Source organism: Mytilus californianus, unplaced genomic scaffold (assembly GCF_021869535.1).
Source record: "Mytilus californianus isolate M0D057914Y unplaced genomic scaffold, xbMytCali1.0.p SCAF_2, whole genome shotgun sequence".
Taxonomy (NCBI): Eukaryota; Metazoa; Mollusca; class Bivalvia; order Mytilida; family Mytilidae; genus Mytilus; species Mytilus californianus.
Genome location: NW_026262668.1, coordinates 54,829,957 through 54,890,904, shown reverse-complemented (window position 1 = coordinate 54,890,904; position 60,948 = coordinate 54,829,957). Strand labels below are relative to the sequence as shown.

The 60,948-nt window shown below is 32.6% G+C and overlaps 1 protein-coding gene across 1 annotated transcript; it reads right to left on the bottom strand.

Annotated features, from left to right (window-relative positions):
• Positions 1-22,096: 22,096 nt before the first annotated feature.
• Positions 22,097-31,428, bottom strand: LOC127730042 (uncharacterized). The gene is made up of 3 exons (XM_052238089.1): positions 31,188-31,428; positions 26,321-26,423; positions 22,097-22,345 (listed from the first exon to the last, which is right to left on the bottom strand). The coding sequence occupies exons 1-3, from the start codon at positions 31,273-31,275 to the stop codon at positions 22,213-22,215; spliced, it is 324 nt and encodes a 107-aa protein (XP_052094049.1). The 5' UTR covers positions 31,276-31,428; the 3' UTR covers positions 22,097-22,212.
• Positions 31,429-60,948: the final 29,520 nt, after the last annotated feature.

Below are 60,948 nucleotides of genomic sequence, written 5' to 3'. Positions count from 1 at the left end.
TACATGTGCGATTGGTCGGTTGGCCGTGTGAAAGTATTTTTGTGGAGAAATAAATTTTGAAATCAAGACTATTTTTTTGCATTGCACATTGGATGTGTACTGATTGATATATAAGTCTTATAAAAATGATTTCTTTTATTAGTTGTTATTGGCTTTGAACTAGCTGTCAGTAACTGCGAGTTCTCTCAGACATTACTTTATGTCTTTTTTGTCTTTTTTGTATAATGTATAAGTACTCTGTCACGTCCAGTCTTTGTTTTTGTCAGATGTTTTTCTACTTTGTATAAATCTGATGAGTTACGCCATTTTCAACTGATTGTTATAGTTTGTTCTAATGTTTTGCTGTAACAGCACTGTCCCAGGTTAGGGGGTGGTTTAGCGCTCATAAACATGTTTAATCCCTCCACATTCATTATGTGCCTGTCCCAAGTCAAGAGCCTGTAGTTCAGTGGTTGTCATTGGTTCTTGTCTGTCATACTTGTAAATTAGGCTGTCAGTTTTTTTCAATTGAATTGTTTCATATTTTTCTTGTCGGGGTATTTTACAGCCGACTATTTTTCTCATTGTTGAAGGCCGTACGGTTTCGTATTATTACTTACATCCACTTTATTTGAATTTTGGTAGATAGTTGTCTCATTGGCAATCATACCACATCTCCTTATTTTTATATTAGACGTTTATTTTTATTTTATCAATATAATATTATGTCTACCTAAGTCATTGTAAAACCTCTGACCTAAGGCATAAACATTATTTTTTGTATTTTGTGTATACAATAGAGAACTATATTGATAAGATTTAATCATTAAGCATTAAATCAATTTAATAAGTTGAGATAATCGTCTGCTAAACTAGAATTAACTTTTCTTTAATTTTTAAGGACTTGAGCGTCATTTTTTTACCTACATAATCTCATAAGCGGTTTTCCCGCTTTTATTTGATATAAAATTGCATGCTTTTCGTGATTTGTTCATTGCGTGATTTGAACTGAAAGAACACAAAAAGGACAGGCTGATTCGGACAGAAGATAAGTACAAATGTTTTATTGATAGTTAGATATATTTATTGCAGGTGTATTTTCCGGATGATTTTATTTCTGTAATTTGTAAAAGAAAAGATTGAATTTTATTTGAAAGTTATTTCTTGCAAATAGTTCGATTCATTAGTTAAATTTTTCGCTTACTTGTTTAGCATATTACACTGAAAAAACTATGATTTAATTAATAAGTTACATTGTGCACACATATTTTAACCATTTAATAGCATCAAAATTAAATGCTTTACTACAGGTGATATATTTGTTTGTTTTGAATGTATGAGCGATACACTTTGAACAGGTAATTACAATGTATGTAGTGTATGCATTGTTAACATTTACATGCCCGGTTACGTTTAATTTGATTACACGTTAAATCTTTTATATGTTAAAAATTCGAGGATACATAATTTAATTAAGTTATAAGCTTAGTAATAGAAGGAACTAAACCGTTAATAAACGATGTTTTATTTTATTAAAAGCACACATTGTAGCTGTTTTAGTTATATTTTTTTAATAACATTCAATTGTTTTAATGCATTAACATGTATTAAAGTTTATTTAAGACTACGTAGTGTGTAAATATATTGGTATTTCAATTTATTTAAGTTGAATAATTATTTTTAAGTTGAATTTATATTTTGAAATATGAACAAGGCTTTAAAGACTTTATGTATGTATCTAAGCTGTCTTTATAATTATAATAGTTTATAACAATGCCAAGAGGTAGAGGTAAGCGTCGCCGGCAGGACCCGGTTGGAGGTCGAGAACTACGAGTTAGGAGGGCTTCTAGGAAAGAAGTACAACAGCCACAACCAGTTGTTAGGAATGTGAGAAGGCGTCCTCCAGCTGATGCAGACGATGAAGCACCTTTAGAAAGAAGACGGCGGGTTGATGAACCACAATTTGTTGCCTGCACCCTGATGTAGACATTCAAGTGAATGAGCCGCAATTAACTGCCTTAGGTGAGGTTAATGAAGTTTTTGATGAACCTCTAATGTTACCCGGTTTTTAAGAAATTTACATATTTGTTAGCCAAAAGCTTAAGGATAAAATTTGGAATTTTGAGTACATTGATTTGTCCTTTATGCATCGTAACAATATTAACTGCCAAACAAATAATGAAAACACCATTGGCATTAATGACGGTATCTGGTTATTCAAAACAAAGTTTAAAAAACCCATACTATTAATTCTGTTGAAGATTGGACTGATTCTTTTTTTGCTTATGCCCAGGTCCTTATTGAAAGGTATCCTGGAAAGGTAAGTGAACTTTTCTCGTGTATGTCCATATTAAGGGGTGCAGCGGTTGATCATCCTGTTGAAAAATGGTATTCTTATGACCAACAATTCCGTTTGAGGGTATCAAGGGATTATACAAAAAAATGGTCATCTATAGATGGTTTTTTGTGGTTACGTAATTTAACTACCAATACTCAAAAACAACAAGCTAATGTTGGTTATGTTGGTTATAAATGCTACGATTTTAATTTTAAAGGTTTTTGTAATAAACGCAATTGCCAATACAGGCATGCATGTCTCAAATGTGGTTTTAATCATCCTGCTTTAAGATGTTGTCGATATATGGACAATGAAGTTAATACTGGTCTATTTAGGTTTAAGAGGAATAACATTGCACCTTTGCTAAACAACTCTGCTTATAGACAAAACCCAAAAGGAGGTTTTAACAAAAGATAATTTACATATTTTCAAAACTACAGCCAAACCAGTTTAATATTTGGGCTCTAGGAACATCTCCGGTTAATGTAAATGAACTCTCTAAGCTTTTGGAAATATAGCCTGATAATCAAAGTGCTGTTGAACTTTTGAATGGATTTAAATATGGTTTTAAAATTCACTATGAAGGTCCTAGACGTTCATGCGAATATAAAAATGTGTTGTCTGTTTTAAAAAACCCTATTGAAGCTCAAAAGAAGTTGAATAATGAGATATCATTAGGTCGAATGGCAGGCCCATTCAAACATAAACCTATTTCAAATCTTCGGTGCTCTCCTACTGGGTTAGTTCCTTATAAAACTGGTAGACTTAGATTGATAACTCATTTGTCTTACCCACCGAATGAAAGTATCAATAATTTTATTGATACTCAGTTTACCAAGGTCACTTATTCATCATTTGACAATGCAGTCAAAATTGGTAAACAAATGGGGAAATCAGCTTTAATGGCAAAAATGGATACTAAATCAGCATTTCCTTTACTAAAATGTTATCCCGGTGATTTTGATTTACTTGGCATCAAACTAAATGGCCTTTACTATATACAAAAAACAATGCCCATGGGATGCTCTATTAGTTGTGCTACGTTTGAGAAATTTTCAACCTTTTTGCATTGGTCAGTTAAAAATAAAACGCATCCATAAAATTTTGATCATTATCTTGATGATTTTATATTTGTTGGAGAAGCTCATGACTGTCTCTATCTTATGACTGCATTTTCAAATGTTTGTTCAAGCTTAGAGGTTCCTATAGTAAATGAAAAAAACAGAAGGTCCTTGCACAAAACTTGAATATTTAGGTTTGTTAATTGATTCAGATGAGATGTTGGTTAAAATACCAGATGATAAAATTGAAAAACTAAAAGATCAAATAAATGGGGTATTGACAAAACGAAAAGTTCCTCTTAAAGAAACGCAGTCTTTAACAGGTTCGTTGGCTTTTTGTGCAAGGGCTCTTCCTTCCGGTAGGGCATTTATGAGGCGTTTATATGGCTTTTTTAAAAATGTTAAAAAACCTCATCATTTTATAAGATTGACCAAAGGAATACGAGATGATTTGCAATGTGGCAATATTTTCTTAAAGAATTTAATGGCTATACATATATCCAAGATTTGGACTGGGTTTCAAATGCTGATTTACATTCGTGTACTGAAAGTGCAGGTGGTCATTCATTGGATTGTGCAGCTTATTTAAATGGGTCATGGGCAATTTTACAATGGCCATATAATTGGGACAAACTTTTATTAAGTGACATTACTTATTTGGAAATACTACCTATTGCTTTGGCCATCTATTTATGGAAAGAAAGATTTACAAATAAGAAGATAATTTTTCATTGTGATAATATGGCTGTTGTTACAATTTTAAATACAAAATCTTCAAAAAATGACAGAGTTATATTTTTGTTAAAAAAATAGTTTTGTGGACATAGATATTCAATTTTCAGTTTAAAGCGTTGAATATTTTTTCAAAAGACAATTTTAATACTGATGCTTTATCTCGTGGACAGATGAAGAAGTTCAGAGAAGTAACAATCAATGCCGACTCGAAGCCACAGACTATTCCACAAGAATTCTTAGATCTTTTGATGTAGAAGCTTCAAAATTGTTGAATTATTCAATTTCTCAAAGTACGAAGAACGTTTATGAAACTGCAATGCGTTGGTTCAATATGATCAGGATGGAATATTTTATTCCACTTAGTTGGCCACCAAGTAACAGACAAATTATTCTTTATATTGGTTTTTTGTCACTTAATCAGTATTCATCATCTACAATTAGATCATATATACATGTATCTGGATTAAGTTACAAATTAAAAATTCAAGAGAATGAAGATTTAACTAAATCTTTTATCATTCAGAAACTTTTGGGTGGTTGTTATAGACTTTACAAGTCTAAAGAAATCAGGGAACCATTAACTATTGATATCTTAATCAGATTAAATGCGGCTTTGAGGCACGTGTGCTCTTCTAGATATGAAACCATAATGTTTCAAACAGCATTTAACTTAGCTTTTGCTGCATTTTTACGTGTGAGTGAAGTTGTCATTACATCAAACGTTATACACGAGCATGTTTTACATAGGCGAAATGTTTATATTGACCATGTAAAAAATCAGCTGTTTGTTTCTATAAAATTTTCAAAAACTGATAAAAAAAGGGAGATCCACTACTTTAGTTGTGGATAAAAATGAATCAAATGAAATTTGTCCTCTACATAGTTTGAAAGCTTTTTTGCAAGTTAGACCTGGAATTGATGGTCCTCTTTTTTGCCATGTTAATGGCAAATCATTGACAAGATTTCAGTTTCAGACTGTTTTAAACAAAGGACTCCAGTTTTTGAGTTTTAACACATCTATATTTAATACGCATTCGTTTAGAATAGGAGCAGCGACATCAACCTTTATGTCTGGTAATCTGAAAATCAGATAAAAACCATGGGTTGCTGGATGTCGTCGTCATTCCAGCGCTACATTAGAATTCCTAATATTTAATTTTGGGTGCAGCAAAAAATTACATTTGGATCATTGGTTCATCTTTGGTAAAAAGGGCATCTGAACACACTCAAACTAGAGCAACTGGTATTGATCTGGGTCTGGATAAACTTGGATACGGTATTGTGTGGATAGGTCATTCAGGAATGTTATGGCATATAATTCTTTCAATAATAACTGTATTGTTGAATTGGAGAGGGCAACCTTCAATAATTCTTATTCATTGCGGTGGTAATGATTTATGTAACATTCAAAATGGTAAACTTTTATACAATATTAAGGACACTTTACATCAGTTAATGTCATCGTTACCAAACACAACTGTTATTTGGTCATACATTTTGCCAAGGCAATCTTGGAGGAATACCATGAATAAAAAGGCAATAGAACGTTCTAGAGCCCGTTTAAATAAGGGGGTTAGATCTTATCTACATAAAGTTGGGGGCAAGGCTATCAAACATTTTGGTTTTGATGATATCCATCCAACTCTTTTCGCCGATGATGGCGTACATCTGTCATATATTGGCAATGACATTTGTATCAATGCTATTAAGTCAGCATTAGAGTTGTTTATTAAATATCCAAACAGATTTTTATATCCAGAGAAAATTAAAACAGTATAAAGTTGTAAGCCATCATGTATTGGCTCATGAAGTTTAAATTATTAGTTATATTTTAGTTGAATATTTTATTCAGTTGTTAAACACATGCATTAAGTTGAACAGTTCTGTTGAATATACAACAATTTTGTTGTTTAGTTGTAAATGCATAGTTAAATAAATGTTGAGTTGTACACGTTGTTTATAGTTGTACTGTTGTATAGTATAGTTGATATAATCCGTTGAACTATTGTATAGTATAGTTGATATACTCCGTTGAACTGTTGTATAGTATAGTTGATATACTTCGTTGAAGTGTTGTATAGTATAGTTGATATACTCCGAAGTTTACTAGCATTTGGCTGAATTTATCACAGTTGTCGTCTGGTAGCCCAGTTGCCATTTGGAGAAAACATATGATGGTTGCCCTTCAATGTTTTTTTTATCTTGGACATTAATGAGACATTGTCGATGAATGCAAATTCGTTGGATGGTTGATATATAGTTGAACTGTCCTAATAAATCCATGACAAAAAATTGCCAAAATTCAAACTTACTATTTGTTGTTTTTTATTATGATTATTAATTAGTTTGTCTTACAATTTGTCTATAACGAAGGTAATCTGGAATCATTGGAAATATTACAAGTGATTTCAATGAATTTGGGTTATCTTTTATCAGTATCGAATTCCAAAATTTACATCTGTTGGTTTCTTTCGAATATTTAATACTAAGATTTAACCATTAAGTATTAAATCAATTTAATAAATTGAGATAATCGTCTGCTAAACTAGAGTTAACTTTTCTTTAATTTTTAAGGACTTGAGCGTCTTTCTTTTACCTACATAATTTCATAAACGGTTTTCCCGCTTTTTTTGGATATAAAATTGCATGCTTTTCGTGATTTGTTCATTGCGTGATTTAAACTGAAGGAACACAAAAACCCACCCTATCCCACCCTTGAGAATACTTTTTCTGCTGTTTGTTGTATATTTTCAGATATTGTCAAAAGAAGCATTGTGGATTGGACAGAATGTGACCTGAATACATAGTGTTACTGAATGGCTGAATTTATCACAGTTGGCGTCTGGTAGCCTAGTTGCCATTTGGAGAAAACATATGATGGTTGCTCTTCAATGTTTTTATCTTGGACATTAATGAGACATTGTCGATGAATGCAAATTCGTTGGCCGGTTGATATATAGTTGAACTGTACTAATAAATCCATGACAAAAAATTGCCAAAATTCAAACTTACTTTTTGTTGTTTTTTATGATGATTATAAATTAGTTTGTCTTACAATTTGTCTACAACGAAGGTAATCTGGAATCGTTGGAAATATTACAAGTGATTTCAATATATTTGGTTTATCTTTTATCAGGTATATAGAATTCCTAAATTTACATCTGTTAGTTTCTTTCGAATATTTAATAATTATTATTATTGGAGGAAGAAAAATCAAATGCTTCAAATGACAGTTGTTAGATCTTCAGTAAACGCATTATCCATTCGTTTAAATTTAATTTTACGACAGTCATAACACAAGCAAAAGGGTATATATATGTATAACGTTCTGTGGCATATTAAAAAAATAAGAGAACATTTATTCGTACGAGTTGATGTAGATTAACCTACGATCAACTTTCATACTAAGATTATTTATGTTGGTAATAAGAACCCCGGACCTTCAAAAAAATCATTTTTGTCCTCTGGACTGCATAATTTTTTTGCACGGAACAAATGTGTATTTCCATCAAAGACTCCAACGATCAGATTTTCGTGAACATTTAAATATCATTCTAACAACAAATAACTCGTGAAAATATCAAGAAGCATATGAATCCCTGTGTGCAAAATTTACGTTGATTGGAGTCAGTGTAGCTTTTGTGGAAACATTGATACATGTATTCATTTTAGATTTTGTTATAACTGAACAGGTATAACAACAGTTACGGGATCTATATTCTTTTACTACAAATTAAGCAGGTAATTTCAATGAATTTGGTCTTACTCAATCATTTTTTCTTATTTGAGGACGTATATTTGAGACAATTCTGCATACATGTTTATTTGCAATTTTGTTCATGCTGATTTCAAAAGCCTCTTGCATAGCTATCCCCTTCCTTTCTTTAACTGAATAGTCGCCCCCTTGCAATTTGAAATTGTACTCACTTCTTCGGTTTCTGTGTTTCAATATATATCCATGAATTTAATGATATGTTCACAATACATCTGTTTTTGGAATAATAAATCATGTGCACAAGACTAAACTGGTCAACATGTACAGGTTATTATGTCAACATAAAAGTAACAGTGTAATGATAACCTTTAAACTGGGTGCACTCGTTTAATATTCTAGTATAAAAGGTATTGTGAACATTTTTAATTCATGGATAGATACTGAAACACAAATAAAAAAAAGAAGTACAATTCTAAATTAAATCGCTGTGACCCGTCGTTTTCAAATCAACAGGACAGCTGCATTTAACAGGTCGGGCACATTTCTTTATACGGACATGTATTATTTAGCATACATATGCCCCCGTCAATGCATGTATTAGTGTTTGTTGAAAAATAAAGCATTTTTTTTTATTTTGACGATTGACCTATCCACTGAATGATTTGCAATGCATGATGGACTACTTGTCTATAACTGACACGCTACTTAATTTTAGAAAGAATTTTTCTTGCTTTTTTTCTCTCGATTACTTGGTTATTCTGTCAAAAGAAACTCTTTGCTGTGAGTATATAAATATATTCAAAACAAATTCCTATAAATTTTCATGCAAAAAAAATATTTATGAATGGACATGTGTAAAATAGGAACTATATATATCCCCATTGAGAGGTCCCTGACATACTGTAATTGCGTGATGCCTGAATAGTAAAACTATAATCAAATTACGTATGATTTGATATTCGTTCACATAATCACAATAACCGTCATCAGGTAAGCTCTAGAACAGAAGATAAGAAGCAAAAAAATGCTAAATCTTTGAGAGCATATAAAAAAGACACAGACCCAAGCAGAAAAGTCAAAAATGCTTCAGGTCAACTTTAGTTTTAGCAGTATAGTTTCATTCTATAAACTTAAATTTGTGGCCCTTTAGTACGTTCCATCTCTTTTAACAGAAAAAATGTGTTATTTAAATCACGTGAAAACCAAAACCCTATAATCATCTATACTCATTCCGATTAAGCTTTTAAAATGTTACCTTACGATATTTGCACGCAAATCGCCATATAAAGTTTCAGAAAAAAGAATATCTTTGCATGTCATAATTCACCCGTGTGCGAGTTATACAATTTACATAAACAGTTGCTTGAGTCTTCATTTATGTATAGTAAACGCAGATTATCTATGATCACACAGTTTTAATTTTTATAAATTTACTGTTTGCAAAAATATGAATTATTTCAATACTAAGGATTTTCTTATCCCAGGTAGATAACCTTAGCCATATTTGGCACAACTTTTTGGAATTTTGGGTCATCAATGGTCTTCATCTTTGTTTGGCTTTCTTTGCTATTTTGACCTGAGCCTCACTGGTGAGTCTTGTGTAGACGAAACACGCGTCTGGCGTATTAAATTATAAGCCTGGTACCTTTAATAACTATTAGCTTGTCGCAATGTTCTATCGTATTGTTTATTTGTGAGTTTCTCTGTCCTGTATGTCCTTCTATTTATTTGTATTGTAGTCCTGTCATGTAATATTGCCATTTTTGTGTTATATTTAACATTGCCATTAAAGCGGGAGGTTTGGCTAGCCACAAAACCAGGTTCAACCCACCATTTTTTTCTTAAAAATGTCCTGTACAAAGTCAGGAAAATGGCAATTGATATCGTATAGTTTGTTTCTGTGTGTGTTGCATTGTCGTTTGTTGTTTGTTCACTTCAGTGTTTCTGTTGTTTCGTTGTCCAAACGTACTATATTGTGTTGTTTATTTCCGTAATTCTCTGTCCGTAATGTTGTACTGTATTCATGTCATGTAATGGTGTCATTTTAGTGTTATATTTAACATTGCCATAAAAGTACGAGGTTTGGCTAGCCACAAAACCAGGTTCAACCCGCCATTTTTTCTTAAAATGTCCTGTACCAAATCAGGAAAATGGCTATTGTTATCTTATAGTTCGTTTCTGTGTGTGTTGCATTTTAGTGTTTCTGTTGTGTCGTTTTTCTCCTCTTATAGTTGATGTGTTTCCCTCAGTTTTAGTTTGTAATCCGGATTTGTTTTTTCTCAATCGATTTATGAATTTCGAACAACGGTATACTACTGTTGCCTTTATTTTGCAAGAAAAGTGTACCAAAGGAGAGACGGAAGATACCAACTGAATATTCAAACTTGTACATGGAAACTAGCCTCTTCAATTTTGCAACTGTCTACAAGTTAAGGTGTCCATAACCATACCTTGTTGAACTGAAATCCGAAATGTGATGTTCAAGTGATTAATGAAAAGTATGTTTGATGCTTAACAAACCTTAAGATTTTCCTGCATGTAACATCATTTATCGAATATATCCAACAGAATTCAGTTGCGTATATATATTCAATAAAGGTCCTGAATCATTTCAGCTTTTTTCCTTTATTCAATATGTTCATGCTACTACTAACACAATATTACGTTGGAAGCACTTTATACAGGCCACGTTCTCATCTACTTTTATATTATACGTCGACTTAAAATAGTAGATTGGATGTAAGTTTGAACCAACTTAAATGGTGCATAAATAGAAGTTTGATGTTGGCCCACCTCTATAGTGTAATCCATTGAATTTTAGGACGCAAGATCTGAAATGTTGTGACATACTTACAAGAGTGAAAACTTGGCCTTACATCAGAGGAGCATGACAATGATTCAAAATTACCTTATATTAAAATAATATTGTATCCAACATGTGAACTTTGAATTAAACTAAAGGTAAAACAGAAGCTAATGGATCATATTAAAATGGTCAATGATGTTGATTTGAATATATGTCCCTATGTGCACTGTTTGCGTCATTAAGGGCATATGATACAGTCGCAATGGCAAATAATAAGGCATCCAAATTTTTTAACGTGTTGTTTTCGCAACGTTACTAATGATAAGCATACAAAACTCGCGGAAAATTTCTAACGTCATCAAATCAGTTACGTGAATTTGATAGTGTTTGCAATAGAAAACGAACATGTAGTATATTTAAGCACGCAAAATCTACTACGGGTGCAAATGAAGATTGCTTACTTTTTTATCATCAATAAATTCGTATATGACAGCAATATGCGTGCGTTTTGATGTACGGCGTGAAAAGCTACACGACGATGTTGCATTAAGAATACACTGCAACGTAATTTTACGCCGTAAAAAGGGAAATGGGATCTCAAATATAACAAAAATATGTTTTCTGTTTCAAGCTAAAAAAAAATGAGCACATGTACCCCCATAATTTTCTTTTGCAATCGACTATGTGCTATTTCATGAAAATTATATCAAAATTGCAAGAAAAACTCAACAATAGAATGTTTTTCTATATGGATTTGTAAAAGCAAGAAAAGTGTGTCCAGCTATTAATTATCGATAACTAAAATTGAGAATGGAAATGGAATTGTATGATTTCACAAAAAAATTAAATGCATTAAACTTTCATTTTTAAAATCCCCCGGACGGCCAGTAAATTTAGGAATACTTTGCAAAACACCCGGTGAAAATATCTCTTTCCTTTTAAAAGATGTGTTATCTTTTCGGAGTAGTATTCAAAAAAGAAATTTTGTGTTTTTACGTAAAACATGCAAATTTCAATCTGAAAAGTAAGTCATGATGGCATTTTTCTTTGCATATTTCGATAGTGCATATCAGAATTGACTTTGTGCCAAAATCTTAAGGAAAAATCAACGATGGATCTTTTTTGTATCGTATGCCCTTAAGGTTCAACCTATAGGCTAAGGGTGTAGGCTGATACTGATTACTTTTTAAGTCACTCAGGTGTGAACTTTAAGTTGGTTGACCGTTATGGAATAACCGTTTCACAGATGATATCGGATATGTTCCTTATGTCGTAACTACAATACCCTTTCCTTTTCACGAATGTGACCTACCGAATTAGACTATTTACCGGATTTGTAATAACATAAGCAACACGACGGGTGCCACATGTGGAGCAGGATCTGCCTACCCTTCTGGAGCACCTGAGATCACCACCATTTTTTGGTGGGGTTCGTGTTGCTTAGTCTTTAGTTTTCTATGTTGTGTCATCTGTACTATTATTTGTCTGTTTGTCTTTTTATTTTTGGCCATGGCGTTGTCAGTTTGTTTTCGATCTCTGAGTTTGATATCTGATATCTTTCGTCCCTCTTTTATTTTCTGTGTTAGTTATGTCCAGTTACCTATAATTGATGTTTCAGTAAAAAAAATCCATGCCCTACAGCATTGATCTTCTACCATTATTAATGTCTATTCTAAATATTTTCTGGTAAACTCTTGATTTCGAAAACAATTTAGCTTTAATCGGCATTAGTACACATAAAACTTTCTTTTAGTCAATCACACAGGCAAAGTATTTCTATATGTCCATGAATAAAAATTCCAAACACTTGTCATCTGATCTATACATTATGTTTAATAAGTGTGACACATTTCTGATGAAGCGGATATGACCAATTCAGTTTAATTTCTTTGAAATGGTACTAGTGCAGCGGGTCTGACAAGCATACTATATATTGTTCTACGTTTATTTAAGCATTGAATTAAAAGTGAATCTGTTTGCCATTTCAAATGGTAGATGTAATGAACATTTAACAGACGTCAGCGAAAAAAAGATATAAGGAAAACATTTTAAGAACCAATAGGCAAAAATAAGGCATGTTAAATATAAGTTGAGTCGCAAAAAGGTACAAATGCCTGTCATCTGATATGTTCCTAGTACCAAATTTTCTGAATTTGTGGAATTACTTGAAAAATATAAAACCGAGCAATTATATTCCTGTCTGGTAGAATGTATTGCTTAGAGGCTACTTATTTGATGATAACTGTAGGACAAATTGTTGATGAGATATAATCTGTGCATATTTGTAGTCAACATAATATTAAAGGTATCAGCCCAACGCGTTTCTGATCTTCGGGTTCTATAAATTAATAAGAAGAGTGCACACGCTGAAGTGTATCGCTTGTTTTATGGTTTGATTATGTTATAAGTCTTTTAGATCAACTTTTAAATATATATATATATATATTTGCCTTCGGGTTTATATGATCCTTTCATCCTATTTCGACTCTTCAAAATATAAGAGTCTATCCTAAATTGAGGTAAATTATATGGCCTTCCAAATACCGTTTCGATTTCCAACATCACTGAAGAGACATTAATTGTCGAAATCCGGATATGGTGTACAATTTTTTTTGCACTTTTTGTTTGCGGTATACCATCTTTTCCGCAAGTTTATCGTTTCTGTTTGGTATCAAATTAATAGTTAATATCAATTTTGTTACATCTGGTGATCCGTTTATTTGGCAATCGCCAGTGGCAGTCAGCAGGGTTCAAGAACATCCGTTGTTTGACATGCTAGTCAAATGCGTTTTGTTAAAATATACTTTTTCGCTTTTTTCGGTCTTTTGGAACATGTTGTTTGTGCCGCATTTAGACCCCTCTACTAAGAAATTTATTTTGCATGCACACGTATAAAAATGGCGGTTTTTATCCAACGCAATCATAAGTTTGAACGTTGTTTTCAATTTAGACTTGTTTTAGTTGTTTATATTTTTTCGTTTGGGCTTGTATTATATTTGCCTTCGGGTTTGTATTATCCGTTCATCCTTTCTCGACTCTTCAAAATTCAAGAGTCTATTCTAAATTGAGGTAATTTATATGGCCTTCCAAATACCGTCTCGATTTCTAACATCACTGAAGAGACATTAATTGTCAAAATCCGGATATGGTGTACTAATTTTTGCACCTTTTGTTTGCGGTATACCATCTTTTCCGAAAGTTTATTGTTTTCTGTTTGGTATTAAATTAATAGTGAAGATCTATTTTGTTACATCTGGTGATCCGTTTATTTGGCAATCGCCAATGGCAGTCAGCAGGGTTTAAGAACATCCGTTGTTCGACCAGCTAGTCAAATGAGTTTTGTTAAAATATACTTTTTCACTCTTTTGGTCTTTTGGAAAATGTTGTTTTTGCTGTATTTAGACCCCTCTACCAAGAAATTTGTTTTGCATGCACACGTATAAAAATTGCGGTTTTTATCCGATGCAATCTTAGGTTTGAACGTTGTTTTCAATTTAGACTTATTTATATTTTTTCGTTTGGGCTTGTATTATATTTGCCTTCGGGTTTATATGATTCGTTCATCCTATTTCGACTCTTCAAAATTCAAGAGTCTATCTTAAATTGAGGTAAATTATATGACCTTCCAAAAACGGTTTCGATTCCTAACAATACTAAAGAGACATTAATTGTCGAAATCCGGATATGGTGTACAAATTTTTGCACCTCATGTTTGCGGTATACCATCTTTTCCGCAAGTTTATTGTTTTCTGTTTGGTATTAAATTAATAAAAAAGACCCATTTTGTTACATTTTGTGATCCGTTTACTTGGCAATCGCCAATGGCAGTCAGTAGGATTTAAAACATCCGTTGTTCGACCTTTTAGTTAAATGCATTTTGTTAAAATATAATTTTTACTTTTTTGGTCTTTTGGAAAATGTTGTTTGTGCTGTATTTAGACCCCTCTACCAAGAAATTTGTTTTGCATGCACACGTATAAAAATTTCGGTTTTTATCCAACGCAATCATAGGTTTGAACGTTGTTTTTCCATTTAAACTTATTTATATTTTTTGGTTTGGGCTTGTATTATATTTGCCTTCGGGTTTATATGATCCGTTCATCCTATTTCGACTCTTCAAAATTCAAGAGTCTATCCTAAATTGAGATAAATTATATGGCCTTCCAAAAACGGTTTGATTCATAACAATACTGAAGAGACATTAATTGTCGAAATCCGGATATGGTGTACTAATGTTTGCACCTCATGTTTGCGGTATACCATCTTTTCCGCAAGTTTATTGTTTTCTGTTTGGTATTAAATTAATAAAAAAGATCCATTTTGTTACATCTTGTGATCCGTTTATTTGGCAATCGTCAATGGCAGTCAGCAGGGTTTAAGAACATCCGTTGTTCGGCCTGTTAGTCAAATGCGTTTTGTTAAAATATACTTCTCACTTGTTTGGTCTTTTGGAAAATGCTGTTTGTGCTGTATTTAGACCCCTCTAACAAGAAATTTGTTTTGCATGCACACGTATAAAAATTGCGGTTTTTATCCAACGCAATCATAGGTTTGAACGTTGTTTTCAATTTAGACATATTTATATTTTGTCGTTTGGACTTGTATTATATTTGCCTACGGGTTTATATGATCCGTTCATCTTATTTCGACTCTTCAAAATTCAAGAGTCTATCCTAAATTGAGGTAAATAATATGACCTTCCAAATACCGTTTCGATTCCTAACATCACTGAAGAGACATTAATTGTCGAAATCCGGATATGGTGTACAATTTTTTGCACCTCATGTTTGCGGTATACCATTTTTTCCGAAAGTTTATTGTTTTCTGTTTGGTATTAAATTAATAATAAAGATCCATTTTGTTACATCTTGTGATCCGTTTATTTGGCAATCGCCAATGGCAGTCAGCAGGGTTTAAGAACATCCGTTGTTTGACCTGTTAGTCAAATGCGTTTTGTTAAAATATAATTTTTACTTTTTTGGTCTTTTGGAAAATGTTGTTTGTGCTGTATTTAGACCCCTCTACCAAGAAATTTTGTTTTGCATGCACACGTATAAAAATTGCGGTTTTTATCCAACGCAATCATAGGTTTGAACGTTGTTTTCAATTTAGACTTATATATATATATATCTTCAGGTATAAAAAAAGGTCTTAACCATAATTAATTCATGTAAGTGAGGTCATGGTTAGATGAATCCTATTAGATGAATATGAACACCTAACAGTGATTTCATACAACAAATACAGAAAGTTGCATATAAAATTTAAACATTAAATCTATAGTAACTGTTTTAACCACAAAACTTATATATTATCATCAGTTTCCCTGCCGAAGGTTGTTGGTTCTCTCTGGCTTCCTCCATAAATAATAAAATGCTCTTCAATGCGCAGCTTACAACGACAGCAGAAATCGAACCCTGAATAGCATGGGCAAGTATAGACGCAACATTCAAGCTTGATAAAATGTTTGAGGGTAAATGGGAGGTCGCAAATATATTCAATCAGAATTATACTTGATTGATTTTCTGCTGCATACACTTCAAAATTGTAAAAAAACCAGGTACATTTTAAATTCAATTGACCAAAAGGTCATGTGAGCTGTTGATATATATCACCTTGCGTCCATCATCGCAGTCATAAACTTAAGGATGTACTTAGGTGATGTTTAGGAATTTGTGTCAGATGTTCGGACTCCTCGGTTTTTTTCCTACGATACAGGGTTAAATATTGTGCCCCATAACACCCATTTTTCTTTTCATATAAGACTTCAATAGCTCATAAAAGATCATTTACCAACATTTAAGCAGATTCTAGATTTCTTTCCTTTCGATTTGAGACCCAAATAATACCAATGCAAATATAAGGTAAAAGTCCGAGTCAGCCTTTTCCCGTCATTTTTAAAAACTCAAATATCTCGAAAAGGAGATCCATAACCTATCAATATTTTTAGCTTGTTTTGTTCTTTAACTAATGCTCTTCCGACTTACAGTATCAATTTTAAATTCTAGATTTTTTAATTTCACCTAAGTACATCCTTAAGTAAAAATTTTCAAATGAAACTACTAGGCTAAGTGTGAAATCTAACTACTTATTTGGAGTTATTTCCCGTGAAATGTCTATTTTTGTCTAAGTTTTAGCATTTGTTGGCTATTATTTTGAAAATTATAGGAGTTAGGTTAAAAGTGTAAACTGCAAAACTGATCATATAATCAATTTACTCCGATAGGATTGACAGCCATTTTTGGGGTTATTGCCCCTGAAATGTTCATTTTTACTGGTTTTTTGTTTGCTTTTTTAGCTGTTATAGGAAAACCTATAGAAGCTAGGTTAAACATATGAATTGCAAAAATGATCAGCAACATGATTTATAGAGTTACTATGGTATGTGCATATAAAAGTCCTAATTAGCAAACTGTTAATTTTTCAACAGGTGAGCGATACAGGCACTGGTGTGCCCCTTGTTATTATTTTTCTGCAGTAGATATCGAGAAACAGTAATTATGAGTAATAAATAGACTAAAACCTGAATAGTAAAATTTAGTAGCAAAGTCGGTATAAATAAATTAAAATGAACGAAATTGTCAATTGACTCCTTACGGGCGGTGTTGTACCTATATCACAATTCGAACCATTTATTTCTAAATAACACATGTTTAATGGATATACTGCAACCTGGCCGCGCAAAAACGATCAGCATTTCAAGATGTTGACCAACACATCTTCCATTTAACTAAAAAATTATTGATACTTTGTATCATTCAGGCAAAAATTCCTACGTGGAGCTTGCAATTATTTTCGTTTAGGGATGATATGAAGGGTAGCAGCAGTAAATGCAATGTGATTTTGAAGAAAAAAACACTTAACATTGAAATATGCAGATAATAGCAATCTCACGATGACATTTTAAGTAATCAATAACTACCTTTATTCAAATATTTATCCGATTTACAAATACAAAATGATAAATTATAATAGAAGTCGGTAGCCTTTAATTTGCAATGTATTGGTTACAGTTATAACTAGAAAATCTGTTCAAACATCAGTTTAAGAGAGAAGGTGTATCGGGAGAAGATGGAATTGTGCAATTTTATAGACGATGGATCCCAAAGGATACATTTTTTCCTTGGCTATGTTTATTTCCATGCATTATCCATCCCTTTTTTTATCAATATAAGTAAAACTGTCAAATACTAGCTTTAACGTGTACTTTCAGGACTATTATGCTATTTCGTGGCGGTCAGTTTTCGTTGTTTGGTTGTGGAAACCGGAGTGTCTGGAGAGAACCACCTACTTTAGGCAGGAAAAACGTGTCTTTTTGAATGCATGGTGTATATTTATGATATTGACCGTTGTGAGGACGACAATATTCAAAGGTGTGTGTTATGCGCACAATTTTTAAGCTCTTAAGATTTAAAGTTGTTAACACAAGTTAGATGTATACCGAGCGAGATTTCAGTCATGGAGAAAAGGGTTTTTTTATAAGGTGAATTATGGCTTTGAATTAGCTTGTAGTTTTTGCAAGTACTCTTAGAGATCTGTTATTTGTGTCCTTTGCCTTTTTGTTATTTGTATTTGTGCTTAATACTGATCTGATGTGATAAGCCCTCTCCAAATGGTTTTAAATATAAAAATAAGGAAATGAGGTATGATTGTCAATGAGACAACTATCCACTAAATTTCAAATAAAGTGGGTGTAAGCAATTATAGGCAACCGTACGGCCTTCAACAAAGAGAAAAACCCATACCGTATAGTCGGCTATAAAAGGCCCCGACAAAAAATATGAAACAATTCAATTGAGAAAACTAACGGCATAATTTATAACAAAATAATTAACGAAAAACAAATATGACAGACATGAACCAACGACAACCACTGAACTACAGGCTCCTGTCTTGGGACAATCAAATATAAACACAGACCGGACGTGGCAGGCTATTTATCCATCCCTCATCCCTAACAACAAAAAGGACACTAAGTACAGATCCGAGAGTACTCGCAGTTACTGACAGCTAATTCAAAGCCAATAACAACTAATAAAAAAAATCTTGTATCTAAGACTAAAATATTAATCAGTACACATCCAACATCCAATGGATTTAGTGTAAAGACGAGGTAGACGTTTTCAACAAATTGTCGGCATTCCTATGGGAACGAACTGTGCGCCACTCCTTGCCGATATTTTGTTATTTTCATATATATGAGTTTGAGTTCCTTCAGACACTTGTCAAGAAGCCAAATCATTTAATTTCACATTCAGATATATTGATGATGTTCTTTCCATTAACAATCCAAACTTTTCTGATTGGGTTCCATTAATATATCTTCCAGAACTAGAAATTAAAGAAACAACAGACACGGCTTCCTCCGCCTCATTTTTAGACTTAAACTTCGAATTTGACATAAGCGGTCATCTCAGTACCATAATCTTTGACAAACGAGACGATTTTAGTTTTGAAATCATCAATTTCCCCCTCCTTAGTAGCAATATATCAACTTCACCTGCATATGGGATATACATTTCCCAACTCATTCCGTATTCAAGAGCTTGCAGCTGCAACCCAGACTTTATAAAACGTCACCAGTGTCTGAGCAGAAAGCTGATGAACCAGGGTTATGTCAAAGAACGTCTCTATCTTTTTCAATAAAAGTTCATCGGAAGATACCAAGACCTTGTTGATAGATATTCCGTATCAACTTCACGATTAAAACATGATGGTCTTGAAGTATTGACGTTGTTCATCATCCTAATTACAAATATTACGACTGTGAACTGACATGATGCTTGAATTACCGTGATGGACTATTAACTATTAACAGAAAGTTGATACTCCTATTTGAACCAATTGTGCTTTTCTTCCTTTATTCATATGATGTAGTTATAAATGAGAGGATAAAGATACCAAATGGACATTAAAACTCAAAAGGCAAAAATAAACTGACAATGCATGACACAAAACGAAAAAGACAAAAAGACCAACGCCAGTCTACAAAACACAACACAGAAAACTAAAGACCGAGCAACACGAACCCCACCAAAAACCGGGGGTGATCTCAGGTGCATCGGAATGGTACCTATATATAAATCTATATAGATATAAGAAGATGTGGTATGAGTGCCAATGAGACAACTCTCCATCCAAATCAAAATTTATAAAAGTAAACCATTATAGGTGCATATATAAAGTTACAAGTCATTGCTGATTTCAAATTTAAAATATTATCGAATCCGTACAAAAAAAGTTTTAAAGATGATCACGATTCTGTCAGTTATATTTGCTTAGATAAAGTACTGTCTTAGTTTAAATACCTTCCCTCGTAAATATCTGATTTTTTTTGTTAATTTATAATTCTAACCCACTTCAAATAATTGATATTTATATACCTATATGGAGTTATTTTCTTTCAGAACGATAGGTCATTCTTTCGAAGAATCAACCCGGACGATACCAAGTTTCAATGAAATATGCTTCAAGGCATAAAATAATGACCTGTGTAAGGTCATTATTTTCCCTGATTAAAATGCAAACTATGATTTACTTCAACATTTAATTCGTTTGATAGTTATCGTGTGTTGTTGCCAATCGGGTGTTTTACTTTTTAATGTTCCATCTTCGATAGGTTTAAGACAGAAACATTCCTTTTCTCCGTTTATAAGCCTGAAATACCAAAAATTGTCGTTGACCCACTTTTTAAATTTCGAAACAAATGATGTAAAGTTTTGTTCGCTACAATAAAGGCACATGATGTGAGATGAATTAAATAATGCAAAACTTTTCATAACACTTTTAAAACAAGCCCGATTTAACATATTCGTGTGTAGGAGTTTGAAAATCTTATTGATCAACACTGTATTGGAAATCATACTTTGACCTACATGTATGAATATTCGTTTTTTCGTGTAACAAGTACATGTATCATTATTTCGTGCTCTATTCGTGCCAGTTTTTAATTTTTTCTGACGCAGTCAGTATAATTTTGGTTTGTGACCCATTTAAAAAAGACGCTTCACTATAGTAACGGCACGCATGATGTCACAAATCTTAATTCTGATTGGACGAAATAACGGAATTGAACCGCGACGAGGCCTTGACTTCTACAACTCGAATTGTTTGCTTTAATAGAAATAAGGGTCAAGCTACGCCACTTCAATCTCGCATGTAGCAACAGGCAAACCAAAATGAACGGACCACGGATTCGATAAATCAAATGGGTGATCGGTTCTCTAGAAAAGACTTGACAAGGTGTGACAGCAAAGTTTAGATAATGAAAAATTACATATGGTTTTAACGTTACAAAAGTAATTTAAGCAATATGAATCATTTGAAAATTATTAGATGTGGTATAATTGCAAATGAGACAACTCTCCACCAGAGACCAAATGACATAGAAGTTAATACTAAAGGTTACCATACGGACTTCAACAATGAGCAAAACCCATACCACATAGCCAGATATAAAAGGCCCCGAAATAACAAATGTAAAACAATTCAAACGAGAAACTTAACGGCCAGATTAATTTACAAAACAATGAACGAACAAAAAATATGATATACAGCAACAAATGCCTACCATTGAATTATAGACTCCTGACTTGGGGCAGGCACATTTAAAATGTTGCGGGGTAAAACATGTTTGCTGGCAAGCCAAACCCTCCCTCTAACATAGGACAGTGGTTTAACAGTATAACATAAGAAATAAGAACAAACTACAAAAATCAGTTGAAAAAGGCTTAAATCATTAAATCGATACAAAGCAGAAAAACAACATACAAAAACACAGACCGGGTATTTATACATCCCTAACAACAAAATAGACACAAAGTACAGATCTGAGAGTATTCGAAGTTACTGACAGCTAGTTCAAAGCCAATAACAAAAATAAAAGAAATCATGTATCTAAGACTAAAATATAAATCAGTACACATCCAACATCCAATGGATATAGTATAAAGACGTCATTAACAGCCAAAGTAAAAACATGACCTTGTACCGTGCCAAAATACAGGTATCGACAGATAATAGAACCGTGAAGTTGCATATGTATATATCAATAGTATTTAGTTTGGTTTTAATTTACTGACAACAAAAGCAATAATATTTGGCATTTTGTAGTTTTCTCTTTCTACTTAAATCGAAAAAATGGCAAAAATCCTCATAAGAAGTCGTCTGACAGTCTATATAAATAGTTGGTAGATTTTGACATTCTGAACATTTTTTCTATGTCAGATTTTCTTTATTTATAATGGTTTATAAGATTATAGACAATACTAGAATTTACCACCTATGTTCTATTTTAAATCTTGGCAGCCATGATTGTTGGTAGGCGGGATCATCGGACATATTGTGTATATTGGTTTCATTTGGTAAAGTAGTTTCAGAGGAAAAGTTTTTTGTAAAAGTTAACGAACGACGACGGACGCAAAGAACCAATCAGTATGGTACAAAATGTATGTTAATATGCATTGAGGAAAAAAATATGAATATATTAGAAGTTATACAGGCTTATTTACATCACTAAACAATTTCATAAACAATTTTATAACTACGATATTAAATAAGATAGGTCATTTATTCAAATTCAACGCCCAACCATGGCAATTCCTCCTGGACACGGCTGTTTTTCGTCAGTAATAAGGACAGCCTTTTGCGAACAAGGTCCATCAGGTACCACTTTACAATTAGCAGAATGACTAGTGATGTACCCGCCAATACTGAAACAGAAAGTAAAGTTTTATACATATGAAGGGTATTAGATGGTTAAGTATTACAATCAGCAGGTGTGCTAGAGATGCCCATGCCGATACTGAAAGAAACAATATAGTTTTATACATGTGAATTAACTCATCATATATACAAGAATTAAAATGTTGAACGTCAGACCAGCGTTTCGTCTACAAAAGACTCATCAGTGTTGCTCGAATCAAAAAAGTTAAATAGGCCAAATAAAGTACGAAGTTGGAAGAACATTGAGGACCTTAAATTCCGAAAGATTCTGCCAAATACAGTTTAGGTTATCTATTCCTGTATTTGATGGTTTAGTATAAATAAATAGTAATTGTGCTAGTGAAGGTATTTGACAGGGGTGGTTTTCAGGTGGTAAAAATTATTTATTAAATTAAAAACCAATTGTTCAGAGAACAATTGAAGGTCTTTCCACAAAAAAAACATGTATTTTAATTTGGAAATAGTAAAATTCGGTTTCAAATGATAGCTTATTGAACGCTGATTCCAAAAAAATATGGTTTCTATACAATATTTTTTAAATAAGGGAGATAATTTGTTACTTCTGGTTTACAAAATGTTACTTCCGGTATTATTCAAACGTTTAATTGAAACTGATACCAAAGGTCACTTCCGGTTGGCTTTTCTAAGGTTAAATGGCTTGAAACCTAATGCAAAAAGTCCCATGGATTTATCATGTATACATATTAGGTAAAAGCAAAGGTCAAAATCTAGAACGTCAATTTAACCTATGACCTTGAGCTCAATTTCAAGGTCATCAACCAAGGACCAAAAATCAAAAGACCCTAGGACTTAATTATATTTGGTTCATGAGTTATATCGCCATATGCATATTTTTAAATAAAAGAGGGGAGAAAACTCTAATTTGATGTAATTGTACCCTTTAAACCGATATGTATGTGTTATGACATGTCGCAACTAACAATTAAGTAAAAATACGTTGTCGATATCTTATATCGTGTTTGAAAAGAGGTGAAAATAAGCCAAAATCCAAATTTAAAAACGACCTTGACCTTTGACCTTGACCCTATTTTCTTTTTTTTTGGACCAAGGACCTCAAATCAAAAGACCCTAGGTCCCTATCACTTACGGTTTACCAATTACAATTACATTTTACTTATTTTAAATATAGAAGGGGAAATAACTCTCACATGGAGTTTCTGGAACGCTTCGGTCAAAATTATTCTTTAGATCCTGAGGATATAACGAACAAATTGGAGACATAAATTTTTCATAATCTTTTACGGTTGCGAAGGAGATGCGTACACAAGAAAAACAGTGTTTGGGGAGATAACTCTTACAATAAAAAGTATTCGGCTAAACACGGTCAGTTTCAAAATCGCAATATCTGCTCGATATCATACACAAAAAATCTAAGCGACATCTTGCGAAACAAAAAAGCACCGTCAGAAAAAAGTGGCGGAAGAAGAAAAAAATAATAATAATTAAAAACCAATTGTTCAAAGAACAATTGAAGGTCTTTCCACATCAATTTTCTAAATAATTGATAGGAAGCTACTTCTGGTTTACTCAAAGTTATTAATAGCGTCAAAGTATAGATTTCTTCATACTGATTCAATAAATAAATGGTTACTATATACTTTTGCCTGAAATAAGGGAGATAATTGCCAACTTCCGGTTTAGAAAGTGTCACTTCCGGTCTCATATGATAGCTTTATTCACACTGATTCCAAAAAATATATAGTTTGTATATACTTATGCCTGTAATAAGGAAGATAATATGCTACTTCCGGTATATAAAATGTCACTTCTGGTCTCAAATGATAGGTTAACCTATGATCATTCAAAAAATATATGGTTTCTAGGTACTTTTCCATGAAATAAGTGCAAAAAATACTACTTCCGGTTCACTCATGGTCACTTCCGGTTTACCTTTTTCAAGGTCATATGTCAACCAACAGTTTGCAAAAGACCCTATGGCTTTATCATGTACCAAGTTGGAGTAATAATCAATTAACCTTAAATTGAATCATTTCAGGGACAATAACTCCTATAAGATATCATTGGATTGTTTCAGACCAAATGTATCATATCTTAATCACAATTAAGCAAACATTTTGCACTAGTTCTTTAATTTCTAATTTTAAAAGTGACAGAGGAGATCAAATTACAAGGAAAAGTCAAAATTAAGAATATGACCTTGATCTTTGACCTTGGCTTCAATTTCATTTAAATGAACCAAGGAACTCAAATCAATATACCTTAGGTCTCTATCACTTACCATTCATGCTATACATTTATATATCCCTTATGTCAAATACAGAAGGGGAAATAACTGTCATATGGAGTTTACGTATCGCTTCGGTCAAAAAATGAACAAAACATCCTGAGGATATAACGAGCAATTTGGTAAAATAAATTTGTCGCTTTCTTTTACGGTTACGGAGGAGATGCATGCACAAGGAAAACAGTGTTCGGGGAGATAACTCCTACAAAGAAAAGTATTCGATTAAGCAGGGTCAATTTCAAAGGCGCATAAACTGTTCGATATCATATACGAAACATCTAAGCGACATCTTGCGAAACAAAAATTTATCGCAAGAACAAAATTAGGCGGAAGAAAAAAAAAAAAATAATCAGAAGAAAACCAATAGGTCTTTTCACAGAAAAGTGGAAAGACCTAATAATCAGAAGAAAACCAATAGGTCTTTCCACAGAAAAGTGGAAAGACCTAATAATCAGAAGAAAACCAATAGGTCTTTCCACAGAAAAGTGGAAAGACTTAAATATATAAAACACAAAGTTAAAAACGAACAATAGGTAAGAAGACAGGTCGGAAGACAGATAAATAAAGGCAACAGTAGTATACCGCTGTTCGAAACTCATAAATCGATAGAGATAAAAACAAATCCGGGTTACAAACTAAAACTGAGGGAAACGCATCAAATATAAGAGGAGAACAACGACACAACAAAAACACAACATTAAAATGTAACACACGCAGAAACGAACTATAATATAACAATGGCCATTTTCCTGACTTGGTACAGGACATTTTAAGAAAAAAATGGTGGGTTGAACCTGGTTTTGTGGCATGCCAAACCTCCCGCTTTTATGGCAACGTCAAACACAACACCAAAACGACAACATCACATGACAGGACCACAATAAAAACAAATGGGAGAACATATAGGACAAAGAAACACACGAATAATAGCTAGCAGAAGGTACAAGGCTTAAAATTCAATACGCCAGACGTGCGTCTCGTCCACACAAGACCAACCAGTGACTCTCAGATAAAAAAAGTTTGAAAGCCAAAACAAGTACAAAGCTGAAGAGCACCGAGGACCAAAACTTCCAAAAAGTTGCGCCTAACACGGCCAGGATTTTCTGCCTGGGACAAGAACATCCTTATTATTTAGAATAATTTATAATTTTGCAAACAGTAAATTTTATAAAATGACTATGTAATAGATATACATGATAAAACCAAAGTGGGGACTAACTACAGAATAAAAACGGATACATTGCATAAAACAACTTAATCCAACATATAAAAATACACAGCCGAGTTAGCTTAAGTCTCAACGCACAAAGTGACGTCACATTTGAAATTCTAAAAAAAACACACAAAGTGACGTCACATATGAATTTGTAAAAATATTTCCCAAAAATAAGATAGGATTAGGATTGATTCAAGATTAGTTGTACATTTGTACCAAATGTTAATACTACATTTATCCCGACATATAGCTCTAACAAATCATCATTTAATGTTATCCGAAAATGAAAATGAATATTTTTAGTCTGTCATTTAAGGTTTTTATATTTTTGAAAATACATGTACTGCGAAATTGAATACTCGCAAAACAATCAACAGTATCAAATTCGAGATAATAAGTACATCAGAAAAGTGCATGCACAGTAAAATATAATTAATTGTCGAAATGAAACCAATATGACACCTAGAAAAAACAACTTACGAGCAGCAGTGCAGGGATCCTTTCGTACAGCTACAGTTGATACATTCTTCGGTAGATATATAACCTGTTTTATCTTTTATTATTTTTCCTTTGTAGAAACAATCTAAAGAAAACAAAAAACAAAAAACGACTGATCAAATAACTGTTACAATCATTTAAAGCAAAGTATTCGTCTAATAGTAATATGAAGGTCAAACTCAAATAACAAAGTTGAAGTGCATGTAAAACCAAACATTTCAGAAAGTTGGGCAATATCTGTTGCATAGTTGTAAAAATCTCGATCTTTCTCGAAATCAATTTCATTAAAACTTTGATTTTTGCAACCCTGTATACAACCATTCCCCATGTGAAATTGAAATATCGTCTAAAAAAATAATCCATAATGCTTTTCAATATAAAAATGGTAGCATACGCTATAAATTTATTGCTTTGGGATACACTACGGCATATTTTGTAAATAGTGAACAAATAGGTAAAACATGCTACACAGAGGAACAAATGATCGGAATGCTGGAGTTTCATAATTTTTCAACAAGTTGGCATTCCTATGGGAAGGACCTTTGCGTCTTTCCTTTCCAACCTCTTCTTATTTTCATATGAGTCGGAGTTCCTTCAGACACTTATCAAAATCAAGATGATCAAAGAAGGCAGATCATTTAATTTCACATTCAGATATATTGATGATGTTCTTTCCATTAACAATTAAAACTTTTCTGATTGGGTTCCATTAATATATCCTCCAATACTAGAAATTAAAGAAACAACAGACACGGCTTCATCCGCCTCATTTTAGACTTACACCTCGAATTTGACGTAAGTGGTCATCTCAGTACCAGAATCTAGGACAAACGAGACGATTTGAATTTTGAAATTATGCTACTCAGACTTTATAAAACGTCACCAGTGTCTGCGCAGAAAGTTGATGAACCAGGGTTATGTCAAAGAACGTTTTGTTCTTTTTCTAAAATTTTCATCGGAAGATACCAATACCTTGGTGATAAATATTCCGTATCAACTTCACAAATATTACATGATGGTCTTGAAGTATAGATTCTAGGTACTGAAGTTGTTTATCATCTTAGTTACGTGTTTTAAAGTTCTTTTAATTTGTCTTTGTATATTTTTAACCTTTACTGTTTAGTCCATTTTTGGTAAAATACTTTTGGCGTGGCTAGGTATTTATACATCCCGCCATTGTGTTATTGTGCTATGGCAATTTTTGTACTCTTTGTCTTTCATTTTTGCTTATGTACTTTGTTTAAAGAGTGTCTAACGTCATTTTGTTTTTTCTTTGTTGAAATAGTTATTTGTTTTTATATGATTAAGATTATAACACACTGTTGACTGCTGTTCCCCAATTTTTTGACATTTTTACCATTATGTCTATTTGTTTTGCACACACATTGTTGTCAATTTAAGGAAATTCCTGTACCAAGTCAGGAATATGAGAGTTGTTTTCTATTCGTTTGATGTGTCTGAGCTTTTGATTTTGCCATTCGATAAAGGACTGTATGTTTTGAATTTTCCTTGGAGTTCGGAATTTTTGTGATTTTAATTTTTACCTTTATCAAAGATCTAGAACAGTTACTCAAGGTTCTCAATGCTCTTCATCTTAGCCTTTTTGACTCTTTTACTTGAGAGTCACTGATGTGGGTTTGTAGACGAAACGCGCGTCTGGCGTACAAAACTTTACGCCTGGTTTAATAATGAGTTTATTTACTTTTTCCTTTGTTCTCGACCAGATATCCGTCAACACGATACGACAGCAATTAATGTTCAAGTGTTTCCTTTGATTCATTTATCATAAGAGCAACAAAAATCGATTGAATTTTTCTGTAAACCAGTTAAATTAAAAAAACACCATCTGGTGAGTTAAGCCTTTTTCAACTGATTTTTATAGTTTGTTCTTATGTTGTGCTGTAACACCACTGTCCCAGGTTAAGGGGAGGGTTGAGTGCTCACAAACATCTTTAACCCCGCCAAATTTTTATGTGCCTGTCCCAAATCAGGAGCCTATAATTCAGTGGTTGCCGTTGGATCGTGTCTGTCATATTTGTTTTTCCTTAAATTGTTTTGTTAGAAATAAAGTTGTTAGATTTCTTAATTGAATTGTTTCATATTGTTCATGTCGAGGCTTTTTATAACCGATTATACGGTATGGGTTTTTCTCATTTTCGAAGGCCGTACGATTGCCTATAATTGCTTACATCCACTTTATTTGAACTTTGGTGTCCCAGCAATCATACCACATCTCCTTATTTTTTATATTGGTTGATGTTCAAATCATAATGTATATTTATGTGACTAGCACACCTGATCAGTTGCTGTGAAGGTCAACTAATTTACTCTACTACCCGTTATGAATTTTCACCATATAATAATTACTTGAGGAAACATTCAAAATTTTATACTGTTCAAACAAAGATACATTGAAAAAAAAGAATGTAATTCAAAAACCTGAATTTTAATCATTTATTCAGAAATAACAGAGTGGCATTGTGATCTGTATACACAGCTACTTTTGCATAGGTACTATTTCTGTACCAAAATTCTGTAGTACTGGAAAACTACTTTTAATATTCAGTACTATTTTGTTACTTTAAAGTTATTGTAATATTTAGTTACCTGTATTTTACATTACTTGATTTGAACTTGAAATTTAATTACTACAGATTTTTGGTTACACCGTTACATTTTTCAGCATTTTGAAAGGTTGTCTATTTCAAATCTCTTAAAGTTATTATTTTCAAACATGGAATATTGCGATCACTGTTGGTATTATTATTGAACCAAAATTTTAAGTACAAATCAAGTACTGTAAAATATAGGTACCTAAATATTGCAATAACGTTTAAGTCAAGAAATAGTACTAAATATTAAAAGTAAATTTCCAGTACTACAGATATTTTGTATAGAAATTAGCAAAAAGTAGCAGTGTATTAGTTCAGTCAGAATTTTATTTGCACAGAAGTTGCACTTGCTTATATCGCCAACACTATCTGGCTTAAAGGGGCATAAGAGAAAGAACGGCGGAGGATACCAAATGAACATTTAAACTCATAAGTCGAAAATAAACTGATAACGCCATGACTAAAAATGAAAAAGACAAACAGACAAACAATAGTGCACAAAACAAAATAGAAAACCAAAGACTGAGGAACACGAACCCCACCAAAAACTGGGGATGATCTCATGTGCTCCAGAAGGGCAAGCTGATCCTACTCCACATGTTGCACCCGTCGTGTTGCTCATGTAAGTACAAACCCGGTGATATGTCTAATTCGGTAGATCACATTCTGGGGAAGGGGACAAGATTGCAGTTACGACAATTATCCGTCGTCACCTGTGAAACAGATATTATATTACGGTCAACCAACTCGTGATGGCGTCCGTAAAATGTAAGAAGGGATAATTTCAATTTCACCACTTGGAACTCTTGGTTTAATGGCTTCCTTGTGAGCAGCAACTCTCTATCAAGGAAGTCATGATAAGAAACACAAGCCTAAAAATAACGTATCAACTGGGAGATATATACTCCGTATGCAGGCGCTGCTGGAAAGTTGTTCCATAGAAATGGAAAGTTTACAATTGGGAAGCTGAAATCGTTTCTTTTGTCGAAAAGTTTAGTTTTCAATTAACCCTCATTGCCAATTGCTAGATGTAAGTCAAGATATGAGACAGACTTAACTGTATCTGTTGTATCCTTTATTTCAAGTTCGATGGGATAGATGCGTTCAACATAGTCACCAAAGTTTGTTCCCATGGGAATGACGATTATTTTTTGAAAAACACGTCCTCCAAACGTAACAAATATATTTTCAATGAAGAAATCAAGCATCTTGATAATGTCAATTTCAGAGAAGTTTTTTTTTAATTAGAGTGATTTTTTACATAAGCTGCAAAATGTGAATGTTTGAATCAGAGTGATTTTTTGCATAACTTCATAAGCTACAAAATGTATGTGTTTGAGATACTTTTTAGCGTACTAACGCTTATCCATTGTGTCCGTATCAATGATAATTCATGTCTGTGTAGGCAAAACAAAGTAAGAAGTTAAGATAATTGAGAACCAAATTCCAAAAGGTTTTGTCAAAGACAGCTTAGGTAATCAACTCCTTATGTTGAACATCCTTAGTATTTCGAAAAATTCAAAGTGTTATTAAAAATATAGAAGCGAATCTGATTGTAACTTTTCTTTTTACGAGGTTAACTAATATTAGCTAACTTGGATAACGCAAGCTAGGTAATACATGCGTATTTGCATATATGTAACATGAAAATCATAACCAGTTTTATTGATCGTGCCATTTAAAGATGTATAAGAAATGGCAGATGATACCAATAGGACACTAAAAATAGATAAGTCGAAGATAATTTTTAGTATTATATAAAACAAATGCAGGACCCTCATTTCATCTGCACGAAGGGTACTTCCATAATGTTTGCAACAGTCAACATTTTTACGCAACATCGACCCTAAAAACCCATTTGATCTTTGTAAAATATATTTTTTGAACATTCTTTTTTTAAATAAAAATAATTAGTTGATCGTTATTGTAGTAGCTCCGATATACTGTAACTGTGGTGATGTATGATATTAGCTGCAGCGTAGATACGAAAGTGAAGTGAATGATATATTTCTTCTGTTTAAAGGGTTCTTGTGCTTACAGAGAGGTGTATATTTCATTTGACGAAAATAATTTTTAAAAGCTGAAGATCCATATAATATGTAAGTTATAATACAACTACAATTTTAAACTGTATCAAAAGTAAAATGGAAACAAAAAGATAAAAACTCGGTTTGTGTTATGTTCGTTATGATCACCATCATTATAACTTAACTTAAAAATGAATTATTACAGTTTACCTGTTGGTGGCATCACAAAACAATACCCATCTACAGTTGAAGACAGCCCTACGATAAGAAAAAACACAAACAGCAGAAGGTGCATCATACTGCGAAAAAGTTTTTAGCAGATATCCAAGATGAATGCTGCTAAGTATTTATATATCCGGAAAAGTAATTGCTTTTAAAAAAAAAACTTAATCGACTATATCAGAATTACGTGTTAGTCACCATTAAATTAGATAGCATTTGTATTGATGTTTTGAACAAATCAACCTACACACATCCTGAACACATGTTCATAGATCGTTATTTATTGTTAAGGTTGGTACATAATGTATTTTCGCCGCGATGCGATATAGCCTTTTTGTGCTGATGCGGCGTAAAGCAATCACCAATCAATCAATCATAATGTATTTAATTTTGCATGCTGAAATCTATTTTTTGAAATGTAATATACATGTAACATATGTTGTCTTTTTCAATCTTTATATACCTTATTGTTGTATAAACATGATAAATAGGAAAGAAGATACCATTATGAATAACAAAGACATATGTAGTCAGTGACTCATTTATTCCATATTGAATTGGTAAAAATAGTTATCTTCACGTCAGAAAATGTTTAAGTACCTGTCTTTGTAAGAATCATGCAGGTTCCTGTTGATGAGCGATCCATGACCCCTCTTCAAATGTTTTTATATTTTGTTTATGCAGAAGGTATGGTATGAAAATAAGTTTCATATATTAATTTTTTTCTTTTGAACCTTCGTTGCCATGGAAACCATCTTACAAAATTTGCCAAAATACGTACAAAAGTAGCCTTTGAAAGTTGAAATATAAGGGATTTTAAAGAACCATTGAAATAAAGTTAATCAATACAAACAATAAGTATATTTACAGTATTGACAAGCAACACCACAAACTGTACAAAAACGTTAAAATTTTGAATTTACTACATAGTTTGTTTCCATAGCAACCATTTAAAAATGTGTTAAAATTCGAAAATGATAAATTTCAAAAACTCCTAAATTTTAAATCTGTTTATCTCCCAAGACCAACAATACAATTACATGTCAGTGACAAATTTTGAAAGACAACATTCTATATATTCATAAAATAAAAAGAAAGTCGTGTGTTTTTTTCTTCTTTAAAAAAATAATTTTAGTCAAAAATTGTCAATTTTCACCAAAATTCAGATTACCAAACAGATAAATAATCAAACATTTTGAACTTAAAAACTAAAATATTCCATTTGTATGTGCAATTCTGACACACATTTGTTAATTTTAAACTAGAATATATGATTAATGAAGATATACTTGTACAAAACGAAAACTCATCACTCTGGGTATGGTGCACCCCCCTTTTTTTTTTGGAAAAAAAAAAATCATTTTTTTCAAAATTATAAAATTTGTTGAAAAAAATGTGGAATCTTATTGTGTTTACTTGTGAACTAAGCATTTTAAGAATTTAAGCATAACATTACTTCTCTAGTTATATGTAAGATTTCTCAGAAGTTTGAAAAAAATGGTAATACGCATAACCCGTTGTCGTGCCTGGGATTGATGCTGTTAGTGAAAAAGAATAATATTGAACTCCAAAAAACATTTAAGTCTGTGTATAAAAATGAGAGGATGTGTTGTAATTGCCAATTAGACAACTCTCCGCAAGAGACCAAATGACATAGAAATGAACAACCACATGTAATCGTACAGCCTTCAACAATGAGCATAACATGATTGTCTGTAAAACAAATCTTAATGAACAATTTAAAAAAAAATTGCCCTAGACTAAGATCTGCTAAACAAGAATGCACACCCTGAAATGTCTGGTTGGTTTTATTTATCAATGAATTACTTTTGAAACTCTGTTATATAAAGATTTTAATACAAGTATCATATTAACTTAACATTATCAATGTTCTAAGAAAATGAGGTCAGGGTAAGATGAACTATGTCAGACAGACGAAAGATAGAGAACGGAAACGAAAAATTCAGCAATTTTTCCATTTTTAAAGGGGCATAACTCATTAACAGTATAAGTGACACCAATAAAATTCAAACTAGATCTGTATTTTATGGTAATAAGCATTGTGTAAAAGTTTCAAAACATTTGGTTGTGGCTAACTTAAGATAGAGAACGGAAACAAAAAAGTCAGCAATTTTTCCATTTGTAAATGTGTATAACTCTAGAACGGACGTACTTACGAACAAGGGTACAACTTAATGCCCCCTTCGCTACGGTGGGGCATACAAATTCTACGTGTTCTATCTGAGGAAATATATACCAACGATCATCTTAAACTGTGCAAGACTTTGTCAATGTTTGTATGGTAAATAATGGAAAAGGACAGCTTGTCTATCAATTTTTTTTTTTAAATAACCTAACTGAATTATTATTTGTATAAGGCAGAGTTATCGCATCTTTATAGTTCTCAAAACATATTCTCCTTGTGAGCCCTGAGGAAAATTTGCTGGTCCTAACTAGTATATACTGTTTTGATTCTCAAAACCTTAGGACCACCATGTGCAAAGATCATTTATGGAATTTTACTCAATTTTATCAATTGTTATATTTACACATTTGTATGCCCCTGCCGTGGCGGAGGGGGCATTAAGGTTTACCATTGTACGTCCCAAATTTGGTTTCTGTTCTCTAACTTTAGTTTGCCTCAACCAAATGTTATGAAACTTAATCACATTGCTTATTACCACAAAACACAGACCAAGTTTGAATTTTGGTGGTGTCACTTTAACCGTTCTAGAGTTATGCCCTTTTACAAATAGAAGTATTGCTGTATTTTTCGTTTCCGTTCTCTAACTTTAGTTTGTCTTTACCAAATGTTATTTAAATTATACACAAAAAAAGTTTGAATTTTGGTGGTGTCACTTTTACTGTTCTAGAGCCATGCCTCTTTACAAAGGGAAAAAGTTGCTGAATTTTTCGTTTCTTTAGTTTGCCTCAACCAATTGTTATGAAACTTTTACACAATACTTATGACCACAAAACTTACATAAAGTACACATTTGGTAAGTGTGACTTTTGCATAAGTTAGATTCAATATATATTATTCACATGTAATAGGAAGAACGGTTCTCAGTGGCGGATCCAAAGGGGGGGGAGGGGTTCTGGGGGTTGGAACCCCCCTTTTTTTGACGATCAATGCATTTGAATGGGGACATATAGTTGGAACCCCCTTTTATCCTGGGTTAGGAACCCCCCCCCCCCGCCCCTTTTATAAATGGCTGGATCCGCCCCTGGTTCTGTAGTTCTCCTTTAATTTCAATTTTGACACAGTTAAATCGACAAAGTGACAAATAAGTGTTTGCATAAAGGTTTTTATACATGTCGAATTACATGGGAGGTAAATAGTAACAGCCATTATGTGTACATAATCTGACTCTGCGCAATAGTATACTAGTCAACAAAAGAAACAATACAAGGTAATGTATTAAATGTTCCATATATAATGAAATTGGAAAACTGTACCAAACTTAATAACTGTCCCATTGGTCTAATTTTTACAGAGTGTTATTTTCTTATCAAAACCACTGATTTAAGACAAAAGACCGATTTTTTGTTTTTTTATTTTTTTTTGCCAAAAAAATAATAATCAATATTAGAACTTAAAATTTTAAACTTAAACATGGTCTGCTTAAAATTTTGATTGCCGTCCGTCCTTGTGTCCATCTGGCTGTTCGTGTGTCTGTCTGTCTGTCTGTCTGTCCGGTCCTTGCAGCGCTCTCACATGTACAAATCTTGTCAGATTTTTATGAAACTAATACTTTAGGTTAATATAAGCAACATCTCAAACAAGTTATATGAGCTGCGTCGGATAGAAATCGACCTTATGCACATTAATATCAATATATCTGTTAACCTATCTCGGGATGAAAAATCTCAACGGAAAGTCTGTTACTGTTTGAAAATTGAGTTGTTATAAGAACCCTACAAACCAGACTGACATTTATCTTTTATTTCGTTTTTGAATGTTCCATAATTAATCAAAGTCGTATACATGTACACGTATATGTGTACTTGCATAAGGTCGATTTCTATCCGACGCAGCTCAATTATATTGGTGGCCAATCGACTTTTTTAAGAGTTATTACCCTTAAAAATATTAAATTTATGGAAAGTGGCCTCGTTATCGCTCTCGAGGGTACAAATTGTTTATTTTTCATTTTCAGTATATTTCTGATAGAACGGACGTAGTTTTTTAGTTCACCGTTCCATCACTTGGCGTCGTCGTCCGTCCGGTGTTAACTATTTCAAACATCTCCTCTTAATCCACTGAACCAATTCCAGCCAAACTTAAGCTGAATGATCCTTAGGATATCTAGAATAAAGTATGTGTTTTATTTTCTATTTTGTCAAACAACACGGCCGCCATGGCTAAAATTAGAACATAGGGGTAAAATGCAGTTTTTGGCTTATATATCAAACACTAAAGCATTTAGAGCAAATTTAATTTAGGTAAACATGTTCATTAGGTCAAGTTCTATCAGTTCTAAAATTTTCAGATGAATCTAACAACCCATTGTTGGGTTGCTGCCACTAAATTGGTAATTATAAGGAAATTTTGCAGTTTTTGGTCATATCTTGAATATTATTAATGACAAAGATAAACTGTAAACAGCTAAAAAGTTCAACAAAGTAAGATCTTCAAATAAGTTTAATGACCAAAATTGTCATTTGACCACTTAAGGAGTTTTTGCCCTTTAAAGAACTTTTTCACAATTTGTTCATCTAGTTTGCTTACTTTAAAAAATCTTCTCCTGAAACTGCTGAATCAATTTCAGCCAAACTTGGGAGTATTTAGTATAAGTTTTGTATTTTATTTCCTTGTAATTCAAGAAACAAAGCCACTATGGCTAAAATGGAACATAGGGGTAAAATGCATTTTTTTTGCTTTTGAAGAAAATATGACAGATACAAAGAACATTTAAATGGAATTTTTAAGCCACTCATTGATATATATTGAAAAGCATACATAATCATTGATGAAAGATTTAACCAAAAAATTACAGGTGATCGATTCAGGCTCTTGAGAGCCTCTTGTTAAGAGTTAAGATTTAAAGACAGTCTGAGACTAAGTTTTTTTGACATGGACTGAAATAAAACTTGGACAGAGGCTAATTTTCAAGACCATGAAATAGAATCTAAAAATTTCAATTTGCACAAAACAAGTGTATTTCATGTATTTAGGGACGCAGCAATCCTTCATTCAGTCATCAGCCTTTCTGCTGTTTTCTGTTGTTTGGTGGGATTTTTGTCTCTTTGACACATTCCCCATTTCTGAAAAAAAATCTAATATCTAAAAATGGGGAAGAAGGTACTATCATTGCCCTAACCCTTTGAAGAAATTCCATGCTTCAATGCTCAAAATGTTCAGAATTTAATACCATCTTTCTTTTAATTTTTAATAAATTTTATAAATTTGAAAAAATGATTTTTTTTCAAAAAAAAAGGGGGGGGGGGGCATCATGCCCAGAGAGAAAAGTTTCATTCTCTACCAATATATCTCTATCAAAATATATTCTCATTTATAATTACTAAATTTGTGTCAGAAATGCACATATAAATGGAATGATTTAGCTTTTTAAGTTCAAAATGTTTGATTATTCATCTGTTTGGCAATGAATTTTGGTGAAAATTGACAATTTTTGACTAAAATTATTTTTTTAAAGAAAAAAAAAAAAAAAACACACGACTTTCTTTTTATTTTATGAATATATAGAAGGTTGTCTTTCAAAATTTGTCAATGAAATGTCATGGTATTGTTGGTCTTGGGAGATAAACAGATTTAAAATTTAGGAGTTTTTGAAATTTATCATTTTCGAATTTTAACAAATTTTTAAATGGTTGCTATGGAAACAAACTATGTAGTAAATTCAAAATTTTAACGTTTTTGAATAGATTGGGTTTTTTTTTTATTAACAATGTAAAAACACTAATTGTTTTTATTGATTAACTTAATTTCCATGGGACTTTAAATTCCCTTATTTTAAATTTTCAAAAGGGTCTTTTTTCACATATTCAGGCAAAATGTTGTTTTGATGATTACCATGGCAACGGGCAATATACAGGGAAAATAAAGACAGAATTGTACTTATCTACCAAAGTTCCTATGATATAGGGCCAACAAAATTACTTCTGTGACATGTCATGAATCACCCTCTGCATGATTTTTACAAATACAGGGTTGCTAGTTTTTCTGTACTTTTATGTTTTCATTTGTTAAGGATATTATGTAATGCATTATAAAGGAGTCTAGACTGTACACGAACTTAATAACCTAAGCATGATAAGACTGTCTGTCTTATTTGTTTTTTGTTTGTTGGTTTTTATATATATCAGGTTCTTGGTTTTGTTTTAATGTTTTACATTTTTGTCAAGCCGGGCATTTGTTGTTTACTTACGTTATAAGGTTTGCTCATTTTTGAAAACTGAACAGTCCCCTATAGTTTGTACGAGAGATGCGCGTTTTGTTTTCGTAAGACTCAGGGTCGATTCCACTGCTGCTGGAGATTTTTTCTAACCGAGGGTATCGCCAGACTAGTAGTCAGCACATTTGCCTTGACACGAATTATCATTGATATGGTCATAATTATGAATTAACTGTTTAAAAACCTTTGGATTTTTTGAAATACTAAAGATTTTCTACCCCTTTGAATAGATTACCTTACATTGGCAAAACTTTTAGGAATTTTGGGTCCTCGATGCTCTTTAACTTCTTACTTTAGTTTGCCGTTTTAACCTTTTAGATTCGAGCGTCACTGATGAGTCTTTTGTAGACGAAATGCGCGTCTGGCGTACACAATTACAATTTTGGTATCTATGATGAGTTTACTTAAACTTGTTTATCCCCAAACATTCATGTGTCTACAAAATACATCTCGTTTGTGGTTTTCTCGTGTCATATCGGAATGTTTTATCTCACTATTTTGCAGATCTTGAATACTTTTTTCGTGCTCAACTATGTCTAGATCCATGTCGACTAAGCGATTGACATATTGTGTTGACATAACGTATTGCGGGTTATTTTCGCTTATTTTGGCGGATAATGAAAAAAAAATATGTATACGTTCGGTATTTTTTTATAGTTAAAGAGTTTTGTGAACGATCTCTATTTTTCTGGTCAACAGTTCAATAACGGTATATGATAGTTTTATAATATAAATGCCAAAGGGCATTGTGTCTCGCCTTTTTTACTGACTAATTGACTATATGTTGATAGTCCTTAATATATAGCCTTACTACAACTATCACATAAACTTAACATGATCCAAGAAAATGAGGTCAAGGTCAGATATACCAAAGGGAAATACATGTACACCTTACAATCATTCAATACACCAAATATAGTTGACCTATTGCTTATAGTTTCTAAGAAACAGACTTAAGCAGGAAAACTAAACATTGACCAATGAACCATGAAAATGAGGTCAAGGTCAGATGAACCATGCCATACAGACATGTACACCTTGCAATCAATATATGTATTAAACATAGTTGACCTATTGCTTATAGTATCTAAGAAACAAACTTAACCCTGAAACCTTGATATTGACCAATGAACCATGAAAATGAGGCCAAAGTCAGATGATACCTGCCAGACAGACATAAACACCTTACAATCCTTCCATACAATAAATAAAGTTGGCCTATTGCTTATAGTTTAAGAAAAGAAGACAAAAACACAAAAACTTAACACTGAGCAATGAACCGTGAAAATGAGGTCAAGGAAATAAAACCTGCGAGACTGACATGTACATCATAAAATATTTCCATACACCAAATATAGTTGACCTATAACCTATAGTATTAGAAAAAAAGACCAAAACACAAAACTTAACTTTGACCACTGAACCATGAAAATGAGGTTAAAGTTAGATGACGCCTGCCAGTAGGACATGTACACCTTACAATCATTCCATACATCAAATATAGTTGACCTATTGCTTATAGTTTCTAAGAAACAGACTTAAGCAGGAAAACTAATTATTGACCAATGAACCTTGAAAATGAGGTCAAGGTCAGATGAACCATGCCATACAGACATGTACACCTTATAATCAATCTATGCATTAAACGTAGTTGACCTATTTCTTATAGTATCTAAGAAACAAACTTTACCATGAAAACTTAATATTAACCAATGAACCATGAAAATGAGGTCAAAGTCAGATGATACCTGCCAGACAGACATAAACACCTTACAATCCTTCCATACAACAGATATAGTTGGCCTATTGCTTATAGTTTACGAACAACAGACCAAAACACAAAAAAATTAACACTGAGCAATGAACCGTGAAAACGAGGTTAAGGTCAAATAAAACCTGCGAGACTGACATGTACATCATAAAATATTTCCATACACCAAATATAGTTGACTTATTACATATAGTATTAGAAAAAAAGACCAAAACACAAAAACTTAACTTTGACCACTGAACCATAAAAATGAGGTCAAAGTTAGATGACGCCTGTCAGTAGGACATGTACACCTTAAAATCATTCCATACATCAAATATAGTAAACCTATTGCTTATAGTATCTGATATATTGATTTGACCATGAAAACTTAACCTTCGTCACTGATCCATGAAATGAGGTCGAGGTCAGATAAAAACTGGCAGACGGGCATGAGGACCTTGCAAGGTATGCACATACTAAATATAGTTATGCTATTACTCATAATAAGAATGAAATTAACATTACAATTTTTTTTTACTTTTTGTAAGTAGTCACTGAACCATGAAAATGAGGTCAAGGACAATGGACATATGACCGATGGAAACTTCATAACATAAGGCATCAATATACAAAGTATGAAGCATCCAGGGCTTCCATCTTCTAAAATATAAAGCTTTTAAGAAGTTAGCTAATGCCACCGCCGCCGCCGCTGCCGGATCACTATCCTTATGTCGAGCTTTCTGCGACAGAAGTCGCTGGCTCGACAAAAATGACGTCGTGAGTTCTAATTAAACTGAGTTTATGTTCTACCTCGCTTTGCTCGTCTGAACATAAATTATTTCTGATTCTATATAAAGAAACAACAAAGACTAATATGGCAGGAGATACACACCAAACAGTTTTAATTTAACAATTTTTTCCCAAAAAAAACCCAATTGAATATTAAAGTCCATACATCATGCGTCATATTATTCATCTCAACTGTTCATACTAATATCTACAAAAAGAAAATACAAAGAATTAGGTTTTATACAAAGCATAATATTACAATCTAAATGTAATAAAGTTGTCGAATAAGTTTGGTGTGTGAAATCTCGATGAAATGAAAAGGGCGCGTAAAACAGTATATAAAGTCCGAAAACCGAATTACTCAGTATTGCGCAACAGAAATAGTAAGAAATCTCAAAACGAAAAGAAATACAATTATGTTCTACCTCGCTTTGCTCGTCCGAACATAAATTATTTCTGATTCTATATAAAGAAACAACAAAGACTAATATGGCAGGAGATACACACCAAACAGTTCGACAAAACAAAGGAAATATGTGTAGGCTGGTATAAATAAAATACAAAAATAGTAATTTACAAATTTAAAGTATTGGTAACAGATAACCTGTTATATAAATTTTCTTTTATGTAACCGTCTTTTGATAGATCTGACTTCCATCGACCGTGTGCTTTTAATAATCTTTCTGGTATTCTATAATGAGCTTCCTGAGTCACGCCTCCGCTCCTCAAACTATGAAGACCAAATTTACTTTTATCAAAACCTGCTTGACTTAAAGCATCTAAAAGTAGCTCTCTTGCTCTAGTATACGATATAGGTTTGTTAATTTTGCATAACGTGTAACTGTTTTTACTTTTTAAGAATGTAATTGCTCTAAATATATATTCACTGGAAATCAAAGAAATATTTGTTAATTTTAAATATCTCTCTAACATTGTCACTGGACACAAGTCCGAGTTGGTTCTAGCAATACAAATAGTGTTGCCCTGTCTATACACATCAGTTTTACAACTAACTTTCTATCATAATTTCGAGATGAGATTTGTGAAAAGTTAAATTGGATGCTTTAATATTTGCAAGCTCGCTGAAACGCATAAAACCGGCGTATCCCAACATCATCAAACAACATATTCTTAAATTCTTAATGTTATTCAAATCTTCATAAATATCGAAAACTTTTTGTAAAATTTCAGACGTAATTGGTTCTTTTTTATTTACGGGCTTTGATAAAATTCTGGTTCCTCCTTCTAAAATCAACTGCAAAAATGTTTCCGAAAACACTGAATTGTACAAGTTAAGCTCGTGCTCCCATTTGATTGCATAATAAGCATTTTGTAAAACTGAAGAAGATACTTCCAGCTGAATTAGATATGATAAATAAAGTGCAATGTTAGCAACCGACGATGGTAACGCACATAAGTCATGATTTGTACACCAAGTGCTAAATTTTTTAAAAACGTAATCATAAACTTTTATAGTATTTTTACTTTTGCTGGACAAAGCAATAATAGGTAGTTTGTCAGCGAGGTTGCGTAAACTAGGATTTTCAAAAGAATTAAGATCCTTCCAGTGAGAAAAATTAAACCGAACCTGAAAGGAAAAGAATACAATTAAAAAAAAAATGACTTATATTGCGCCAATTATCAGACTTAATAAATTCTTGCAAGGGTCTCCGTCACGGAGTTGACAAATCCCATCACAGGAGATAAATAGAGTCCCATCACGGGAAAATAAACAAAATCCCATCACGGGAAATAATCTATTCAATAATAAACACCCATAACAGGTTAAGAATCGCAATACCCATCACGGGTAATTACAATGTTTAAAATAAACTCCCATCACGGGAAAATTAATCTATAGTTGCCCTCAGCTTCTGAAATCTAACCTCAAGACGAGAATGTTAAACGATAAATTCTCAGCAACGAAAATACTGTTAATATCAGAGCTATTTTGAAAAAACTTGCTGGGTTTGGCGTACTCGATTAAATCTTTCACGAAGTATTTAAACCTTTGATCGTTAAATGACCACAATAAAGGCCAAAAAGGTGACGATGTCCATTTCGGTACAACTAAAGTGCCTTGATCTTTACAGGTAGACAGATGTGTAATCGATCGACTAATTAATTTTACAGGTGGTACAATCCAACAGTTAAATTCTGACCAGTTGTGTGCGAAAGCGTCTACTCCACTGGTCCCAGGACACCAATATGGAGAACAGAATTTTGCCAACTTTCGGTTATTACTGGCTGCAAATAGGTCACACGTGTATGGACCCCAAACTTTATTAAAATAATTAAAATACAAATCTGATACAAACCAATCATCAAAGTCAAAAATTTTACTGTAAATATCAGCAATTTGATTTTGATTTCTAGGTATCCATTCTACTTCTAGAGAAATACTGAATTTTAAACAAAAATTAAAAATGTCAATTGCAATATCTTGTAATTCAGAGTTCACACTGCCTGCGTTTATAATTTTTTCTTCGTTCTGATTATCAGTGTAAACTTTAACTAAACGATTACTGAAACATTGAACCAAAGAAGATAAAGTAATAAAAACGGCCTTAAATTCTCTATAAGTCGAACTTTTAGATGCTTCTGTATTATACCACATCTTGTGGACTACTTGATGAACAGTCTCTACTATATACGTATATATCTTAACGTATATATCTTTTTTTATTTCTCAATAAACCATTTACATTGGAATGGTACAGAGAACACATAATATTAATAACAAATCAACATGTATGAGAGAGATGTCAGCCCGGATCACACAACCCTTTATTAACAATTTTAATAAATTTGCAGAGTTTCGAATGTATCGATTTTCTTTTGCAGGTCATAAGATTACTAAATTTAAGTGTATTTGGACGTACCAGCACATGCGTAACTGCTAGCGTCTGTATACACTATTTTATCAGGAAGATGTGTTTGTTGAAATAGATTTTTTCTAGGTAAAGTATGACAATTATTCAACCAAAAATTAATTTCCTGCTGTGCTTTTAATGTTAAAAATATTCTTTCTTCCCTAAAACGAGAAGTAGCAACCAACATCATCATATGTCTACTCATGATTCTACAAATATTACCTAAACTAGGCATGAAAGAAATAATTTTCCCGGTAATTCTAGCTAACTGTCTTGCTGACAGCGAATTAAAGGCAAGTTTATCGATGTCTTTTTTAAAACGAATAATTTTATCTAAAGGAAGATCCAAAGTTGAATTATGCAAATCCCATTCGAAACCAAGCCAAGTTAATTTATGAGTAGGCGTCCAAACGCTTTTCTCTTGGTTAACGAAAAAACCTGCGGATTTAAGATCTAACTGCAAGATATTAGATAACACTTTACAAGATTGTGCATTAGACTCTACTCCCCAACCATCATCAAGGTATAATATAACCCTAAGGCCCTGCGAACGCCAATGCTTGACGACAGGACGTAAAACTTTTGAAAACACATGTGCTGCTGTAGATAAGCCAAATGGGAGAGCGGAAAATTTAAAGTATTTAGTTGTGTTCTGAAATTTCCACAAAAATCCTAAATATGTCTGATGATCTTTATGTACGCTTACATGATGATACCCGCTCGTTCAATCAAATTTATCTTGTATCCGTCTTTAATTGTGTATTGTAAAGCCTCCGATACACCTTCAAACTTAAATTTTCTTTTTTCTATAAATTGATTGACGTGCCTTAAATGTAGGATCAACCTTTCTTTACCTGAGGCGTTAACTGATACGGTTAGTGGGTTGATAACAAAAGGAATGTGATCTTTGCATTCAATAGCTGCCCCCGTCTCTAAAAGCTTATTAATAGCACGCTCCACGAATACTGAATGTTTAAAAGCAGAAGTATTATTGTTCAATCTAACTGATGAAGGATTTTCATAGAAAGGTATTAAATAACCACTAGAAATTACGTTGAGAACAAAATTGTTTGCTCTTAAAATTACTTTTTAAGATGAAAATTTTTTGTAAAGGCTACCAACATAAATTGGGGTTTTATCTTTGAGTGAATTTTCATATTTATAATCTTGCTCCTGTAAATTATAAAACTGGTACTTAACTGTTTCACTGCTGCTGCTGTTTGTCGTGGGGATAGCTGCCTGCTTTCCTGGGACATTGATAGGCCCAATGACCTTCCTCGTTGCAGTAGTAACAGCGGGTTGCTCCTTTCTTTCCACCAAAGTACTCGCTTGATGTGTAAACGCTTTTTCCACCAGTTGCACTCCTGCTCCTAGATGAGTCTTCTGTATATGCTGTGCTAGGGCGACGAAAAAGATCAGAAGTAGCCTTTTCTTCAACTGGGTTCCTGTAATAAGGGTTCGGGCGGTCGGCTTTTACAGATTTTTCTCTCTTCTTCATTTTCGCTCTATATTCTGCCTGCTTTAGCCTAGTTGCCTCTTCTGTACTCTCGGTTAACGAGACGTCCATGAACTCTTCAACTACATCCCAACCATATTTGTCGGCTATGCCGAGTAGCTTGTTCCTTTCTTTTAAAGCTGCTTCTGCTTGCTCCAAAGCTTTAACTGCTGCGCCGACAAGACCACGCTCTAGAAAATCTGTCGCTCTGCTAAGTTCATTTATACGAGCGGTATTGAACTCGTGCTGCCTTCCATTGCCCTCGAATTTGAACTTGGGAGCGAGTGATGGTACGCGAGAACTCTTTTTGAGTGAACTATTGCCAATCTTTAAGTCAATTTGTGCGAAAAGTTCTTTCTTGTGTCTAACTAAAGCAGTATCAAGTTGACGGGAAAACAAAGAAAGGTCGTAATCAGGAGAAAATCCTACATGATTACCTGGGTCTGTTTGATTAGGCGGTTCACTATCTCGGTTAGTAACATCACGTTGGTCTTCCTCGTCACTCATGTTGAACGTAAAGTTGTCGAAAAAGTTTGGTGTGTGAAATCTCGATGAAATGTAAAGGGCGCGTAAAACAGTATATAAAGTCCAAAAACCGAATTACTCAGTATTGCGCATCAGAAATAGTAAGAAATCTCAAAACGGAAAGAAATACAATCCTTTTTCACTCATGTAAAAATATTATTTGTTCGTTAAACTCCGAAGATGAGCATCTTAAATTCTTTAAACCTAAAAAAAATAATACCGGCTGAGAATTCTGAACTTGCTGATGTACTAGTAATTGGACGATCTGCAATGACAGAAGCTAATGAACGTGTTGACAAAGTTATAAGGAGTCCTTCAAATACTCAAAATTCACCAAAAACACCTGGATCACCAAAGGATCGTGCCGATAATGGAAAATACTGCGCACAAAATGGACCTGCCGCTACCGTTAGAAAATTTTCAGGAGCGTTTCCTAATTTAGTTTGAAAGTACTGTTCGAGGCATGAAAAGAAAGTACGAAGAACATTTGAATTTAAAAAAAAAATAAAATTTGAAGGTGATGTAGATGAAATTCATTCTAAAAAACGTGGCAGAACACTTCTTGTTAACACGGAACTACATGCAAAAGTGATGAAATATATTAATGTGTTGCGTGACAACAGAGCTGTTATAAACACTCAAATAGTTATCGCTGCCGCAAAGGGAATCATCATAGGAACTGATAAAACTTTATTAGTTGAAAACGGTGGTTCCATTGAAATAACAAAACTTGGGCAAAATCCTTGCTGCACAGAATGAATTTTGTAAAATGTAGAGGTTCAGCTGCTTGTAAAAACGATAAAGTTGAAAATTTCGATGAACTTTAAAAGAATATCTTGAACTTTTTGAAAAAAACCGTTGTTGATTATGACATTCCATCGAATTTTGTAATAAACTGGGATCATGCTGGTTTAAATGTAGTGCCTGTTTCAAATTGGACAATGGCAATCGAAGGTTACAAAATGGTAGAGATTAGTGGTTTGGGTAATAAACGTCAAAAAACAGGAGTCTTTGCTGGTACTCTCTGTCAGAAATGTATACCCATATTAAATAGTGTCAAATAATATGATAGTGTAAAGAACTTTATCAGGTATTTCACCTTTATCAATTTTATAACTAATCAACCGTAACATTTACAAGAATTTTTTACACCTGTGACAAATATCTAAGTTACTGGTATTCTAATGATTGACTGTATCAGAATGTTATCAATAAATAAGAGGTCATTCAGGTAACAAAATCACTAAACCATAACAATAGACACTTGTTTGATTGAATAACAATAAAGATACTTGCTTACAATTTTGATTTTTTTAGGAGAGTTTCTTCATCCTCAGATAATTTATGGCGGTAACGCAGACAAATGCCACCTGATTTATAAATTTCCTTCTGACTGGGACATTACGCATTCGGAAAACCATTGGGCAAATACTGATAAACAAATGGAGTATGTCAAAAACATAATTTTACCGTACACTCGAAAAATCAAACGTTCCGCAAAGCTTAATGAAGATCAAAAAGCACTATGCATATTCTTGGACGAAAAAAACATTAAAGTTGTGTTTGTTCCACCATGTTGCACAGACAAATTACAACTGCTAGATGTAAGCGTACAAAAAGCAGTAATAAAACAAAATGCGTAACTCATTTGAACAATGGTATTCCAATGAAATCGTTAAACAGTTGGATGGAAAAGAAATTGTCAATACCGAAAATGAACTAATTTTGGATTTATGTCTTACAGGACTTAAACCATTATCAGCAAAATGGTTGGTACAGATATTCCAACACATAAAGAACAATCCGGATATTGTCCGTAGTGGATTCAGTGAAGCAGGTATTAGTGACGCCTTGGATGGTTATCTTTAAGACGAACTTCCGCTATCAAAATAGTCACGAGAATTAAAGACGTATCTGTTAATATTTTACGATTCAACACATATGTTTTAACTGAAAGTTGTTTCCATTTACCAAATGTTTTTAGTTTTACTATTAAAATAATTATTTCTTGTATTTATACAGAACTACAGCAAAGATATGTTTCAAACGTTTTCTTCCAGTCAATTTTTACAACTTTTTAACTGCAATCATTTCAGTATAGGCCAAAATATTTTATTGGGAATTATGAATCCGCCAAAATAAATACCGCCAAAAATGTTCATATACTTTGTTGCTCCTAAATCGCGAGATTTTACACCCGCGAAAAAAACCGCTAAACGGTATGTCTGTAGTTGGAGACTGTATGTCCACCTCTAGATGCTACATGTATGTTGTTTTATCTGTGTTTTTGATTGCACTGTCATTGACGTATATCCCCCATCAATTATTAGTTACATGTTATGAAGCAAATGTCAGACTGCTGCATTCATCACGATTTGATAACTTGAATTTGACATAATCATTCATTTTCGGAGAACGAAGTGAGACTCGTTTTTCAGTAATTTAGCATACTTCAAAAAGCCCTTTGTGATGTGGCCTCTCGAGATACATACAATTAGATTTTGGAAAATTTAGTTCTTTGCGTACATTTAAAAACTCGATAGTTTTTACATCTTTATTCTTCAGTCATCTGCTCTTCGAATCAGCACAAATGGTTAAGTGCAGTCACTTGTTAAGAATTGAAACATGTTCAATATCTCTGCACAGAGATGTTTTGGTTAACGCACTATTGTTGAGTTCCTCACTTTGAAGCGCATTATGGATATTGATCCATATGATGTATTTTAAAAAGCAGTAATTCTGTTATGATAAATATTTCGGATATATTGATTTATTCATTGATACAGTAGTTTTTGGTGAAATTAGAGTAAATGGTGCCACATGAGCGTGTTTGTTATGCTCTCAATATTTTTTGATGATAGGTCTATTATAGTCTTGTAAGTATCAAATAACATTAAAAAGACTAGCTGCATACTAAAATCATGTAAATAGATATCAACTTCTTGTGGTCTTGTCTTTTTGTAACTTTCTATCATTGGAAATGAAAACTATTCAGGACTACCTGCCTTAACGAATCATAGCTTGGATACAAAAGGTAAAATATATAGACAAATATTTTGATAGAAAATTTGGCTAAAATCCTGATTTCAATATGTGTTCTGTCGTATACGGGACGGGATAGTGAATTAAGGTAAAAAAGGGTAAAATGTAATAAAGGAGGGTTTCAAATGTTATCCCCTGCATAAACACACTTTTAATTAAAAATATTGAAAGGTCATTATAATCAATATTTTATAAATCCACTTTATTATATTTGTTTAAAACCACCGCATTATTTTTTACCATTGATAAACACAAAAGTATTGAGGCACATTTTAGCTTCTCTCTTTCATTTTTATAAATGTTTGCATGATTGTGTCAATTACTAGTGTTATCATCACGGACACTAGACTTTTTGCTACATGGCACTTTTGTTTAATCATTAAATCAGGTATAATCATTCAACTACACAAATATTTCCAAAAGTACAAGAAATATAAAATCTTCAAGAACTTTGTGATTTGGTAAATCAGTTTTTTAACGATCGAATGCTTAAACATAGAATACTTGACTCTTTAAATTGCAAAGAGGTAACTTATTTTGATATTAACAAAAAAGATATATAATTCACGATCTAATTATACTAAGTTTTAGATGAAAATAAAAAAATATGCATTTCGTGCGTCCGAGGCGCTTTTCTTGATTAATCTTTATAATGAACGTTTTATCCCCAACATTTAAAATCCAGGGCTGTATTACCGTTTTAAAATATCCTTGGAGTTCGGTTTGTTTGTTATTTTACTTTTAGCAATTTTTTGTAGTTCATCTACGGGTTTTCCTTACTTGAACTACCGGTAATGACAAAATATTTTTTCTATTTTATCTATTTGTTCTTAATAGCAGTTCATTTGCCAATTTTCTAAGGTTTAAAGCATTTTAAAGTTATTTCCTTAAACATGTTATACGAATATCAGTCCGAGTGAAAACTTGTAGTGTTCAGGGACTTTAGGAGATGTCTTAAAACTGAATCGTCTTATGATATTTTTTATACTGTAAGCTAAGGCCATCTTAGTTGATATTCATTCAATATAATTGACTGAATTTAGTGGCTTTTACTTATTTGTGGTACTTCAGGATTTCAAGTTTACCGAACTTGCGTCTAAAGAAAAACAGTAATAATTACTGTATTGTTCATCGAAAATGATATGTGATTACTTTGTGTAACACCTGCCAGAAGGATAAACTTGAGAATGGAAATGGGGAATGTGTCAAAAAAAGACATCAACCCGACCAAAGAGCAGAAAACAACCGAAGGCCACCCATGGGTCTTCAACACAGCGAGAAAATTCCGCACCCGGAGGCCGTCTTCAGCTTGCCCCTAAACAAAAAGTGTACTAGTTAGGACTTGGGACAGGAGCAAAAATGCGGCGGGGTTAAACATGTTTTGTGAGATCTCAACCCTCTCCCGATACATTTAGCCAATGTAGAATAAACAAACAGACAGCAAAGAACATAACCCGTATCATGCCAACAACTTGTTTTAGAATAAATGTGTTTATTTCCGATGCAAAGACCCTATGAGTGATCAATATCAATACCAAAATATGCCATCTTTAATGATCTGACAACAGTATCATCACTATATCCCTTCTGAATAAGTCTGTTTAAAGGTTTGGTTAGCTTTTGAGGTGAATGTCGACATTTTTGTGCTTTATATAGAATACTACTATAAAAGATTGGATGTGAAATACCTGAACGTATAAGATGTCTACATGTTGATTTATATTTACGAACGATGTCGTTGGACCGATGATAAAATTTAGTAAATGTTTTGACTAGTTTGTGATATCGAAAACCCTGGTGTAATAATTTTTCAGTAATACAGAGATTTATTTCGTTAAAATCAAATACGTTGTTACATACACGAGCGAATCGAACAAGTTGACATATATAAACACCATAGGATGGTGACAAGGGAACTTCACCATCTAAAAATGGATAATTAACAATAGGAAATGAAAAATCATCTCTTTTATCATACATTTTGGTATTAAGCTTCACGTTTAAGATATAGATATCAAGATCCAGGAAAGGGCAGTGTTCATTGTTAGTATTAGCTTTATTTAAAGTCAGTTCAGCAGGATAAATCTCTTTAGTGTACATACTGAAGTCGTCATTATTGAGAGCCAATATATCATCCAAATATCTAAAAGTGTTATTAAATTTTATATCAGATGTTGTTTCGATGGGTCTTTGCTGATTTTAGTCATAAATTGTAACTCATAACAATACAGAAACAAGTTCGCAATAAGTGGTGCACAGTTAGTCCTCAGAAGGAGTTTATTTGATTGATCATGAATCATACAGAGTTTACCCGTGTTTTAATATATAGAATAGAATAAAGTAACTAATGCAAAGCATAAAATTTTGAAATTGTTAACTGATTTTCGAATTAAAAAGATACCTATTGTGGTTTGTTGAATGCAATAAAACAATAAAAAGAACGCAATATATCGATGAAAGTAATAAAACATTTCACAAATAACCGGTACTTTACTCTCCATGATATAATAGTAATTGAAATTGTGATGAACAGCTTCTTAAATCCCTATGCTGATAATTTTGAGTTGTTACACTGTGTACCAAATATGATTGAATAAGAATTTCTATGAAGGGATATCTTATGGACATGTCAAATAGGCAGAAAGCAAATGAAAAGAAAATCATAAGACATAAAAAGACAAATTTAAAAAAAAAACTATATATAGAGTGTCTGTACAATATTCAATCTCGAGTGTCATCACGAAATTTAGAGCGAAGGGTTGAAAAAATCAGTGGTATATAAAGAGAAGGAAGAATTTATCCATAGTTTTCAAACATCTATATATGTTATCCCTTATGATAATATCAATTCCTATGGATTATAATTCGTTCATAACTTCATTGTATGAATACAGCGCCAAGCATCAGTATTACATTTTGTTTGAACTATATTATTATATTAATCATATTAATAGCGGTTTGAGTAAAAGCTGTCAATATTCTGCCAAAAAATGCTATTATTCCCCTTAAATAAATACATCAATTATATTGTATATGACATATATCAATTATTATAATTGTTCGCTTGACTCTTTGTGCGTCTATCATTTTTCTGTTTTTATAAGATTTGTTGTAGGCCAACATATATATTTCTAGTTTGATCACTGAAATTTTAATGTTTACGACTGGCGAAGCAACATAAGTGAGTTTTACTTAAAAGGAGACAGAAAATACCTTAGGGCAAGTATTGGACATTCAGATACCTTTTGGAGTTAATATGAATTCCTCTGTTCTTTTGTTTTTGTTGTTTAGCTTGATTTGTATCTTCTTAATGTAGTTTTCGATTTGAACATAGGTAAACTATTGTTGCCTGAATTTCCCCCCCAGGAGGTGAAATCCAAACCTCCTGATTGCTCTTATTCATCGTCCAAAAACAATTCGTATATGCTGCTGGTCATGTTATAATCGAAACTTGTAGAGTTGTTATCCAAAGGTCACGAGATATCAATTTTTTTTCAGTCATTCAACTGGAAGACGAACTTCAGATTACTGAAGCAGTTGAGATATATGCTAACATGCTTGCGAGCTTGATGAACCAAAACTTGACACTTTAAAAATAATCTGAATGTATCAAAGTTAATCGGGTTTACATTCAGAAACGCATTAAGATAATGATGAACCATAAGCTCAAGGATTGCTAACCGTTTTTAGAAGTCCAAGATAGTAGAATTTTTGTAGTGAGAAATATTCAACCAGTGTTGTAGGCGGTCTGAGTTCTAACAAATTCATAGGTCTACTGCATACTTGTTATCTTGAATCTCAAAAAATACAATTTTGCTGTTATGTAAAAACTTTAATTTTTCTAAGCTCTTTACAGCTCTTCAATATGCACAATTGAAAGATCGAATACATCTTCTCATTTAACATTGAAAATATCACTGATTAGTCCTCAGAGATTGAAGTTAAATGGTTGCTCCCTTGCAAAAACGTTTAAACTTTGTAATATTGTTCCTAATTGCGACCTAAATATGTAACGCTAACTAATTTTCTGATTTTAAGGTTGCATACCTCACTGTGTGAACTGTAGAAAAATATTGTATTTAAAACTGTAACATTAAAAAAAACTGTCTGGTTTTGACCGTGTAAGGGAAACAAAAGACGTGGAAATTAACCAACGTCTTCATATTTGTATTTTATGTTTGGTTCTTCTTGATGAACACTTATTTCTATTTCTTTTTATTTCGGTATATTTACAATGAATTTCTATCATGTGGACTTATGAGCCTTTAGATTACACTACTCTGTTACTGATATTTGTTCAATTGAAATCACTTGGACATGCTTACGCAAAACATGGTTTAAAGTATATATGTAAGATAAACATGTAAAATTCTTGTATTTTCATCTAGAGGGGAAAAATAACGTTGAAGTTATAATGTCTTTACATTCCTTCCAAATTTTATACACCCATTGCGACTACCTCTATGTATCCTTCAATTCATCTTGACAGGTGAATCAATAAAAAATACATGGTTTAAGAGTGGGAATCTTACCCATTTTGAAGATGATTAAACATTCTTAAATGGCACGGAGTGGGGAGAATTATAAAGACTCCTCTTATATATAGTTCTGACAAACAAGAAAATATGTAATTGAGAGGTTGGATTCCAAACCATTTTCAAGATATTTGAATATTTTCAAATGGCATCGGATTTGGGATGACCAATAGAAAGACAACTCATTCGTTTGTTGCAATAATTATTTCGATTAGATCTATATATTTCATTTTTTGTTTGATTGTATTGCTGAAATGCTGTCTCAAAAACGACCCCCAAAATATCTTTTTATGCAAGGGCTTCAGACCAGACAGACTAGTAGTGTTGATTGATAAAACCAAGAACAAATTAACATTTGTTTTATTCAAATAGCTCTGGTTGAAGATCCTTCCTCCATGGATAGCTATACTGTGTACCAGGTGATTGAACACTAATGGAGGCAATAATACTACTTCTTCGAAGGGCCTTTTCGAATGATAAATCTGGTCTGGTTGCAAGATAGAATGCCAGGGACCCTACAAATGAATCTCCGGCTCCCTAAATAGAAAAATAAAACATGACACAATAAAGAAATTTCACTTTGTTTCATTTGATAGTTTACTTTGATATTTAATCTGTTTTCTGTTCATACATTTTAGCGTAAAGTTAAAATTTATCACAGACAAAAAAAATAGCCAAATCCAGGCAAGGAATCAGAAATTTTCATGAGGGAGATATATTCCTTAATTTAAAATAATTTTTCAAAATTTTGTTACAGCAAATTTTAAAAACTAAATATCCGTATGTTCATCCCAGTACCAAAGTACTGACTACTAGGCTGATGATGGCCTCGTAGACAAATAGTCCACCGTAAGAGGTATTGACTCAGTGGTAGTAATAAAATTAACCTCTTTACAAATCATACATTGAATGAGATTCATCAACATTCAATGAAGAGTCTTGTGTAGATTAAATGCACTTCTAACTTATAACATTATTAGCTTGGTATCAGTGATGATTTTTTTTTCAACCACTGTGTCGACGCCACTGCCGGTGGACAATTTAGTCCTCGATGGTATCACCAGCCCTGTAACCTCGGTATTTGCATGAAAAAACTGCTATTGTTTATCAAAATTTCAATGATGGGCATTTTCTGTAATTACACTTTTCATTAAATGTTTAAATCATTTGAAACACTAAGGTTTTGCTTACCCGGGCCTTAATCAGATTTGGCACAACTTTTTGGAACTTTTGGTTTTCTGTGCTCTTCAACTTTGTTATAAATTTGGTCACCCAACTGTTTTTATTCCAGCGCCGCCGATGTGACTTATGTAGTTGAAACACGAGACTGGCGTGTTATAATTTGATCCTAGTATCTTTGATGAGTGTTTACAACAACTAGTTTGATGCCAATTTCTTGTCCTGAATATGCTTATAATAATTGTCACTAGACGTTAGGCAAGCATAAAGAAATTAAAATCATTCGAAAAGCTTAGGTTTATTCACGCCAGCCATAGAATGCTTTAGCCTGGATTTGGCTATTCTTTTTGTCTGTGACAAATTTTAACTTTACAATGTATCAACCTTTTGGAACTTTTGGTTTTCATAGCTTTTTAACCTCGTTTTTGATTTGGTCTTCTAACTATTTTGATTTAAGCGACACAAGCGAATATTGAGTAGACAAAGCACTGGTCTACGTATTAAAATGTCATAAGCCTGGAATCTGTGATGAGTATTTAATTCACAACATAACGTCTTATCAAAACTCTCTTGTTAGTTTTTGTGCTTCAAATGTGGTAAATAAGATAAGGAAGTGGCCATCACATACAATATTTCTGTCGTTATGAATATTGCAACAAAAGGAAGGAAAGATTTTGCTAAAGTGTCTAGAAAATATTAACACTTTAAAGTAACATTTATTATATATATCAAAAGTTTTCATAGGTTTAAAGTTCATGAATCTGCAATCAGCTTAAAGTTCCTTTTATGTATTGGCCACCTAAACTCAAAAACAACAAAAACACAGTCATATATCATTTCATCTTGGTTTCTAGTAATTGTTCTAGAACTAATCTTTATTTCCTCTTAATAAAGAATATACAAATAATGTAATTAATACACATTTTTTAGTGAATAATACTCTTTGGATTTGTTAGATCAATTACATGCTTTTGTACTGCAATGTACCATACTAGAAAGGGAAGCCTTGGATTGATTTTGGGGGTAATTGCCTCAAAAGTTTAGGAATAAGGGGCAAAAAACAAGGATTTTTACTAGTTTTAGGACAAGAACGTGTGTGTAAGTGTATGGATCTTTATGAAATTGTACTACAAGGTTCCATATCACAAAGGGAAAGCTGGAATTGATTTTGGGGGTAATTGCCCAAAATGTTTAGGAATAAGGGGGCAAAAGGGGCCAAAAATAAGCATTTTTCTAGTTTCCAGACAATAACTTGTGTTCAAGTGTATGGATCTGTCTCTCACATTACTAATAAAGAATAATATACAAATAATGTAATTAATACACATTTTTTAGTGAATAATACTCTTTGGATTTGTTAAATCAATTACATGCTTTTGATGGTCCTTTCTATAAGGTTGAGGGGCCCTCGGTGGCTGAGTGGTCTAAGTACAACTACTGTATACCTAGTCTGTCAAAACTGAGGTTGTGAGTTCGAACGCCCCACATGGCAGGTGTGCTCGACTCTAATCTTAATTGACCAGGATTGTCAGTTTTCCTGCTGAAGGACGTGTTTCTCTCTGGGCACTCAGGATTCCTCTACCAATAAAAACTGACCACTACAAAATAACCAATAGTGCTGAAAGTAGCATTTAACACCAACCAATCAAACAATCAATATATTTTGTAGACAGTTATGACTTTTCAACTCCGTTCACTACACTACCACACAATCTTAACAAACCAAAGTTTTTTTTATTTAATTTAAAGATGGTCCTTTAAAAAATTTGATTGTTAATCATATTCTGCAAATCATATAAAGCCTTCTTTTGTAATAAAAAGTTAACTGTTAGATGTAACTATGTTAGATATTCTTACTGGGACTGTGATAAGATGATTAGAGCTGTTAATTTGCTTCTAGGCAATATCTATGTACATTTCAGCAATAGAGTGTATCGACAGGTTTTGGGTATTACTATGGGCACCAATTGAACTAGTTTTGATTACATTCTTGTTCCTGTACTGTTATATATGAGTGACAGTTTATGGCCAATTTCAGTTAAGATAAATCTAAACAACATTTAATTGAAAAATTTTAAACACTCACACATACCTTTGTGATATTTTTGCTTTAGATAATCAATAAGTTTCTAATTATACTGCAAAAATTTTACAATGGGAACTGACTAAATAAATCTAAAATAAACAGAGAGAAATTATCAACTACTAGATTTGCATATTTCCGTTTCACCAGAAAACTACTACAAAAATTCAAACGAAAGAGGCAATTTCTATGTGTTATACTGTTAATTTTTTTTTTGGACATTGGTGTTCCTTTGATTAATTCTTATGGTGTGTATATTTTCCAAATCATTCGCTGTGTCCATGTCTGTACTGACGTTTAAGATTTCAATGAATGTAATATAAGTATAACTGGTGAGTTATTAAAGCTGTTATCCTAATGCTTGTAGTTTAAAGGTTTGGTTGGCTTGCTTGCTTTGTTTGTATACATGTTTGCTCAAGCATTGCAATCAGATTGGCATCTGCAATCAATAGAAAGGCGGGGCTGCAGCTTGTATACATTATTGATACTTAAATGTTATTGGGTGTTATGTGTAATGTAAACAAGCTGAAGTCCCGCCTATCTATTGATTGCAGATGTCAATCTTAATTATAATGCTTGAGCAAATATTTATACAAACAAAGCAAGCATGCCAACCAAACCTGTAAATTGCTAGCATTAGGATAACAGCTTTAAGTCACGTATTTCGTAACCTCAAGTTACTTAAAACCTTTTTTGAATTATTTCATGAATACAAACATTCGGTTTGGATTTTTATACAGTTATGAAAACTTTTGATCCTCTGTCGGTACAATGTACTTATATTTTGGCATTGCACAAGGGCATGCTTTTCTAAGACTGTTGCTGACGTCTGTGTACTGAAGTCTGGAAAACATGATTTATTTTCCTAGTTGTTGTTGGCTTTGAATAAGCTTCCAATAACTTCCGAGTACTCTTAGATCGTGTTATTGTTATTTTTGTGTTTTGTGTCGATCTGGTCAGCTAAGCCCTTTTCAACTGATTTTTATATGACCGCAAATTTATTTGCGTTCGTATTATGTTATGGTGTTGTCTGCGTCTGCGTCTGAAGACATTTTGGTTCGCAGACAATAACTTGAGTATAAGTGCATGGATCTCTTTGAAATTTTAGCACAAGGTTCCATACCACTAAAGGATGGTTGGGATTGTTTTTGGGGCTATTGTCCTAGGGGTTTTGTAATTAGGGGCCAAGAAAGGTCAGTTTTACTGGTTCATAGAAAATAAATTGGTTCGCAGACCAAATTTTTAGTATGAGTGAATGGATCAGTAAGAAATTTTAGCACAAGGTTCCATACCACAATAGAAGGGTTGGGATTGATTTTGGGGATTATTGTCGTAGCTGTTTTGTAATTAGGGGCCAGAGAGGGTCCAAAAACAATTATTTGTCTGGTTTTAAGACAATAAATTGAATATAAGTGTATATATCTCTGTTAAATTTAAGGACAAGGTTCCACAACACAATAGGAAGGTTGGGATTAATTTTGGGGGTTATTGTCATAGCTGTTTAGGAATGAGGGGCCAAAAAGGGCCTAACTAAATCAATTATTTGTCTGGTTCACAGACAATAACTTGAGTATAAGTCTATGGATCTCTATTAAATTTTAGCACAAGGTTCCATACTACAATAGGAAGGTTGGGATTTATTTTGGGGGTTATTGTCGTAGCTGATTAATACTTAGGGGCCAAAAAGGGGTCAAAAACAAGCATTTGTCAAGTTTCAGGACAATAATTTGTGTATAAGAGTATAGATTTCTAAGAAATTTTACCACAAAGTTCCATACTTCAAAGGGAAAATTGGGATTGATTTTTGGGGGTCATGGCACAAACCGTTAAATAATATAGGGTCGAAAAGGGGCCAAAAACAACTATTTTTCTGGTTTGCAGGCAATAAATTAAGTATAAGTGTATGGATCTCTAATCAATTTTAGCACAAGGTTTCATACCACAATAGGAAGGTTGGCCTTTTTTTTTGGGGTTGTTATAGTAGCTGTTTAGGAATTAGGGGTCACAAAGAGGCTAACAAAAACAATTATTTTTCTGGTTCACAGACAATAACTTGAGTATAAGTATATGGAACGCTATTAAATTTTAGCACAAGGTTCCTTACTATAATAGGAAGGTTGGGATTTATTTTGGGGGTTGTTGTCATAGCTGTTTAGTAATTAGGCGCCAAAAGGGGGTCAAAACAAGCATTTTTCATGTTTCAGGACAATAATTTGTGTACAAGAGTATGGATCTCTATGAAATTTTACCACAAGGTTCCATAATTCAAAAGGGAAGTTGGGATTGATTTGGGGGGTCATAGTCCAAACCGTTCAATAATTAGGGCCGAAAAGGGGCCAAAAAATAGGTTTTTCTGGTTTCTGGCCAATAATTTGAGTTTAAGTCTATTTATTGTTATTTAATTGTGCCACAAGGTGTTATACCATTAAATAAAGTTTGGGATTGACTTTAGGGGTTATGACCGTAACGGTTTAGCTAGAGGGGGCCAAAATTAATTCTTTTGTAATACTTTGTATAAATTGCATATTTCTTTACCAATTTCAATGTGGATTATTTCAAAGTCTTGAATTCTTGGGGTTCTTTAAAATGCTGAATCTAATTGGGTGTTTATTATTTCGATTTTGGGTCAGTTTTTGATCCATATTAAGGTTTAAAGGGTCCAAAATCAAACTTTGTTTGAATTCTTCAAAAATTGAATTATTTGTGTTCTTTGATATACTGAATCTAACCAAGTACAAAAATGTATTAAGATTTTTGATTTTAGGCCCATTTTTCAAACTGGTCCACATTAAGGTCAAAAGTATCCAAAATTAACCTTAGTTTGATTTTTAAAAAATGAATTCTTGGGGTTCTTTTATATGTTGAATCTAAGCATATAATTAGATTTTTGATTTTGGGCACAGTTTGCAAGTTGGTTGAAATTGGGGTCCAAAATTAAACTTTGTTTGATTTTAACAAAAATAGATTATATGGGGTTCTTTGATATGCTGAATTTAAGTGTGCATTTAAATTTGTATCTTTAGTCCTGTTATCAAATTGGTTCACATTGAGGTCCAAAATTAAACTTTGTTTGATTCTTCAAAAATTGAAAACTTGGGATTCTTTGATATGCTGATTCCAACCATGTTTTTAGAATTTGGAAATTAGACCATATTTGGTAAATGTCCAATTTTAAATTATTTAAGTACTTAGACTACATTCATTCTGTGTCAGAAATTATGCTATATCAAATATTTTATCAGAATCCAAATTCAGATTTATTGCATAATTATTAATAACTTTAAATTGAGTCATAGTTAAAAATAGAAACAACATCATATCAAATTTCAAAGAAGAAATTATGTATAGATATAGTTTAAATTTTACTGTTCATTATTAGATATTTTGAATAATATTTAACATCTTTATAACCTAGTCATAGAAATTAAATATAAAAAGGGTGAAGGAATGTTTATAATGAAATTCCCCTACACATAACAAAAAAAAATTGAAAATTTAATTTTTCTTCCTATAAAATAGATTTTTACAATTAACTAAATATACACATTTGTACATGTATATGGATTAGGACAATGTATTTACTATTAATTTATTCATGCAATAATTTCCACCTTTTATCAAGATAACAATTATTATTATCAACTAACAAAATTATAATTGGAGTGACAGATTTATTTGAAAATGTTGTGTTCCATAAGTGTTCTTGATGATAAGCTTTGTAGGACATAATAAATATAGTTTGAAATTTACTTTTCATTATTATATATTTTGAAAATAATTACAGATAAGTTTTATAGATTTTTTAAAGACATTGTATTAATGATAAATGATATTTTGGAAATATTTTTTTTCTTTTTTTTTTTTTTTGTAAATGTTTTGAAGAATTTTGCGGTAGGTTTGTTTGTTATTCTGTATAAACTTAAAAGTAATTTTCTGAATGCTACATATATATATTTTTTTATGAAGCGAACTCCATTAAAAACTAAAATTATATTGTTTATTAATAAACATGTATTTAGATTTATGATTTTGAGCCCAGTTTTCAAGTTGGTCCTAATCGGGGTCAAAATTAAACTGCGTTTATTTCAACAAAAATTGAAAATATGGAGTTCTTTGAAATGCTGAATATAACCATGAATTTAGATTTTTGGTTTTGGGCCTGTTATCAAATTGGTCCACATTAATGTCGAAAAGTTCCTAAATTAAACATTTGTTTGATTTCATCAAAAATTGAATAAACGGGGTTCTTTCATATGCTGATTCTAACCATGTATTTAGATTTTGGTTATTGGACCATAATAGGTAAATGTCCAATTTCAAATTTTTCAGTTCTTTGTTTACATTCATTTTGTGTCACAAACCTATGTTATGTCAAATATTCAATCACAATCCAAATTCAGAGCTGTTTTAAGCTTGAAAGTAATGTTTATACTTGCCCCAACTATTCAGGGTTCGACTTCTGCGGTCGTATCAAGCTGCGCCCAGCGGAGCATTTTATAACAGTTTGTTCATATGTTGTGCTGTTACATCAGTGTCCCTGGTTAGAGCAGGGTTCACCGCTTTTAAAATTGAGAATGGAAATGGGGAATATGTCAAAGAGACAACAACCCGACCAGAGAGCAGAAAACAGCCGAAGGCCACCAATGCCGAACCCCGCAAATCCCGCACCCGGAGGCGGGCTACAGCTGGCCCCTTAATAAAAATATGTACTAGTTTAAATGGTGTACATGTTTAATACCGTCACATTCTATATGTGCATATCCCAAGTCGGGAGCCAACTGAAATTCGTTGGTGATTGTTGGTGTTTGTCCCACTTTTTCCTGGTTGTTGTTGATTGCTGTTTGTTATATTTGTTTTTCGTTTATTGTTTTGTCCTCAATGAGGTCATTGCATTTGTTTCGCATTTTGTCATGTCGTGGATCGTTTATAGCTGACTATACGATATTAGTATTATTCATTGTTGAAGGAAAGGTTACCTGTAGTTGATTACATCCACGGTGTCATGTGGACTATGTTTGATAGTTGTCTTAAAGGGAATCATACCACATCTCCTTAT

What these genes read in the sequence shown, in the direction of transcription:
- LOC127730042 (XM_052238089.1), bottom strand. Translation starts at nt 31,275, where the DNA reads ATGATGCACCTTCTGCTGTTTGTGTTTTTTCTTATCGTAGGGCTGTCT. An exon ending in TTTTGTGATGCCACCAACAG is followed by an intron (nt 26,424 to 31,187) that starts GTAAACTGTAAT and finishes TGTTTTCTTTAG; the next exon opens with ATTGTTTCTACAAAGGAAAA. An exon ending in GGATCCCTGCACTGCTGCTC is followed by an intron (nt 22,346 to 26,320) that starts GTAAGTTGTTTT and finishes TTTCTGTTTCAG; the next exon opens with TATTGGCGGGTACATCACTA.